Raw genomic sequence first — 72089 nt, forward strand, 5'->3', positions numbered from 1 at the left:
ATCTTTGCACGACTTGTTCTTTAAAATGAAACGCATGTTGCAGCAGTGGTATAGCTTTCACAAGCAGTTTCCAACTAGAAAATTTTCTAAAACGTTCCACTATTGGCATCAGCGCATTTATCGAAGTTTTCGACGCACTTATCTCCGTTCTAATCTCCTTATCATCACTAGGACTGACTAACGGATATAATGTTTTGACATCACGTTCAGCTACTTCGGCTGTTATTCATCCATTTCGATCCAAGAAACCATCGGTTGTTCTCCATATCAACAAATATTGAATAACTGTCCTGCTGTCTGCCGGGTTTAAATGTGTTGAGACGAACTGCGACTGATTTGACGGAGATACACACAGAATGCGTCCAACTCTATTTGACTCGTAAGTGTCTTGTCTTATAAGTGATATATCCCAACACACTTTTACTATCAAAATAAAACTTAGTAAGAGTCCTACGGATCATCTTAACTTTTGGATGTGATATTTCAAATTCCGGTAATAAATATTATGGTATTGTTATAAAATTTGTCGATAGATCTCAAATATGCTGAAGCCACAACTGCTTTCTCAGAGGCATTTGAAAATACATGTACTTCTAAGTTGTCCAACACTGATTTCTCTTGAAAACTCTGTGATAAAAAATCATATCTGGTGGAGATGCATCTTGTAAAAATTCTATTCGCTTTTTCTACGTGGTGACAGAAAGTTTATCGTATCAAAAATACTGTTCAATGGTAGAAGAATATCTCTTCGGGTACAGGGTTTATCGTCTTGCAATGGGTTGTGTATAAAGCTAACTTTATTCAGGTCCTAGCCGAGGCCAATGCTATGTTGTACTAGAAAATAGTCTTAACACAAGTTTAAAATCTTGAGATCCTTTCTAACATTATTGGTAGGGAAAGCCTTGCTTACGCCATTTCTATTCGATGTGTAACCTAATGTTACCATCTGTCTTCAGCGCCCTCTATGTCCATGTTATAAGATGAATCACTAGTTCACTATCGGGCTACGTAAAAACGTAAAACGTAAAAATCCCTGTTGACATATGAACCAAAGGTTTTTCAACTGTCTTAAGTAATCCGTATGTTGCCACAGCAGGAGACGCGCTTTTGTCAAAAACGTTGATGCACATTCGATATTCTGTGAGCGGGTTATCTGGGTCATATTCCTTCAACCAAAAGAACCTCAAAATCTTCATCTCTTAAGTAGAATTTATAAATCATGTGTTCCTTATCATCAGTGGCCGCAAACTTAAAATAGGTGCCATGAGAAATTACTTTGAGCAACGTCACCGGGTTTACCATATGAGGAAATCAAGATTAACCAAAAAACAAGTTGTGTCAAATTTAATTTTAGAATCAGGATCAGGAAAGTTGACCGTAGGATCAGAATCAAGAAAGTTCGCCTTAAATGGTCTTTAAGCTCTGTAACTGTTCTGGTTCTTATACATCCATGACATCAATATATATAGAAATCCTGAGTAAGGTAAATCCACAAAAGCACATACAATTCGTGTAGTGTTATTTCATTTTATATAGCACTGTGTCGATAATGCAGCTTGTGGACGATCAGTCCGTGATATATTATCAGCTCAGTCGTTAATACTTCGGTACCTACATGATTTGCAAGATAACATAACATAAGCTAAACTCATCATAGATACCAGGATTAAAACTTTCCTAATTGTTCCTTTATAAATTTATAAATTATTAAGAAACTAAAGTTCTCTCTCAGGCAAATTGAACTTAATTGGATTTGGCTACTAGTATTATTTTTTGGGTTTTTATGTCATTAAACTATTCAACTGTTTAATTACTTATATACATCCTTGGCTTTCAAAATATTCGGCTTTGATCGCTACTTAAAGTGGTTATTATAATTACTTGATACAGGGATGCTTTTATGTATAACAACATTAATGATATGGTAGGTAGTTGACACATATTCGTGGAACAGCCAATGATTTTTAAAATGATACAAATTAATTCGACTAGCTTCAATGTCTTAAATATAAAAATGGCCATTGATCTTATTACACACTCTGGAAATGACTTTGAAACTTTAGGAAACATTTGTATAAAGGTTTTCTCCGAGACAGGCATTTTTTTCTATTTTTGTTCACATCTAGACCATCTTCATTAGGATTTCTAAATACACTGGAATTGAACTGCTTGATAAAAGAATTCGTTATTGACAATTTACTTGAAAACGAAACATAACCCCCGCGACACTTACCAAAGAAGAAATCCTGGATAACCATAGATCTGTTCTGTGTTCCTTTGGAATTTCGACCAAAGATGATCTTATTGGATATACCTAAACTATATAAGTGTTGACAACGTTATATTGCAGCAGGGGTCTTTCAAGTGCTCCACGAAACCTCTTTTTAAATTATTAATAGTGTAATAAGTTTTAAAAGCAATCGAAAGTGAGCGTTAAAATCATTGTGAAACTACCTGTTCTAGAGGTGGGGTACTCTGACCTTTTATCACGTGACCAATGTCTTGAACTTAGAAGCCATTAAATCGTTTGCCGTTGAACTGGTAAATTAGGTGCGGATACTGAAAAAATTTGCACTTTCCACTTTTTATTTTAACATTCAAGCAGCGCCTGTATACTGAGTATATGTCTCCCAGTTGCTACGATATTTATTCCGGGACTTGTATTTGCAATCATGATTTCCTTGATAGATAGTTGTTGATCATAAGGAGCAATCAAACCAAGACTTAGAGTTCGAAGTAATGAAGTTGAAATCATCCCTTTGTTAATTTTAAGACACCGTCACGAGTAGATTGGCCGTTATGGATTATCCGTTTCACATATGATAGCAGATATGTTCCATATATCATAACTACAATTCAGTCCTATTTTCTCTGAATGTGATCCATCGAATGACTATATTACCAGGTGTGCACAAGCATGTGCAACAATACAGGTGCTGCATGTGGAGCAGGATCTATCAATCTAATTAAGATATAGATTTCGTTATTCTTCATATTGAACTCTTCTATTTTTTCATTAGATTGATAGATGTTTGCACATGCACAAGGACAAACGCAAATCATATAAGGCAGTTTCCATTTAATATATAGCAGAGTGGGCATAAAGACATATAGATCTACACATCAGATTTTTGCACTCATTAATATTAGATAGGGCAAAATTTATATAAGACAGTTGTCACAGAATATATGACAGTGTCCATATAATATAGAGACATAATATACAAATCATATTTGCACATTACATTAGGGCAAACGCGCATCTTAAATGCAGTTTGCACATAATATAAAGACAAACTGTTCAATCTAGGAAAAAACATATATACACATGAGTATATATGTCTCTGGTCTAGGTGGTCTAGACCGCTGGCCACAGTGAATGCGGTGTTATTACGATATCCCAATATCATGAGTTCGAATCCCGGCGAGGGAAGGACAGCAGACTTAAAATTGTTGTGTTGATATTTAGAGTAATAAAATACATGTAAAAAGAAGATGTGGTATGATTGCCAATGAGACAACTGTCTACAAGAGACCAAAATGACACAGATATTAACAACTATAGGTCACCGTACGGCCTTCAACAATGAACAAAGCCCATACCGCATAGTCAGCTATAAAAGGCCACGATATGACAATGTAAAACAATTCAAACGAGAAAACTAACGGCCTTATTTGTATAAAAAAAATTAACGAAAAACAAATATGTAACACATAAACAAACGACAACCACTGAATTACAGGCTCCTGCCTTGGGACATTCATTTCCCGTGCCTGAGAGAGATATGAAGATTTGTTCACCCAACAATATTCATATTTCACGAGGGTGAGCAAATTTTCATATATATTTACCTAGGGAAATGAATGTTTTAAACAACTGCCTATGCTTTCGTTTACTATCAATACATTAAGTATTATTTTGCATTCATTTTTTTTTCTTATTCGCTTTTTTTATAAGTTAAACTAAACACGAAATACCCACAGATCAACATTTAATTATTAATCATTTTATTTTATCGCCTGAAATAAATTTGATAATAATTTAACCGCGCGTAATGTCGCACATGGTAATTCCGACATTTCAGAGGGTATATGATTCTCAGAAAGGAATATTATACATTTTTCCCCCGTGTCTGAGGGAAATATGAAGATTTGTTCACCCAAGAAATATCATATGTCACGAGGGCAAGTTCTGCTTATTTAATATTTACTTTTGAAAAAGTACTATGAAAGTGTGCACTGTCAACATAAAAGAATCAAATAATTACTGATATATAAAAGTAGATTAAGAAATATGACTTTTCGAGGGTAAACAAATCTTCATATCTCACGAAACCAAGGGAAACGAATGTTTTATTCCACTGCTTAAACTTTTATTTTACTTCTGAATATAAAATTTACATAATTGATTTCTTATTCGTTTTGTTTTATAACTAAACACAACATACACAATGATAATCAGTACCGATTTAAAGTTAGTTGATTATTTATTCTTTTCTGTTTGTTTTTAGATTTGAAATAATTTTTAAAATAAACCCTATCAATATGTATAAACAGTGGAATAATATAAAAGACATATGAGTGCACACCATATAAAGATGTTTGCTAGACGTATAATATAAAAATGGACATCAATTACAGGTGATCATTTATACATCATATAATGTCCAATGCATATCACATAATGTTGTTTCCGTACCATATTAGAACAAAAAAAGTACATAACATATTAAGATAAGAGTCATCATTATATTATGGTTAAAGCACATCATTTGATTTGGATATTTGATATAACCTTATTTAAATTAAGGTTATATCAGGTCATACAATTGCATGTTAGTGTACATTTATGTAATGACAAAAATCTAAAAATAAAAGTATATATAGTTACAAAAGCATCATAAGCAAATGAAATAATTACAAAAACACATCTTATAATGACAAAATCACACCATATTATTTTAAAATCGTACAAAAACTGTTTTGGCGTTCCATACTTTGATAAACACTACCGAGTCGACGCAAGCACTGCATGAGGACACTGAGAAATGGACTTCAATTTTTTGCACGTTAGATGCTGAAGTATCTTTCTGTTCGTTTTATAAGCTCACGATGAAACATTATAATAAAACGAAAAGAATGAGTATAGCCGCTTCTCGTTAATTTTAATGTAATACAGGAGTGTATATCTCATTCCCATTTTCCATACAATCATCTCCAAATTTCAAAAACACCATCCGGAGAAATGATATTTTATTTTTGGTACCTAAATATTATTTCGTTGGAAAGAGGATGGAAAATATACTACATACAAAATTACGACACAGATGTAGTCCTTTAAAAGCTGATTTATACAGAGTTAATTTAGTAAATGACCCAAGTTGTGAATGTGGGTGTCCATTAGAAGATTCGATTCATTTTTTCTTAGAATGTCCACTCTACATAAACTTTAGAAATCAGCTCTTTAAAAGCATTCAACACTTAGCTGATTTCTCCATAGAACATATTTTATTTGGAACAGACGAAATTACTGTTGAACAAAACACAATCCTTTTCAGAAATGTACATAGGTATATACGCCATACAAAAAGATTCTTTGATTAATATTGCTGTATCTTAAAATGTACTCGTATTAAACTGTTATACTGTTATACTGTTTAAACATACTATATCTATTGTATATATTTTTCATATTGTACTGAAATATATAATTGCTGTCATCTTGAAATTTTGTATATTGTACTTATATGGAGAGGATTATCTTAAGTTGTTATAACTTGTATCTAATCCTATTGTATATTTAGACAATAAAATATGTTTAAACTAATCCCATTTTCCCTGAGTCATACTGCAAACTCAGTTTGGGTTGTGAAGAATTACCCTGCTATATAGATATAAGAAGGTGTGGTATGAGTACCAATGATACCACAAACTCTGCATCCAAGAAAAATGACAAACACTTATGAACGACATGAACAAACAACAACCACTGAACATCAGGTTCCTGATTAAGAACAGGTGCAAATAAATGAAGCGGGTGTAAACGTATCAAAAAAATAATTACTGCGTGACATTTGTTCCGTGGGAACAAATTTTTGACCAAATGAGAAAGTTCCGGAACAAAAATCACAGCTCCAAGAATGTTGTTCCAATTAATATTAAAAGTTTTTAAAAAGTTAATTTGTTCCTTTGATATTTATTTTAACCGAACATGTATTCTACACACAGTTTCATAGAAATCAATGAATAAGTTTTGCTCAAACCTATTTTCACAGAAAATAAGTATTTATGCTTCTTTCATAAAATGTAGTCTACTAAATGAAAACATGATACATGGGTCATTTTCAAAAAATGTCGAATTTTGAAATTGAAAAAATCATTAAAAGTTACTTATTCAAGCAACCCTCTACATAAGCAAATCAAAACAAACAGTACTTTAAGAACAACATATTAAAAGATGCAATCTTAATGATGTCATACAAGAATATGTTGAAACATTTTTTGATCGGTGGTACATTATTTTGTCTATCCTGTTACCATTTTCAAAAGAAATTTTGGGTTATTTAGAAAAGGTTTAGATGAAATGTTAAGCTTGTTTTACGTTGCCAATTAGATGGTTTTCAAGAAAATAATCTTCTATATATATTCATTCTGTAATATAATAGGTCATTTGCCAATTTTCAAGGTTGTACTGAAAAATGCCTCTAAAAATTGGTTTTCAAAGGTTGTAAAAATTACCACCAGTAATGCAAGTCTAAGATAGAAATTTATATTGTTCGGCATTTTTTCACCCTTTCAAATAAACCCAACATCAAGTAAATCCCTCATAAGTTAGTTTACTTTTCTCTTCATTTCATTGGTAACAGGAACGTACGTTTCTGATATATCACTATACAAAAGTCTATCCTGTTACCTTTTTGTCTATCCTGTTACCGATATCAGTATTGCACTTGCGAATGCTTAATTGGGAAGATTGAGACGTTATAACCTTAAGATGAGTTCAAACAACGAAATATTTCATTCGTTTTGCACCTATATGTTAAGATAAAAAAATTAACGACGTTTTTGTCTACAATTGTCTATCCTGTTACTGTAACCATAGCAACCATAGTAACAGGATAGACATAACAGGATAGACAAATTTCTTCGTTTTTGATTGCTGTTGTGAAATAACTACTCCCTTTGGTGAAGTGACTATGTTTTTCTATTGTGAATTTGGTTTCCAGCACGTTATTGCACTTTTTACAAGTATACTGTTGGTGTAATTAATCAAAATTGGTGGTAACAGCATAGACATGAAAAAAAGTACGCTCTATTTCTTTCCCTTAATGTCTTGAAATTTCTTTTCTCTACAATGTTGTTCAAGAAACGAGGCGTTTTAAATGTAAAGATTACTTTGCACTTTTCAGATCAACACTGACTGATTCAATATTCATAGGGAGAATAATTTAACGGCTGATTTAAGTAGCGGTAACAGGAAAAACATGAACCTCCTGTACGCTGATTCAATTTAGTTTGTAGATAATATGTTACATACAATGATAAAGAAGCTACGATTTTTCGTTAGAGTAATATTTAACGTTCTTAAAAAGTCCCTTTTGCAGATATCAAGGCGATCAGAAAATCGCAAAAAAATCATTTGAAATGTGTTTTTCTGACACTGTACGCAGACAAATACCCCCAAAATCGGTCTTAAATGCAGTTTAATCTTATCAAAATAGATGTAAGGTATGTTTATTATTAATGTTCTGAATCACAAATCCGACAAGCTTTCATTTAAACCATTACAACTGAAATTTCCATTAGAAATAAAAAAATTAGCATGGGTGTACTGAAAATTCGACATTTTTTGAAAATGACCCACATAGTGAAAAGGGGGCATATGAATCTGGACACTGAAGGTCATTCCTTCTAAAGATAAACAGATCTTCAGATATTGAAAGGATTGGGTTTTTATTTTTGTAAGTTTAATAATGTAGGATATAATCAGATTTTATATATTTTCACTGAAAACCCAAAAGATAGAAATCTTCCAGAATTTTTCAGCTGTTTGGGAGTGTAAAATTTGTTCAAATTGGCTGAACAATGCAATGTTTTAACAGGTTCCAAGTACTTATTTCACCAGGTCAAGTGTGGAACTTATTTTGTAGAGATGGAACAAATTATATGGAAATTATCTGTGAAAAAAAGTTCTCCCACAACATATTTCCAGTGATATAGGTTCCACTGGAACTTTTTTCACAGGAACAAATTTTGGCTCACATAAACGTTTTACTGATGGGTACAAACTTTCACCCTTACCGGAATAAATAGTGTGACATCACCGGAATAAATAGTGTGACATCACCGGAATAAATAGTGTAACATCACAACATAGAAAGAAACACTGTAAAATATCAATTGAAATGGCCAACGCAATCAAAAGACATATTCGAGTTTCTATTTGCAAGTGGTATGCTGATAATCCGTTTTGTCAGATTTCTCCAATGTTCAAAATCAGAAAAAGATATGTTAAAATCAACGACATGCAAGAACAAAGTTGACTTTCTGAATGATTATTAATTTTTCCAATAGTTCCAAAAATCATTGTTACTGGACAAGCATTCCGAATGTCCAAACGGTTTGTATAATCCTCGGTATAAACTAGCCCGATCGCTCACGTGGCCTTTTGACCATGTGAGCTAAAATTGATCGGTATTTTCTGTCAGATATAAATAGGGCGACCTTCACACGAACAGCATTCAATATTTATAGTGCACCTATTATCTAATGTTATTTAATAAAAAATGCAATTAAGTGACGTTGATACTAATATTGACGTTACTGTAATATACAAATAACAGTAGGCTTGGAAAATACCTGCTACTTGGTAAGAACAATCAATAAATCTTTTATGTGGAAGGATAAGTAGAACAGCTGTAATACGGTTGTGTGTACACGTGATTAAAACACCTAGCCTACCTTTTATTTATATTTTGACAGCACCAATCTTAGGTAAGAAATATTTACATTACTATTAATTCATTATATATATTGATACCAATTAATAATCGAGGAAAAAGAAATTTAAATAAATGAAAGAAAAACAAAAAATGAAAAGAAGACAGTAATAGGTGGCTATAAAGTGCATTTATAGAAACGAAAAGAAACGAAACGAAAAGAATCAAAACGAAACGAAAAGAAAAGAAAAGAAACGAAACTAACATAAAACGAAACGAAACGAAATAGGAACCAACGAAAAGCAAAGAAACGAAACGAAATAGGAATAAAATTTAAATCAAATTGAATATTAAGCCGATTATATTTATATTATTTATTGTCTAGTTTGATACAATTACTTTTAAAATTGAGAAAAAAAAACTTGTGAAATTCAGCGTAATTGTTAACAAGCCGCAGTTTAGGAACTTAGTTATATAATCTTAAATAATAAATTATTATTTAATAATAGGTTTATTAAATAAGTTCCTAAACTGCGGCTTGTTAACAATGTATGATATTTGATTATGAACTCTATATGTTATACTAGACATACACCATTAGGCACGGACCATTTGACTTTATTGGGGGGGGGGGGGGGGGGGGGGGTCTTTTTTTAGAAAAAACATCTTGGCTCTGATTAAGGTAAAATAATTATCTGTCCAGCTGCTACTGAAGCACTTGGATTGAAAAAAAATAATCTTGTCCATATTTTCCAATTAAAAAAACCCAAATGAATTTTCTACAATGAACAATGAAAACAATAATCTGTCCCGTGTAGCGTTCGAAAAAAAAATCCCGGTCCACATACAAAGATCAGACTCCCCCCTCCACCACCAAAAAAAAAGTCAAATGGTCTGTGCCTTAGTCGGTTTTATATACTTGTATGCTCCAGTGTACCATGAAACAGCCAGGATGACAATTGCAGGAACGTTAATTCCGAGAGGCCAGTCAGTGTTGACTCGCCCACACGAAAAAACACATAATAGTGGAGAAGCAGCAGATAACAATTTTCCAAACGACAAATTCCTATAAGCACCATGACTGAGACCATTCTTGAAAGTAGTCCGAGATTACTCTGACGTCCAACGGCTGTTTTGCCAGTGTCCACGCCCCAGCTTGTCTGGCAAAACAGCCGTTGGACGTCAGAGTAATTTCGGACTATCTTAAAAGCAGATATCATCCGTGTGATGACAAATTATTGAGAGATGTAGCTAGGGGCGATATTAAAAGAACGTTGGAACTTACAAATCACGAAAGAAATTGTATTGCCATGAAATGCAAAACTTTAGACTGAAGAAAAAATTAATGTGAACCAAGGCACCAGACACAGGGGTGATATATCCGATACTCCGAAAGGGCGAGTAGATCTTGCTTCACAAGCTACATCCTTCGTATTGCTCATGCAACTACACATTAGGTGCTAAGTCTCAATCAATACACTGACGTCACATTCAATTAAGAGAACGACAATTGGAAGCTCGAGATTGGAAGACATCCTTCGTCATCTGTATAACAGGCATTTCAAAACGTTCAAAGAATGCAGTGTAATTAAAGTGCTCAAAATAAATTTGAGATTCGATGACATCATAATCCTAAGAACTATGCCGCTTTAAAATAATAAATGATAACGTTAATCAGAAACCTCTAAATCTTGTCGATACTAATATTTTTTTTTGCATTAAATCTTAACATGTCATGCTTTCTCTGTTTGTCTGAAATGTAGAATAATCTGTTGGACGTGTATAAATCTAAAAACTGTATTTTGAAGTTGTAACTTTCTTTGAACTAGCTTTCAGTAATTTATATAAGTTTTGAACGATACTTTATGAAATTTATTTGTTGGTAATTTTGTTTTATCATGTCGAATTCAGAACTGATTTTTACATTGTTATATTGTTTTATATGTGTCTCCTCTATACTACTTATAGCTACACATAGTGCACGTTTTTCTTATTGTTGAAGACCGTACGGTGACATGGCTGCTCACATCCGCGTCGTTTTGGTCCGTGTTGGATATAGCTGTCTCCTTCAATCTTCAAAGTGATTTGAAAAGCAAGGTCGTAAATCAAAGTGTATCGATCAATTTTTTTATTGGTTTATGTTTGAAGCAAAGAGGCTGGGTCTGAATTAGTATAATAAGTTTTGAAGTGCCGGTAACAATCAAAGTATATCAGTATAATTTCAATCAACAAAGTATTTTTAAAATCAATAACAAATAATTTCAAAAGATATAATATATATAGATAATTTAGCTGATCTGTAACAATAACATCTTCATGCCTTATATATCATGTACTGTAGTACGCCGCTAGATTAAAACTGACGAGGAAAGGTAACACCTGGCCAACGAAAGCTCTTTTATGAGAGCCCAGGTGGTCGTGTGGTCTAGCGGGACGGCTGCAGTGCAGGCGATTTGGTGTCACGATATCACAGTAGAATGAGTTCGAATCCCGGCGAGGGAAGAACCAAAAAATTTGCGAAAGCAAATTTACAGATCTAACATTGTTAGGTTGATGTTTAGACGAGTTGTATATACATTATGTACACAGCCATGTATCACCATCATTGATGGCGATCCGATGGATACATCTGTTGTAGAGTTGTCACTGACTCAGACGTACTTATAAATATAATTATTTTCTGTGACTGTATATTACATGAATTTGTAGGATCCTTTACTATACATAATTTAGCTGATCTGTAACAATAACATCTTCATGCCTTATATATCATGTACTGTAGTACGCTGCTAGATTAAAACTGACGAGGAAAGGTAACACACGGCCAGCGAAAGCTCTTTTATGAGAGCCCAGGTGGTCGTGTGGTCTAGCGGGACGGCTGCAGTGCAGGCGATTTGGTGTCACGATATCACAGTAGCATGGGTTCGAATCCCGGCGAGGGAAGAACCAAAAATTTGCGAAAGCAAATTTACAGATCTAACATTGTTGGGTTGATGTTTAGACGAGTTGTATATACATTATGTACACAGCCATGTATCACCATCATTGATGGTGATCCGATGGATACATCTGTTGTAGAGTTGTCACTGACTCAGACGTACTTATAAATATAATTATTTTCTGTGACTGTATATGACATTAATTTGAAGGATCCTTTACTATAGATAATTTAGCTGATCTGTAACAATAACATCTTCATGCCTTATATATCATGTACTGTAGTACGCCGCTAGATTAAAACTGACGAGGAAAGGTAACACACGGCCAGCGAAAGCTCTTTTATGAGAGCCCAGGTGTTCGTGTGGTCTAGCGGGACGGCTGCAGTGCAGGCGATTTTGTGTCACGATATCACAGTAGCATGGGTTCGAATCCCGGCGAGGGAAGAACCAAAAATTTGCGAAAGCAAATTTACAGATCTAACATTGTTGGGTTGATGTTTAGACGAGTTGTATATATATATAATATATATAATATATATAATATATATATAATAAAGGCAATAAGGCACATACACTAGTAATACAATATTGTATATGTCTAAGTATTTTATGATCTTTTTTAAGTTTTGTTTTTAAATAGCTGGAAAAAAAATTAAAGTAATCCGTAATTTGATTTCGTTTCGTTTCTTATCTTTTCGTTGGTTCCTATTTCGTTTCGTTTCGTTTAATGTTGATTACGTTTCTTTTCGTTTCTATTTCGCACTTTATAAGCACCCTTTATATACCAGTAAAACGTGTTAACTAGCGGAATCACGTTTATTGATTAAACCAATAAATATATATATACAGACAGAGCAGTATAAAATAAAAAAGATAGTATTCCTATTTAGGGATAATGTTTGACATGTTTTCAAAGGAGAATCAACATCTACCATTTGTCTACCAACTGTTGTCAAATGAAAAATTATAACCGTTATATGTAGAGTGTATAATACTGAGGTATAATACATGTAATAATAGACTGTTGAGCAGCGGTTCGTCAGTCATTATATAAATTACTTGAAAATATATAATTATAAATAATTGTCTTTTAAAAATATACGTCTTTTTTTAAATATGTTTACATTTTAATACACAGATCTTTAATTATTATTCACAATACACTTGTTAATTTATATGTGTAGTCATTTAAAACAATCATATGGCTATATTTCCCATATGATTATTTTGCACAGTTGTTGTTCATATTATATTTTTGAAAAAGTCGCCAAATTCAATTTGACAGAATTTCTTTTTGTAAAAAATAATCACATATAATACACTGCTATTATATTGTTGTGTGTGTGTGTTTCCTGTGCAGTATTTTTTTTTATTACACATGTTTAATTCATTTCTATTGTCTGTGTATTGCATATGTTATTGTTTGTATGCTATATGCCCTCCTCGGGCCCTAATTTGATGAATAAACATAGTTTATTCAATTCTATTCTATATTATTAAACTTTATATAATAAATTTTAACAAAAAAACTCAGTGATATTCGACTGAAAGGGCGGATCAACCCAGTTTTAAAAAGAGGTTATCAAACCATTTTTATAAGGGGTCCCAACCCAGGATAAAAGGGGGTTCCAACTATGCATTGATGGTCTAAAAGGAGGTTCCAACATCCGGACTTCACCACCCCTTTCCCATCTGGTGCAGAAAAATTGGTATCGTTAATGTTATTTCCCCCCAGGACCCGCCACAGAGCTGTATTAAGTTATATGAGATAGTGCTGGACAAATAAAAAAAAAAGAAAGAAAAGGATGTACTTACACAAAATAAAAAAAATTTAAGATTGTAGTAGGATAATATATATATATATTTGTTAAAATTTAATTATATAAAGTTTAATAATAATATATATAAAATATGTATATAGATTGCCTAACAATGTAATTTTAACACACTTTTTAGTATGTAAATATAAGAATGTTTAAAATATTTAAAAAATGATGAAAATAAACGCAATATATTGCTAGACCAACCTGAGACTACTATAACACACCTGTTGTAGTCTCAGGACCAACTAGCTTTATCAAGCGTGCATCTATCCAGGTGAAATCGGATGTAGATGATAAGAAACTTTTGCAGCTCAATGTATATGCATGTTGCACTTGAATTTAGCTGCCTTGAAAATAAGAAAATTTTGCAGCTCAATATATATGTTGCACTTGGATTTAGCTGCCTTGAAAATACAAAATTTGTAGTTGAAGTTAGCAACGTCCATTGGCCAATATTACGGGATAAAAAGGACGATGCTTTGTACTAAATTATTCTTTATCTTTCCTGTATCTTTTCTCGTCTTTTTCGTTAAGACCATCATGTGCTAAAGTGTGGAGTTGGTGGATCCAAAAATTTTATCTTCTTCTCGACGTGGTGTTCCACTCGGTGTTGACTTCTATGATTTGGAAAGTAACATTATCAAAGGATGTTTCGTTGAACGAAGATGTCTTGTGAGAGGACAGTTTTTGTTGGTTTTGTACGATGAACGATGGTTATTGAGCCGAATATTAAATTTGTCCATTGTTTCACCCACATACTGAATGCCACAAGTGTCACATGTTAATATATAAATTGTGTTCTCCTTTTTACGGTTGGAATATAAGACTAGGTGGTATAATTTTGTTTAGTGACGGAGCTGATGAAAGAACTGCTTGTATTGGCAGCTTTACATTACAAACAATCCCTTCGGCCACATTGTTTGTAGCAACCGGGAGATGGAGTAGGCTGCTTTGCTAATACAGATGTCACTAATTTGTCACGGATGTGTTTAGGTCTTCTGAAGGCCATGACTGGTGGTGATGAAAAAACTTTTTTTTAGATTATAATCATTTTCTATAATTTTCCAATGCTTCTGAACAATGGATGACAAAATTTTAAAATCAGGATGGTAAGTGAGTATAAGGGGTGTTTTGTTAGCTGCTTTATTCTTATCTTTGTACTCTAGAAGTTCTTGGCGACTAGTTTTGTTTGCCCTTTCGAAAGCGCTATCCATCAATGTTGTTTTTGTATCCTCGAACAACTATAGGTGTTTACGTAGTTGTCCAAGTCTAGCATTTTTCGTGTTTTCAGTCCAGCATATTCTCTTGATTCGCAATGCCTGGTTGAATGGGATACCACGGGAGCAGTGTTTAGGATGGCAACTTTTAGGAGAAAGGAATTGATGTTTGTCCGTTTGTTTGGTATGAAGGTCCGTTATAATGGTTCCGATGTAACTCGTATGCATATAGTATCGAGGAAGTTTATTTTCTCCATAGATGATTCATATGTAAATTTTATTGAATGGTGGCGAGTTACAGTGTTCTAGAAATTTATTAAGATGTTCTTGTGAATCTGTCAATTTGAAATCAATATCGTCAATGAATCGGAACCATGATAAGGGCTAAAAATATATAAATAAGCAAATTTACAGATCTAACATTGTTGGGTTGATGTTTAGACGAGTTGTATATATATATATATATACATTGATTGTATCAAGAGTCTATCTAAACATGAGAGTACATTTTATATGGCCTTCCATATACCGTTTCGATCCCTAACATCACTGAAGAGACATTTATTGTCGAAATCCGGATCTGGTGTACAAAAAAACATTAACACCTTATGTTTGTGGCATAACATCGTGGCCACAAGTTAATTGTTTTCTGTTAAGTATTAAATTTATATTAAGATCCAAATTTCGTTGTAGAAGGGTCTAAATACAGCACTAACAACGTTTTCCAAAGGACCAAATAAAGTGAAGAAGTATATTAAAACAAAACGCATTTGACTAACAGGTCGAACAACTGATGTTCTTTAACCCATGCTGACTGCCATTGGCGATTGCCAAATAAAATTGATCACAAGATGTAACAAAATGGATATAAATTTAATACTAAACAGAAAACAATTAACTTGCGTGTATATATATATATATATATATATATATATATATATATATATATATATATAAAGACATAACAGCATTCCAAATTCAATGAAATTATTTCCCCAAGTAAAAATTGTGTAAAAAAAAATTTTTTCTTAAAAAAATATGTAAATTCTTAGAATCATATTTTTGTAGATTTGTAGAATTTTAATGAAAAAAATATCATCTACTATTACGAAATGATTCCTGTTGTAAAAAATAGTGGTTGCTCACCATTTACGAAAATGCCCACCAAAATACATGTCATATAGTTTGGATATTAACAAATCATATATTAATGGAGAAAACGTCCTGAATTAATTGCTTGCTGGAGTAAAAATATATGAAATTTAACATCCTCTAAACATTTGTTTCGTATGCATTAGTCTTACTGCCTCACAAAAGCATCTGCAACTTGCCATGCGGGGTCCTCGTTGACATGAGTCGACATTACACAAATAGCATTCATTTACAATTAAATTTGGGGAACTTTTTTGTATTATCTACTGAAAAATATCTTTCTATATTTTGTGTAATAGTGTAATATATCAAGTTTTTTTTCCAACCACAATACCTGAGAATATGATTTGAAGTTATGCACACTTCTCTTCCAAATTTTCCATCAATGATTTCGATTACTTTGATTGACAGATGCATCTCCAAAGAATTGAAATAATTTCCTAGAGTTTCGTAAGCTGAAGGGGTGATTTTATAAAGAAAAATAATCATGAGTGAAATAATAATGAAATCGGGGTTTTACGTTTCAATCCAAGTTGTAACATTTTTGATTTGACATATTATTTTTTTTTAGAAATAGTGTCCGAGCACGATTACCCGCAAAAAGCCTAGTAACAATAAGAAATAATTATTGTTACAATATACTTCCGACTTTGACTTTAATTCCAATGGAGAAATCGGCGATTCGCCTTTTAGATGCAAACTTCAAATTATACAGTTTTAATTGGGTGTTTGATGTTTGAGGTCATGTATTTTCAGGACGACCACAATTGACCATACATCAATATATATGTTCTTTGGATTTGGTCAACTAGGATGAAGTGAGTCAGGATCCCAAGCTAGGTGAAGCGTTTGTCAAGCGTATACCTGTTCGCTACACGAACGTACTATATATGTGTATGTTACAAGCGCATGCATGGCAAAACGCTACAGATACTTCTGAGACACATTTAGGGCACGTTGTATACGCCTCAAGATCGTTCGACATTTACTTGTTCTTGAACATATGCGGGCCGTGTTTGTAACATACGCCTGGCACAGTTTCAGCGCTTCGTGAACGTATAAAATTAACGTACCCGTGGCGTATCAAAAACGTATTCTGGTGTAATACCACCATTGATTTCCCCCTGTTAGTCTTTGTTAAATTTGCGCCTTTCAAAAAATTGTGCAGAATTTATCTTTGTTTCAAATAAAGAATACTTAGCATGAGTAAATTTTTATCCTGTCCAGTGCTATAGAAAAATGTAACCTCAAGTTTCATAAATATTCCATAAAAATCACAAATGAAAAATAATGGTGCTTTGAAATACCCAAGATATATGTTCCCATTTGCTACCCCCTGGTGCTGCTGAAGATAATAATACACTTATACACAAATAGTGACATGCGCATTGTATTGGCCGGACAAATAGTCCTAGTACTATTCGTCCGGCTAGCCGAACAAAATGTTTTTGACCCAGAATGTGTTGCTGCAATAAAATGTAGGAGAGTTGTAATGGCGGTACCTTCATGACGAATAAACGGTAAAAAAAAATTGCCAAATGACGTTAACGGTAATTTTTAGGTGCATAACGATAAAATGTACACTTTCTTTTAGACGATAAAAAAATCTACTGATTTTGACGAATCACGATAATTTTTCCCCAAATATTAAGGTAACGATAATTATCTGAGACCTCTGACGAATCACGATAAGATATTTTGACGACTCACGATAAGTACTGATATTTTGACGAATCACGGTAAAATTTTAAACAAATTGACGATAAAAATGCTTTTTAAAAAATAGCTGAAAATGACCGTTTGACGCCTGACAGTATTTTAGGGCATTACTACCCTCTTGTAGGATTACTTACGTACAACTCTCAAATTCAAGGGAATATTTTCGACCTTTTTTCGTATGCAACCGGACGTGACGTACTATGATTTGGTAGTATTACACTTACAAGTATTTAACGAAAATTTCTCTGACATTTGTAGTGGCATACGTGCGTGGATTTTCAAAAAAATACTAGCGTATGAGAAGCGTACGTCGGTGCTATACGCTGATGTGTGACGCTTGTATTAGCGAGCCTAAAAACATTTTTTTTGGAAGATTTTCAATTATTTGGGACCAGCATATAAGTTTTCGTGTGTGATAAATTGATTGATTAATTGTTGGTGTTTTAATGCCACTTCTATGAGCCATTTTTTTGCTTTTTCTTTGCGGCCATTATTTATTGGTGGAGGAAGCCGGAGTGCCAGGCACCGACCTCAGTCAAAAATGACAACTCACAATCTCAGTGTTGACTCTGGGTAATTAATGAAAACAGTAGGAGAACGACTTACAATGTAAACCATTCGGCCACCGATGCCCTGTGTGTCATAATCATAAAAATCTCACCATTGATACCATGCAGGATTGAAATTTTGTATTTGCGCCAAACTTCGTGCAAAGCATTATCATTGATTGTTTCATAGCATTAAATAGAAAAGGGGGATTTTGTGGCAATTAAAATCAAGATTTTTGTGGAATATCCACATGCAGACTTTAAAAAAGATTTTGGTTATAAATTTTTTAACATAGATTTACTCGTTTGTTGAACTATGATGTGCTAGCATTTATTGTTTACAAAAAGTCCCAAACAACCTTTAAATTAAAAAAAAAAAACGTGTGCTTAGTCACTAAAGTCGACCGCACACTTATCTAGAAGGTGTATATTTATATTTGTTTTAACCAATATCTTGTTTTAAGAATATATCTTTACCTAGCACTGCATGCAATAATCCTCTCTCCATCAAGCACCGAATTGCCAAATTAAAGAGTACACTGTGTTAGAGGGGAAAGGCTGTATATTATCTATAAAATTTCCATAGGGGGCCAAAATGTTTAAAGTCTGCCCCCCTTTTCCCTCTTATAATATACTGGCTAAATGTGAAATGGTCGTCCACTATACACCTTAATTCATGTATGCCCGTTTAAAGTGTGGGTGTTGGATAGTAAAAGCCAAGGCGAAAGACTCTAAAATGAATATCAGTCAAAGACAAACCGATCGACAACATGACAAAAAACGAAAACGACCCTAGGAGGCAACCATTTAACTTCAGATCACTTCAAAAAGGGGAAGGTATTATTTTATTTGTCTGAGTAAGGATTCTTTTTTAACCTTTTCAAAGTCAGTTCAACACTTTCAAGATATATATTTTTCAAAGGATTTGTAAGAGGATTGTCTTAAAATTAATTACTATACAAATCCTTGATTTTTCCAAATTTATATAACACTATGAGGTATGGGGAAAATCTGGATTTAGAATATTTTTATTTTATCATCTGCTTGACCAGAATATTTTTTTTCTTCAAATTAGGGATCAGAATATTTTCGTTAAAAAAAAACCAAAACATCACCCTCCCCCTTTTTTCTAAATTTAAATTGTCGTTCTCTAAAGACACAGCAACACGAAACCCAACAAAATCCAATGGGCTAACTATTAATAAACCTGCAGACATAGACAAGTCGATATGGAAAAGCATGAATCAATTAATGAACTCTGCTGGATTTGTAAAGTTTGTTGACTCGCGACACGTGTTGTAAAGTGAAAGTAGTCCGATTGTGTATGAATTTATCCAATGCAATGGCAATATTTTGGGTCAAGTTCAAGTTTAATAATTAGGGCAAAATAAGAGGGATGTGAGATTCTAATCTCATTCTGCAGGGAGAAAAATGGGGCTATGAAAGACGACGAAAAAAAACAACATGCTCGAAGATTGACTTACACTGGTTAACCTCGAACGACACAAAACCACTGACTGCACCAGATGGCACACCCGACATAAACGTTACACACAATGTCAAGTTCAAGTCTATTTACACATGTTTCATAAATCAAATAATATATTAAAATGCCCTGTCTATAACAAAAAAATGAGTAAGTATTTCGAAAATCTGTTTTTTTTTTATGCTAGGGCCTTGTATATTTTTATTAATCTTGTCATTATTGACCTATATTCTCCAATATTGTCCCAGATTTTTGACATGAAGTTGAACAGGAATGCAAACTTTTATGTGGCACTAGACCAACTGGATTTTTGTATTGCATGAGGAACACGCATAACATGTGCTCTTAAGTATACAACATATAAGGTCATGACATTTAATGAAAATAAAACTTTAATAATACATATGCTTTAAGTCTATTTTATAGTATATTGTAAAAAATATTGTATATAATATATGACACTGTTTTTTTCTCCATTGCCAATATTTTATAACTATTGACAGAACATCTAGTGCCTGTGGTTGAGGTTAAAAAAAAAGCAGTGGCTATTTTTCTGGCTCTGAATGAAATATCTTAATATCTATAGAAATGGGTATTTTACCAGCACAAGCAATATAGTGAATTTGTTATTTTGCAAGTTCTGCTTATTTAATTTCTACTTTTGAAAAGTACTATGAAAGTGTGCACTGTCAACATAAAAGATTCAAATAATTACTGATATATACCAGTAGATTAAGAAATAATTGATGCAAGCTATACTTTGTGGTAGTTTTAATATGGGTATAGACATTATATTTGTGATTATTTTTGGTCGAGGGAATATAATGCCTAGTTTTTTGCCTACCCATGTTAAAACTGCAATAAAGTATAGCTTGTTTAATTATTTCAATTCTGATTAGGACAATTAAGGTAATTTCTATGTCCAATGTGTATAAGTGTAGAGCTTTTGTGTCGGCATTTCCATCAACCTCCCTTTTTGTTTGTAAACAAGCAAATGACTGGCAATGTGATTTTTCAGAGGGAGGAGTTTTGAACAGCCAGCATGAACAGGTGTCATATCTGGGTAAAAAAAAATGTCAATTTCGAATTGCAACACATTACAGTCATAATAAATAATTAGTAACAACGTGTGCATCATTCAAGAGTTTGAAAGTGTTTTAAGTTATTGAAATTTATCAAATGCATGCCAATTTGATCAAATTCATTACTTAGCAGTAGTCGATGTGTGTGCAAACAAATTTTATAGGATTTAGAGCATGGGTTTATTCACAAAGTAAAAGAAGCACGTCATATATTAGAATAAGAAAACAGCTAACCATTTTTGAGACACATAAAATCATTTAAAAAACATTTATCAGTCAAAGTGTAAATAACTATTAAGAAATCATAAGAAAAAAAAATTAAGAAAAATATTGCATCATAAATTTGATAAAACATTATGCAATAGTAAACAAAGTCAATCACATTGCTTCAAAAATTAAACTTGCTTTTGAAATTATAGTCCGTTATTTTAACTGCATATGTTCAAACAAAATAAATTCAATCTTTGATTCTGCTTACCTAATGCCAGCAAAATAACATTTTCTATTTTACCAGCAACAGATTCACTATATATTGCTGGTGCTGGTAAAATAGCTATTTCTATAGAAATAGGCTTTTGTGCCAGCTTGAATAAAGATATTTAATCAGAACCAGCAAAATAGCCACTGCCTAAAATAAAGGTATCATTCATTTCCATAACAGGGCAAAAAAGCTTGAAATGTCGAGATCTTCCCAGGATTTCCAATCTCGCCGCGATATAGACTTTTTGTGCTAACGCGGTGTAAAGCCAACAACAATCAATCAAACCATTCCAATCAGATTGTCAGACAACTCATAAAGGGAGTTGCTGCCAATAAATGATGACAATTTTTTCATTTTTGCCAATTATCTTGAAAACTCTTAGATAGATAGGTCATTGAAGGTAGAAACTATATATATGCAGCTGAGTTTGCAGTGTAAATTTTCAGTCCATGTTTTAGATTTAAAAATTATTTTTAGATAAAACTTAAAAAAGACTTGCTCTTTATAATGCATTTTTATGTTGAATAAGTTATTTTCTTTATACATATATTGACCTCCAGAATATGTTATCTGTTTTATCTTTAAAACAACACAGTTTTAAATGTGTGTGTTATTGTTTTATTTTTCAGATTTTTAGTGGACGTGCCTTTAATAGCTTCCTAACCCCTTATCCTTTTGCGAAATTCTATTATTACATTAGAAGCAAAAATAGTAACAACAGGATATTAATATAAAATAAGAAGATGTGGTATGATTACCAAGGAGACAAACTCTCCACAAGATATCAAAATGACACAGAAATTAACTACTATAGGTCACTGTATGGCCTTCAACAATGAGCAATGACCTGGCCCATACCACATAGTAAGCTATAAGAGGCCCCGAAATAACAATGTCAAACAATTCAATTGAGAAAACTAATTTTTATCATTGCTTAACCAGTTAGTTATAGTTATTTGCAGGAAAGCATATAATCACTGTTATTACAAAATGTTTCTTCTATACAGATTGATCAAACATGGAGTCTGGATCTGCTGATGAGGATGCAGAGAGTCTGTTCCAAAATCTCAAATTGAAAAGAAAGCGTTTGAATCATTTAATGACTAATGATGGATATTTCAAATCGGACACTGGTTCAACAACGGATGGTTCAGATAGTGGATACATTAGTAGTGAATGTTTAAGCTTAGATAATAAGAAGATTAAAGACAGACAAAACATCTTCAAGCCTCCACTCAACACTGCAGCTAGGCCATTAAGACCAAATAGTACCAGCTGCCATGTCAGGGGAAGCATTTCATCTGTCTCATTAGACCAAAAAGATTCTCATGCTTCAATATGTGTGAAATCACCAAAAGGAGAAAAGTCCTTTTCACAAGAAGACCTGTCAAAATTGTGCACTTTGCCATCATCTCATTATGTTTCTGTACCAGGATTGTTTATTGTTCCTGGACATAAAAATATATTAGGTCATCCATTGACACCTTGTCCAGTAACTCTAGCTCAGGAAAGAGATGGCAATACACAGCAGCCTGAAGTTCATCTTTTATCAGCTCTCCCTAAAGGATACGTCTTAGCCATGGTGCCAGAAAGTAAGAGTTTGGATCTAGTTAGTCAGGGTTGTAGACCTGTAGTGAGTAATATGTCCAAAAGCTTACTGGCTGAAAAGCTTAACCAGAAACAACAAAATGGCCCAGATTTGACATGTAATAAGGAAAAGAAACAAGATTATTCTTTTATTCATCATTATATTAACAATGAATTTGAATATAGTGGTGTTTTAAAGGAGAATGAAACCGATTCCTTAAATACAACGACAGATAACACAGACTCTGATACCTCAGACCAATTACTTTGTGCTATCTGTAATGACAAGGCTTCAGGAATTCATTATGGCATGGTTACATGTGAAGGGTAATATATTATAAATTTTAGCTAAACATTACCTCTTGTAAAATCCTCTTATAAAATTAGTTCTGAACAGAATTTTCATTATTGTGACTTTTTTAAACTCGCATGCAAATGAATTTTGCACAAATGGTTGATTATTATTATCTTTTGACTTTTCATATTTGTATCATCTCTGAAATTCTGGGTAAAAGATTAAACCAGACCAGTGAAAGGTGTCCGTAAGTCTGTAAAAATTTGCCCCTCCACTCTTGTTTTTTTGTTCTCAAGGATAAACAATCTTTTATTGGTTAGGCTAAGAGTTTATTCATTACTGTTTATCAGTGTATTGATCACTATGCTTATCTGAAAGGTTTTGCCCTTTAACAATATCAATTGCTAAAATGTTTCACCAAACCATCTCTTTAAACTAATCTACTGGTGTCTGGTAATCCAGTTTAGCTCATAGCCAATGAAAGGTTGTTAGTATGAAGCAAATGCAGTGTAATAAAAAACTTACTGAATGATTCTTTTGAAATTTATTTTGATGTAAAAGTATTGTAATTTTTTTTATTTTTTTTATTTTGTTTTTGCAGGTGTAAAGGATTTTTTAAGAGAACAGTACAAGGAAGGAGAATCTATAAGTGTTCAGCAAAAGAAGACTGTGCCATGAATAGACTGCTTAGGAATCGATGTCAATATTGTAGATTCAAAAAGTGTCTGAAAGTTGGAATGGTCTTATCAGGTAAAGTTTTGTTTACCTCCTTTGCCTATAACATTTCACATGTATATTATGGCATAAATGCCCACTTATATTAGCTTTAAAATTAACAAGAGGTCAAAATGCAAGTTATTGTCAAATACCATGAATACTGTGAAAGAACTGTGGAAGATGACACTTGTAAACCTTATATTGAATGTTCAATAAATAAATGATCATCAGATGTGTTAATATTAGGCCTAGAAAAAAACAGAAAGAGAGAATTTGTAGTCAAGTTCAAAAAATTTCGTCAGATTTTTCTCAGGAACTACAATATAAGGGTTTCAGGGTTTATATAAGTCAGCTTCACCATGTGATGCATTTTCAGATTCATCACACAACAACTTCCTGTTTACCGAAATATTTGGGCTGGGTATCATCAGCAAGCAGTAGTTTACAGTTTCATTTGTTGAAAATTTGTTTTTATTTAAAAAGCTTTCCAATATCTGGAATCTCCATACTACAATTTAATTATTCACACATACATGTATATATTAAAGAATATCAGTTGTTCGACCTGTTAGTCAAATGCGTTTTGTTTTAACACTTCTTCACTTTTTTGGTCTTTTGGAAAATGTTTTTTGTGCTGTATTTAGACCCTTCTACAATGAAATTTGTTTTACATGCACACGTATAAAAATTGCGGTTTTTATCCAACTCACTCATAGGTTTGAACGTAGTTTTCAATTTAGACTCGTTTATATATTTATATATATATATGATATAAAAATAATCCTAAATTACGCACCTATATTTAACTTTTAAAGCAAAAAGAAGCAAATTTAAACAAATAAAAGATATTAACTTGACCATTTATGCTTTCTCTAATAAAGAATTCAATTTCTTTTGTTGTATTTCAACCTGAAAAGATAACATTTGATCAGCTACCGTAGTTTATTTTAGTAAAAATCATGATTTCATAGAGAACTTCTTTCATGTGCTACTGCTACAGAAATAAGTCTATTTTTTGTTCTTCAGATTTAAGGCAGAAACCTGAGTTATCCATCACACTATGGATTTTTTTCTGTCACGTTAAAGAAAGGATACCAGCTGTTACAATTTAAGATAAAAGTCTGCAAAATATAGCATTGTCCAATCAAATATCATACTGAAAAAAATCTACAATATCTGTCACAACTCTTATTGCACCAGTTAAAATCAATACTATCATTGAAAAATTCAGAACAGGAAGTGAAAAATCTTTATGAGCACTCCTTCTACAAGGATTTTAGTAAAATCATCTTTCTTTAAACCCCACTCCAGGAAATGGCACAGTTATCTAAAGGTGGAAGAAAGATACTTGAAATATGGGAACTTGTAATATTTTAATTGTTTTGTATCTGGAGAAGATGTGGATACATTTAAGAGATTGCTATGGATACAGTTATTTGCTTTTATTTTGAAAACAAGGAGCTAGGTTAAAATTGTAAATGGAAAAATGTATCAGCATGACAAGATCAATCTACTCTAAAAAATTGACAACCCTTTTTAAGTAATTTTAAGGAAATTTTGTTGTTTTTGGTTATTATCTTGAATATTATTATAGATAGAGATAAACTGTAAACAGCAATAATGTTCAGCAAAGTAAGATCTCCAAATAAGTCAGCAAGACCAAAATGGTCAGTTGACCCTTTTAAGGAGTTATTGATTGCCCTTTTATAGTAAATTTTTAACAATTTTTCGTAAATTTGGTAAATCTTTTACAAAAATCTTCTCCTGAAACAACTGAGATGAATTTAACCAAAGTTGTAAACAATCATTATTAGGGTATGTAGTTTAAAAATTGTGTCTCATGACCCCGTCCGCGAACCAAGATGGCCGACATGGCTAATAATAGTACATAGGGTAAAATGCAATATCTAAACTCAAAGCAGTTACTGCCCCTGAAATGTTGATTTGTGCTTTTTTTTGCAGTTTTGTCTGTTTAATATCCAAAAAACATAAAAAGCTAGGTAACTAAAATATATATGTTGCAAAATTGATCAGCTACACAGAAGGAATCCATTGAATATGCATATATACAAGTTTCGTCCATGGCAACAGACATTGTGATTTCTTCAATAATATACAAAAAAACTCACACATTTCCCCTCACAATCTTCTTTTTATCAATTTTTATTAAACTTTGAAGCGTACAAAAAATCTTAAAATGTCTGATGTTGAAGTTTGTCACCAGAAAAGGACATTTGACGTCTAACTGGACAGTGCCAAGGACTAGATCAACATTTCAGAGAATTTTTAATTTTACACATTGAGAGTGTTGACCATAAAGAAATAAGTTTAGCAACTTGAGAAAATTGGATATCGCTTGATATTAACTCTTGTTTTTTAATTTTAATAGTAATAATTAACTCACTGAAGGCTGGTTAATTATTATACAAATGTATTAAAATTAAACAACTCTAGTTAATATCAAGCAATATCCCATTCTTATCTATAAATATCCTATTTTAAAAGTTTTTTAATAATCAAAATAAAACATTCATTGTAATCTTAGACATCACTGAAACCATTAATATATTAAACCATCTTAGAAAGAGCTATTATAGAATATTGCCATCAAGGAAAGGAACTTTATGATAGGATCACACCCATCTTATAGATTCACCTGAAATTGATATCAAAACAAAAGTAATCAATAAGTAATATTTTAAGTAGTATGTGTTCTGGTTCTATGATTCAATGATATTTTATGCCCCATTTATGGGCATTATGTTTTCTGGTCTGTTTGTTCCTCTGTCGTTCGTCTGTCCCGCTTCAGAAGTTGAAGTCCAATAAACTTATAACTAAGTATACATGTTCCTTATGAAATGATCTTTCTAACTTTAATGCCAAATTAAAGTTCTGACCCCAATTTCACAGTCCACTGAACACAGAAAATGATAGTGCGATAGGGGCATCCATGTACTATGGACACATTCTTGTTTGATACTCGTTTACAGTAATAGATAAACAGTAATCATTGATAGACTCGGAGTGTAGTGTTATTTGTTTCAATGATTTGAAGATATTTTTAAAAACTGTCAGTAATAGATCGATAGTAATTGGTTTGTATAATCATTGTCAGAAAGGAAGTGCAGTGTTTTAGAGTTTCAATAATTTGAGCACTTTCCAAGAACCTGTTAGTAATATCTAGTCAACAATTATTGGTCAATGTAGTCATTGTGTTAAGTTTCAATGATTGCATGATCTTTACTGATACTGTCAGTAATTTGTCTATACAATGTATGTATATAACCATTGTAAGGCTAGGAGGGAAATGTTTACTTTCCATGATGGTCTTTTCAGTTGTCTTTCTTAGTGATTTCTCTGTTTATTCCTTGATAGACAAGGATTGAAGTGTTAAGCTCCCATGAATTGGTCTTAATGTCAGGAATAGGTCAACAGTTGTCTATACAGTAACTGTTGGACAGGGAGTGTTGTGTTAAATTTCAATGATTTAATGGTCTTTTTAGATCTGTCAGTGATAGCTGAACAGTAATATTAATGGTCTCATATAATTTTAATGTAACATAAGGATAGAAGGAAGAAAGCTCCCCTTTCATTTTTTTTTCAAGTTTCTGTTTTTTTTTCATATGATTTACCATAACTTGAGTTTACTTGGATTGATTAATTCACAACTTCACATAATTGTTGGAATTTGTGAACATAAGTCACCATTTAATTTAAATGTTTTTATTGTTTCAGACTGTCATGATTGTATACCGGTAATGTTCTTTTTTTAATTAAAAAAAAAATTCTGGTCTATTATTTATAGAGTTATGGGACTTTTAATAGTCATGATTTAAACACTTCCTATATGACTAGTCTATGGGTATGCATGTTTTTTAACAGAACCATTTTTTTGCTTCTGATAAATGCCTTCAAACTATCTCATTTATTTTGCAACACAATATGGGCTTAAAATGTACTCTTGGCACAACTGTTTATTTGTCCTGTTATATGTATGAAATTTGTTTATTTTCAGCTGTTAGAGAAGATAGAATGCCTGGAGGAAGGAACTCGGGGGCTGTTTACAACTTATACAAGGTATACAGGGAAATGATTTCTTTTGCCAAAAAATTTAAGCACATTGTGATTTCTATTTTTCTAAATAGCTCAATTTCTCCTGCAATTTGCCATTTTGTGCGTGGGACATTTTAGCGAAATATTTCGAAATTGCTTGGGGATATTTAAGGGCAGAAATTATAGCCCATTTTAGCTAAGATTAATTCGTTCTCCTGTGTTTTCATTACAGGGCTCGACATTAACGCTTGTCCGATTGTCCGGGACAAGTGCACACAGGTGTCGGGCAAGTAGATTCACCATACTACTTGTCCGATGGGACAAGTGAAAAATCAAGGTCAAATAAAAATAGATCAAATTCAAGACTTATACATTCCCAAAAATATGAATGATTGTTTTATTGATCATACTTAATGGAATAATTATTCATTGATTGAACCAGAGACATATAAAACTTGTATAATATGTCTCCGATTTGGAGTATTGAACACATGCTGGCAGCCATTGACCAGGGGGATATAAATAAGGGAAAAGAAACCAATGTTAATGTATCTTCTTAGTATAAGCTTCCTTGAATTAGGAGCACCTCCATATGGAGTTTTACCTAAACTTTAAAATATTAAATTAAAGCATGTTTCATTTAATTTTGCTTTTATGCATAACAATACATTAAAAGAGGTTTTATTTGATAAGATCTATGACATGTGATATAAAAATTTAAGATGAAAAAAAAAAAAAAAATCTAAAAAGGCAGATTTTTTAGTGAAATGTGTATGTACTTCATGATCATATATCAATGTATATACTAATCAAAATAAATTGTAAAAGTTTGTTTTGACATCATCAATAAATTAAATAGGTTTACTTATATACATGTTCAAGAGGGCCAGGTGTATTTACATCCTTGGTTTACCACTACTAAAGAATGAATAGGTCCATAGGGGAACGTAGTGGTTTGGGAAGAAATGATGATTTAATGATTGACAAATGATAGTGACATTGAGTCAGAGAACACAGTCTTGCAAAAAAACTTTCATTCTGAAATAATGAAATGTATTTTGATGCGGTATTCATATAACATTACAAAATTCTCCTTTCATTAGGTACAATCAAAGCCCAAGTGTTATTATTGCATAAATTATCAATATGTTAGATTTTCAATTATGAATTCGGACAAGTGAGTTAAGAGTTCGGACAAGCTGATTTTCTTGCCACTTGTCCGAAGGGACAAGTTAGAAAAAATGTTAATGTAGAGGCCTGCATTAGCCCATTTTTGCACAAACTTACCTGGTTGAACAAAATTCGCCATACTAAAACCATGAACAGTAATTGATGTTGGTTTTAGTTGTTTCCATTGAGATAAAGAAGCCTTCATATTGTGTCGAATAGCTGATATTTTACAATGATGCAGATAACCTGATAATCGATTTATCGGGCTGTTTTTGCGTCTTTTGGATGTGTTTTCTTAGTTTCACCAGCAACAGGAATATAACTTGATAACTTCAGGTCAAACTTATCAACGTCGGTTCAAACATTATGACGTCGCTGATATGTCCATTTCAAAGTTATTAAGGCTGGGTCAAAGTATTTAAAGAAATAGTATAAGAAGAAATTTAAATAATTTATTTGTTCTCGTGAAGCAGAAGAAAAGATCATTAAAGCTAGCCTTTCTTTTTTGTTGTAAACTAATGAATAATAAAGGAGGAGGTATGATAAGGCCACTTCTTGTCCCGTTGCATTCCAAAATATGTTTTTTATTAAAATAAATTTGTAAAAAGAAAATCAGAATTTATGATGCAAGTTCTTATTATCCAACTTCTTGTACATGTTGTATAATTCACATATTAAGATAAAAACATCGAAAAAATTCTAAATTTACTGAATACAATTTTAATATTTAATGATTTTACTTTAGGTTAAATACAAGAAGTACAAGAAAAAACAAGATGTGATGTCTTTATACAAAGAAGAAGTTGGAAAAGTTAAATTAATTGAAGATCAGGGACCAAAAATGGTGGAAAATATTACTGAACCAAGTGTTTTATGTCATAGTGACAGGAAGGACTTATCATTTGAGAAAAAACAAGACAATAGAAATGAATATGGAAACGAATGGTCTAGGAAACAACAACATTTGACTGCCTCAAAAAATAAATACATATGCAAAATACTCAATTCTCCACATGAGTTGTCAACTAACACAGGTAGTCAACAAAATCAGTTGCGAATCCTTGAAAATATGGTTCAGTGTATTCCACAAGATGAGAAAACTTATGACTCAAAGTCTTCTTATGGCAATGAAAAACAAGATTATAACAGTTCAATTAGTTCTGATAGTTCTTCTTTTACCTATTTCACTCAAGGAAAGTTTGGTTTAAATAAAAACTTAACATATCCTCCCGGAGCCACTTCAATCACAAAACATCAGGAAAATGCTGTTAAGAAGGACTCAAGTGTGTACTATGATCACAGCACTAAAAGTGCTAAATATTTATTTGTTGACCAGGGAGAAGATAGCTCAAGTTTAAAGTCTCCTGTGACTAACCATGATTTATCATTTGAAGACTTTGACAGACCTCACAATATTTCAAAACCTACTATTCCCTTATGTAGAGAAGACAGTCAAGGATACACACATGATGAAATTAGTTTTAAACAGCCACAACCTAGGATACACCAAATCAGAACCAGTAAAAACAATGATAGTACCGATTTACACCAGTATGGTCAATCAAGAAGTTCATGGGAAAATGCCAATTTTCCACTTTCTGAAGACCATCTTAACATGTTCAAAAGAGGAAAGACTTCTAAGCACCATCATCATATCTCACAACAGCCAGGAAGGTCTTCCAAACGTCATCGTAAAATGGGCCTTGATTTAACAAAAATTCCAGGAAATAAGGATATAGCATATGATCCTACAAGTCTTTGGGTGAACACCAACAAAACATATTCCCAATCTGATGTAGATTCAACAGATAATGTTTCTGATAAAAAGTGTTCTTCTTATAGAAAGCATAATGTTGAAGGTAGAGCAGCAACCAAAAAGACATCAACTGTTACAAAAGACAAATCTGAAAAGAGTCATGGTCAGTTTGGTGCTGACGATAAGAAAGATTCAGAGTGTTGTTCCATCTTGGGAGTAGATTTATCTAGTCATTTGAACTCAGACTCAAGTTTATTAGAATCAGAAGGAAGCTCTGATTGTACAGAAAAAATAAAAGACCAGAATAGCTTAGTTTTTAATACAACTAAAAACTTCAGTGTCTTGCCTCAGTATGATGACAGTCATATTAAAGTTTCAGAGAGCCATACTGCCACAAATAAGGATGAAGGGAGTGAAATCACCAAAGACAGCCACGAAATTAACAAACCAAATTCAAACATTCAAAAGCTATCGCCCTGGTTCCAAAGTACAGGACACATACAAAGTTTCATAGGACAGAACGATAACAAATTATCTGAAATCCTCAGTTGCCTTAAATACTTAAAGGTTGAGTTTGATATCAGCATGATTAATGACTCAGCTGATAAAGTCATGAAAAACATGTGTGATGTAGGGGACAATTTTGTAACCAATTTAGTCACGTGGACAAAACATCTTCCCTTTTACAGTGAAGTTCCTACCGAAGTATATTCTCAGCTTCTAACAGAAAAATGGCACAAGTTAATTATCTTATTAACATCAGCTCAGCCAGTTTTAAGAAAAGTTGAGATGTCGACTACCTTTGATGTATTTCATCAACAAAAGTTGGAAAATGTGAAATTTTGTTTGAAAAAATTGTTCAAAAAGAATTTGGGGACTGGCATCATTAGTTCAAATATGGATTTGTTCATCAGACATATGTGTAAAATCATGTTTACATTTCATTTATTGCTGTTGAAAGAAGAAGAGTGTGCATGCTTGCAGGTCATATTATTACTCAAACAAGGTAACTGCTTTTATCATGTTTATATTCTTTTCTACAATCCATGACTGTGACTGTCTAAAGCAATTTTTCTTGATTATATCCAAATTGACCTTAGACAAATATTTTTCTTAAGGCTTAAATAGTAGATACAAATTCAAGTGTAAATTTCATCATACATGTAGCAAGTTGGGTTAGAGGGTTTCAGACCCCGGTTTCAGACCCTCTGAAAACAACGAATACTAGTAAGGAGTATAAACGTAGTCATTCTGATTCAAGTTTGACTATTAAAACCCCAAATAACATACTGTCTATGTTCAATAATAATTGTTGCTATTGTTCATTATGTTCATAAGTAATGTTCCATTAATTTCCTCAAAATTAATTGTAAAAAAAATAGATGGTAACTTAACAATGCTTAATAGGTAAATTTATAGCTTTGAACATGAAATACAGTGTATATTAAATTCATTTTATGGGAGCTTATAGGGTAAGAAACAAAAGTTAAATAACATTTAAGGCCAAGAAAAATTCTCAATTTTACACTGGATATCACAAACCAAAAGTGATTGATTTGCACAATCTTCCTTAGGTCAATTGTAGCAAAGAAATTAATATTTTCCTGAATATGAAGAAATAATGTGATGTGGAATGATTGCAATTAAGACAACAATCTACCAGAGACGAAAAATTGTGGATGTTAGCAAGATCTATAGGTCACTTAATTGCCTTCAACAATGAGTAAAACTCTACCTACAATTTTATTGAAATGCGAATAGCTTTTAAAACAATTATGACAACATGGCATATATTTTCAAATGCAGTTTTTGCTTATTATGTTTTATTCATGTAAACAAATACAATGTTTTCCAGGTGATGGGCAAAGAAATGAAATAGTTACCAGAATTCATGATCGATATGTTGAGGTGTTGAAAGGTTTTACTGAGAGTGGTCATGGAGATGTTGCAGACCATGGTCAGCGCTTGAACAAGTTATTATTACAACTCCCAGAAATACAGACAGCTTCAGATATTCTAGTGGAAACAAAAATGATTTATATTCCATTTTTTCTAAATTTGTGAATATGTATTTGTTAAACCCACAATTTACCAATTGAAAATGTATACTTACAGCCAATTGTATTGAGTGTGTAGGGAAAGGTTATAGGTTTGGTTAGCTTACTTGCTAGCTGAACTGTGAAGTCATTATTAGGTTAGGTAAACTACCCACCTTTAAGAGTAGACTAGTCCGACAGATAACCAATGTATCTGTCTGTAGGGTTAGGACACTTCGAAAGGAGGGAGTACACCTTACCTGATAATGACTTCAAGCAAGCAAGCTAACCAAAAATATTACCTTTACCTACTCACTCAATGCAATCAGCTGTAAACATCATCAGACAGTGAAACTGTCTTCATGTATATATACCAGATAAACAATGACTAGCTACATGTATGAAATACATTTAATTTTAGATTTTGAAAGCTTACCTCTATTGATTTTTAATTCTGCAAAACTCTTAGGTTCTTTTTGCACAACTACAAATTGATATTGAATAACTCTTGTGTAAGACTAGATTGATATATTTATATATCATGGAAAAACAAAAACCCAACAATTTAATTCATTTTAAAACCATTTAACTTAAGTTTTTCTATTTGTCAAACAAAATAAATATCAGCTATCTCTTTTTCTGACATCTTTAAAAACTTAATAATTATGTTGTAAAATTTTGATATTTAACCAAGTAACAAGTCTTATCCAGATTCAAACTGGTGTACTATTAATTGACTAAGGGATCATTAAATGTACATAAGGCATGTTGAGGCAGGATATATTATTGTAAATACTTATTAAAGTTTGAGAGGCCAGTTTAAGGGGAATTCTTGTTGTGATTTATATGTTATCTGTAACTTATTTATGAAGTAAGTACCGTCATGACTGTAATTGTGCCTTACTGTTGTTTACATTTCTTAAAAAAAGTTTAATCACACCTGCCAACTGTCACTATTTGGGGAGATTTCCCCCATGGGGCTCCCAAATTGAAATTTAAGAAGAGACATTTTGTCGACAATTTAAGACTTCATCTTCATTTATCAGTAAAATATTCCATATTATGCCCCCACTTTATTTTTTATCTAATTGTATTCAGCGTGTCCTTTCATCAGTTCATTGGTTCTCGCTACAAATAGTTCTGTCACAATATACTCAGGTACTACTGAACAGAATAACTTCACATATTTTGTCACCAGCTTAATAGTAAGTAAGGAGTTGCATAGTGTGGCCACTTTTTAGATCTGACTTTCATCTACCTCCTATTTTTTTTATGCTTTAATGAAATGAAATACAATTGGTTACACTTTTCTATAGTACGACTGAAACAGAATGACTTCATATTTCATGTATTTAGTGAGCAGCTTGTTTATGATGGGTTGTAAGATGTGAGCCCCTTTTCAATCTGTACGACACCTACTTCCTGTTTTCAGATACTTTGAATTATGCTTGGGGGTATGATGCTTAGAGCAACAACTTGTTTAATCTTAATAAAATTAGTTTCGCATTAAATAAGAACCCAATGAACAAATTGAAAATGCAAATACATTGTTAATTTTATCCTCATCTGGACCTTTAGGCCAATGTAAACTATTTTCATTTCTTAATAAAACAATTTGAACAATTGACATTTTCAGCAGAAGCAGACACACAGTCAAAAGGGGTGGGTGCCCCCTAAAAATTTAAATAAAAAATTTACTGCCATTTTTTTCCCCTTCAAAATATGGTTTTCCTGATTCTCAGGTGTTAAGTCTTATTTCATTGTTGAGTTTCAACCAAAAAAGTTTAAAAAATCATTTCATGATGTATAAGTTTGAGTTCCTACACAGATGAAATAGTTCTGTAAGTGTTAATAGGCTTTTCATCTTGACCCAACTTGAGAACATTTTGTTTGAATTGTAAACAATAACAGTTGTTTTTATGGATTTTATTGATGTAAACTTTCCCTTTCTCTTATAAACTTCACATAAAACCTTAGTTACGTTGGAGAGAGAGTAAGGTACAGTTTACACGATAGTAAACTTCTTCAAAATTACCTCTATTTCCGGTACTATAATTATTTATGTATCATGTCATAGAAGAATGTTAAAAGAATAGTTCTCAAGCTGCTATTATTGTTTTTTAGCTCACCTTAGATTAAGACCAATGTGATCTATTAAGATCACTTGACACCCATCATCCTTCATTTATATTCCATAGTAAGGCTACAAGGTCATTTATATTCCATAGTAAGGCTACAAGGTCATTTATATTCCATAGTAAGGCTACAAGGTCATTTCCATTCCATAGTAAGGCTACAAGGTCATTTCCATTCCATAGTAAGGCTACAAGGTCATTTCCAGGTTTTGTATACTTGGCCTATCCTAGATTTTTACTTTTAAAAACTTTTCAAGAATTGTTGAATATCTTGTTGCTTTGATAATCTTTATTCTACTTGTTGAAAAATGCACCTTAATCATGATCAAAGTTAAAAAACAAAAAATACCAATGGGAAATTGTATTAGACATTGATTTTATTATCCAAAATTAATGAAGTGACATTAAATCCTGCAAAAGTGTGCTTTAGAAAGTATGTTGTGACTTTTGTCATTACAAAATAGGTAAATAAATTTTTACAAAGATCTTAATATAACCAAGTGAAACCATTGAAATCATTTATTATTTGATACAAAGTCAAGAGGAATATCATTTTGAATCAATAATCATATCAATCAATACCTTAGATTTAGCTTCATCTGAAGTTTAACTCTCCTAAGCCATTGGTTTGGAAGGGGTAGTTTTACCAGGTGAATGATTCTGACTCTTGAAGAGTCTTTGTTTATTGTTATTTAAATTGTTTATTGTTAGCTGGAACATGCCTTAACCATTTGTTGTATTTGTGTTTTTGCAAATAAACATAATTGTCTGTTGTATAGTGTTGATTACTCTTCAAGGCATATATATGTGAGTTGTCCTTGACCTTTCATTAATCAAAGATCTTGCTGTAATTTAATAAGTTTATTTAAAGGACTTATAAGTTGGCATGATTCATATTTTAATTTTCTAGCTTTATCGACATCATTACAGCACAAGTACACACTAAAAACATCTTGCCTGCTTTACTGATCATGATTGAAATTTATAACTGGATGATATAAGTTTTACTACAGGTATTTCATAAACTAATCATTATCAGTGATCCATTCAAATGAATCAAAGTCAGATTTTGTATGGTTACCAATGAGACAACTATCCACCAAAGTTCAAATTAAGTGGATGTAAATAATTAAAGGCTGCTTTAAGGCCTTCAGCAATGAGAAAACCCCATACTGTATATGAACCAATGACAACCACTGAATTACCTTCCATTAGTTCCATACACCAAATAGAGTTAACCTATTGCCTCAGGGAAGATTAGTAATTGTAACTAACTGTGTTTACCCTCATTAAATAAAGAATTTATTATTATTATTATCTGAGACAACGTGGGGCCAAATGACATTCAAATATATAAAGTAAGAAATATTTTATTTGGCAAAAGTACAAAATTGTACGGCCACGGCTTGACAAAGAATGGGACTGCCGAGAAACATAATTGGCAAGTCCCTAGTATATATAATTAAACCTTATAGTCCATTCCTTATTCCTTATTTCCACATTATTGTCCATTCCTTATTCCTTATTTCCACATTATTGTCCATTCCTTATTCCTTATTTCCACATTATTCTTATTCCTTATTTCCACATTATTGTCCATTCCTTATTCCTTATTTCCACATTATTGTCCATTCCTTATTCCTTATTTCCACATTATTCTTATTCCTTATTTCCACCTTATTGTTATTCCTTATAATGTCATTTCCTTATATATCAATATAATATCCTTATTAACATTATTGCTTCCAAAATATATCGGATGCTGGCCCTGGGAAACAGAAGCTCAGCGGATACATAATTCCATTATAAGAAGCATAATATATTTGTAGATGTTGTGTCGCTATTTTCGCCATTAAATGGTCGGAGTCTTTGTCTGAAGCCGTGACGAAGGATTGGGATTACAATGGTCGGAGTCTTTGTCTGAAGCCGTGACGAAGGATTGGGATTACAATCGGAATAAGCTACCAGTCATTTCAACCTGAAAAATAGAACAAAAACAGCAGAAAACGAACAACATGATATAACATAATATAACATTTAACACATGTATATTAACTACATTTTAGGAGTATGTCTTTTATCTAAGTGGTGGGTGGGTGGGTAACTTTTGAAACAAACATTAGTTAATTCATACGGAACCCAATTTTTTTCGTCTTCCCTCTGCTGTATCGTACGTGGTAAAGAAAGAATGATGACGTCACAGTTATCAAGGTTAAAATAATTAACGTGACTCATAATACATAACAAGTTCCACCACGTGTTCAAAGCGGGACAACTCCCAAAACGTAAGCCCACTTTCCTCCGATAACCGGATTTATTCTTCATAGGAATAAATCTTATTATTATTATTTTTGCTAAAGGTATCGGACAATGAGCCCTAATTATGAAAACTTAATAAAGACCAATAAATCATGAAAATGGTCAAAGTCAAATGATTTATTTATGCCGGAGAACATACACAACTTCTAACTACTAACCAATTATCCTTTAGTTTACAAACTGCCTATACATGGAGTATCTCAAAAATGGACATTACCATAAAATCTTAAAATATATCAAGTTAACTCTGCTGTTCAAATATATATACTGTAAATTCAGAATTATTGCATGCTTTATTATTGTGATTTTGTCATGTTAGACTAAAGTGCTATTCTAATTTTTGCAAGAGTAGATAACAGCAGAATGAGTGACCAATGGGTCTTCAACACAGCGAGAAAATCCCACACCCAAAAGTGGCCTCTAAATGAAAATGTGTACTAGTTCATTGAAAATGGACATCATACTAAACTCCAAAACATATAAATGAACTGAAATTAAAAAACATACAAGACTAACAAAGGCCAGAGACTCCTGACTGTGACACGTGCAAAAATGCGGTAGGGTTAAACGTGTATTGTGAGATCTCTACCTCTGGCCAATGAAATATAAACAGAGGCATAGCAATACGCACAGTAAAACTCGTTTAAAAGAAGTATGAGTCCAATGTCACAATAGCAAAAGAAACTAACCAAAAATGACAATGACCAAGCCATAAATACATGCACACCTTACAATTGTTCCTTAAATTGAATATAGTTGACCTATTGCTTATAGTATACAAGAAACAGATTAAACCGTAATAACTGTATTGACCAATGAACCATGAATGAGGTCAAGGTCAGATGAACACTGCACCTTACAATCATAACATGGATCAAGTTTAATACACGTATCAAATATAGTATCTAAGAAACAAACTTAACCAAAGAAACATGAAAATGAGGTCAAGGTCAGATCCTATCTACCAGACAAACATAAAAATCACATCAATACCTTAAATTTACCACAAACATCGTTAACCTATCGCTTATAGTTTAGGTAAAACCGACCAAAACATAAAAACTTAATATTGAGCAATGAACCATGAAAATGAGGTCAAGGTCAGATCCTATCTACCAGACAAACATAAAAATCACAACAATACCTTGAATTTACCACAAACATCGTTAACCTATCGCTTATAGTTTAGGTAAAACCGACCAAAACATAAAAACTTAATATTGAGCAATGAACCATGAAAATGAGGTCAAGGTCAAACCAGATGCTCCGCAGGGTGCAGCTTTATACGACCGCAGAGGTTGAACCCTGAACTGTTGGGGCAAGTATGGACACAACATTCAAGCTGGATTCAGCTCTAAATTTGGATTGTGATTAAATAATTGACACAGCATAGGTTTCTGACACAGAATGAATGTGGTCTAATGAACTTAAAATATTTTTTTTGCCTTTGAGCAATTCACTATGCTGTTTAATATTAATCCGCTCAAAAAATGTTTGAAGAAATTTTCTTTTTATTTATGAAATCTGAAATGAGAAAAATTTAACCCCCCTCCTCCCCCCTATTTTTTTTCCCATCCCCCTTTCCCTTTTTCCAAAACTGATCTCAATTCAAATTTCTAATGGAGTTTGCAACAATAACTTCTCATTTAAATACATCATGAAATATTAAAATGTAAAATAAAGTGCTTGTTAACACTGAATGGTAAATATTGTTTTAATTTATCAGTTGGTAGTAAAAGTGAATATACATTGTATATTGTATATTGTATAAAACAATGATTTAAGTTGATTCAACTACTATTCTGGACAAAAAAAGATAACTCCAATTGAAAAAAAAATCTTGCTATTGCACAATATTGTGCAATTAGATATTTCTTGCTATTGCGCAATACTGTGCAATTGAAAATTTCTTGCTATGTGTGATGATTGCACAATACTGTGCAATTGAAGATTTCTTGCTATTGCTGAGTACTGTGCAATTGAAAATTTCTTGCTATTGCACAATACTTAGTATAATAATTTTGGATCCTGATTTGAACCAACTTGAAAACTGGGCCCATAATCAAAAATCTAAGTGCATGTTTAGATTCAGCATATCAAAAAAGCCCAAGAATTCAATTTTTGTTAAAATCAAACTTAGTTTAATTTTGGACCCTTTGGACTTTAATGTAGACCAATTTGAAAACGGGACCAAAAATTAAGAATCTACATACACAGTTAGATTTGGCATATCAAAGAACCCCAATTATTCAATTTTTGATGAAATCAAATAAAGTTTAATTTTGGACCCCGATTTGGACCAACTTAAAAACTGGGCCAATAATAAAAAATCTAAGTACATTTTTAGATTCAGCATATCAAAGAACCCCAAAGATTCAATTTTTGTTAAAATCAAACTTAAGTTTAATTTTGGACCCTTTGGACCTTAAAGTAGACCAATTTGAAAACGGGACCAAAAATTAAGAATCTACATGCAGAGTTAGATTCGGCATATCAAAGAACCCCAATTATTAAATTTTTGATGAAATCAAACAAAGTTCAGACCCTTTGGGCCCCTTATTCCTAAACTGTTGGGACCAAACCTCCCAAAATCAAACCCAACCTTCCTTTTATGGTCATAAACCTTGTGTTCAAATTTCATAGATTTCTATTTACTTATACTAAAGTTATGGTGCGAAAACCCAGAATAATGCTTATTTGGGCCCCTTTTTGGCCCCTTATTCCTAAACTGTTAGGACCTCAACTCCCAAAATCAATCCCAAACTTCCTTTTGTGGTCATAAACCTTGTGTTCAAATTTCATCGATTTCTATTTACTTATACTAAAGTTATTGTGCGAAAACCAAGAATAATGCTTATTTGGGCCCTTTTTTGGCCCCTAATTCCTTAACTGTTAGAACCAAAACTCCCAAAATCAATCCCAACCTTCCTTTTGTGGTCATAAACCTTGTGTCAAAATTTCATAGATTTCTATTTACTTAAACTAAAGTTATAGTGCGAAAACCAAGAAAATGCTTATTTGGGCCCTTTTTGGCCCCTAATTCCTAAAATGTTGGGACCAAAACTCCCAAAATCAATCCCAACCTTCCTTTTGTGGTCATAAACCTTGTGTTTAAATTTCATAGATTTCTGTTCACTTTTACTAAAGTTAGAGTGCGAAAACTTAAAGTATTTGGACGACGCAGACGACGACGCCAACGTGATACCAATATACGACCAAAAAATTTTCAATTTTTGTGGTCGTATAATAAAACCTGCCATGTACATCATAAAATATTTCCATTGGATTCTATCTGTGGCTTTCCTGGCTAATACTCCAAATATAGCTTACCTATTGCATATAATATTTAAAAAACGAAACACAAATATTTTTAAAACTGTAACCACTGAACCAGGAAAATGAGGACAAGATCAGATGACACCTGCCAGTTTGACATGTACAACTTACAGGATGAAGTTGAAATCCTCCTTTCATAAATTTTATGGACACCATAACGAGTTGGTAGACCGTTATGGAATATCCATTTCACAGGTGATATTGAATATGTTCCATATGTTGTTACTACAATCCTGTTCCCTTTTCACGAATGTGACCTACCCAATTAACACTATTTCCTGGATTTGTGATAACAGGAGCAACAATGACTGATGCCACATGTGGAGTAGGATCTGCTCTCCCTTCCAGAGCACCTGAGATCACCCCTCTCTTACAATTATTCCATACACCAAATACAGTAGACATATTGCTGTCTGACCGGCATGATGACAGAGCAGGGTATGCATAATTATACCAAATAAAGTTGTACTATTACTCATAGGAGAGATATTAACATTACTATTACTCATAGGAGAGATATTAACATTACAAAAAAATCTTTAATTTTTTTCCCAAGTAGTCACTGAACTATTAAGACAATGTCAAGGACAAAGGACATATGACAGGCGGAAACTTCTTAACATAAGGCATCTTATACAAAGTATGAAGCATCCGGGTCTTCTACCTCCTGAAATATTTAGCTTTTAAGTAGTAAGTTAATGCAGCAAGATCACTTTCCCTATCATCAGTTGAGCTTATAATAAGTCCCAGAAAAATTGTCATCCACCAAATATTAATCAATCAACAGTAGTATTGATTACTGGTCTATCAACTGAAGCTAAGGATAGTTGGCTACTCAGTTTCAAATTGATAAGCTTTTTATAACACTAGTATATGTTGATAGGGGGTTAATAAAGGAACCAAAAGAGCAAAATAAATATATAGGTCAATATGCTTGCTTTTGAGACATTGAAATTTTGGCAGGAAAATGTTCTGTCTTGACTTTTCATAGCTTTTTCTTCGACAAGTTTAAGTTCTCAAAAACTATTAAAAAATAATTCAAATAAAAATTATTTTTTAAGACTTTTACAGATGGCTTATTATTATACATGTAAAAGATTTATAAAAAGAACTAGAGGCTCTAAAGAGCCTGTGTCCCTCACCTTGGTATATGTGCATATCATAAACGAAGGACACAGATAGATTCATGACAAAATTGTGTTTTGGTGATGGTGATGTGTTTGAAGATCTCACTTAACTGAACATTCTTTCTGCTTACAATTATCTCTATCTATAATAAACTTGGAACAGTAGTTAAAATATTATTATTTTGTAAAAATATACAAAATTTATGAAAATTGTTAAAAATTGACCATAAAGGGCAATAACTCATTAAGGGGTCAATTGACCATTTTGATCATGTTGACTTATTTGTAGGTCTTACTTTGCTGTACATTATTGCTGTTTACAGTTTATTTCTATCTATAATAATATTCAATATAATAACCGAAAACTGCAAAATTTTCTTAAAATTACCAATTCAGGAGCAGCAACCCAACAGGTTGCCTGATTGGTCTGAAAATTTCATGGCAGTTAGATCTTGGCCTAAAGAACAAATTTATCTCCATCAGATTTGCTCTTTATGCTTTGGTTTCTGAGATACGAGCCAAAAACTGCATTTTACCCTACATGCTATTTTTAGCCATGTCAGCCATCTTGGTTCGCAGGCGGGATCATCAGACACATTTTTAAAACTAGTTTAGTCAAATTTGTCCTAGTAGTTTTAGAGAAAATTTTTGTAAAAGATTACACAAATTTACGAAAAATTGTGAAAAATTGACTATAAAGGGCAATTACTCCTTAATAATTAAGAGGTCAACTGACCATTTTGGTCACATTGACTTTTTTGTAGATCTTACTTGTTGAACATTTTTGCTGTTGACATTTTATCTCTATCTACAATAATATTCAAGATAATAACCAAAAAGGCAAAATTTCCTTACAATTACCCATTTAGGGGCAGCAACCCAATAACGGGTTGTCCGATTCATCTGAAAATTTCAGGGCAAATAGATGTTGACCTGATTAACAATTTAATACCTGTCAGATTTGCTCTAAATGCTTTGGTTTCAGAGATATAAGCCAAAATCTACATTTTACCCCTATGTTCTATTAAAGCCATAGTGGCCATCTTGGTTAGTTGGCCGAGTCACTGGACACATTTTTAAAACTAGATACCCCAATGATGATTGTGGCCAAGTAGTTTCAGAGGAGAAGATTTTTGTAAAAGTTAACGACGACGGACGATGGACTACGGACACCTAATGATGAGAAAAATGGGGGTCAATGGGCATTTTTTTTTAAGGCATTCAAATGGAAAAAACGGATTCCGAAAATCTGACAAAAATTCCAAAACATGACAAGCAAACAACCTTAATCTCATCTGATATCAAATATCCACAAAGCTTTCCTCAATCCACGAAAATTGATACCCACGAAAATAAATAAATCAACAGTACATATATTTGGCTCATAGTTTTCTCATTTGAATTGTTTTACATTTGCCATTTCCAGGACCTTTCTAGCTGGTCATGCTGCAGTGGTTTTGCTCAATGTTGAAGGTATATAAGGTGTCCTATAATTGTCAATTTCTGTGTCATTTGGACTCTTAAGGAGAGTTGACTTATTGGCAATCATACCACATCTTCTTTTTATATGTTGAGGATAACTATATAGTCAGCTATAAAAGCCCGACATCTAATTAAGGAATGACTGTAATATTTTTTCTGTCTATGAAGAAATAACATAAAAAATTTGGTGCACACTGAATAACATGCGTAGCGTGTTATTTAACAGTGTGCACCACATTTTTTATGTTATTTCGATTAGACAGAAAAAATATTACAATCATTTCTTATAATTTAATTCAAAATTCCATTTTAAACTGTAGAAAACCTTGAAAAAGTCACAGTCACATGACTAAATTATGTCTATGGTCTGATAACAAAATAATGTCAGCCAATCAGAAGACGTGTTACATCCAAAATTAAATTATTGTGAAAGAAATCAACTGGAAATGAACATGTCGCTTAGCCATACATCAACTACTGTAACATAGAAATCTTTTTTAGCAGTTATATTTTTAGTAATTTTTGCAGTAACAGTTGAAACGTCAAAAGAAAATAAAAAAAATGCTTCAGTGAATATATCATGGAAAACAGATTCAAAAGATGAGGACCACACATGAAACTACACCAATAGGTTTATGAATAGGGCAAAAAAAATTTACAGATTTTTTGTTCTAAATGAAGGGAAGTACCAGAAATCAAAACTTTGAACCAGTGACAGTTGATTTGAAATGCAATTCACCACGTGCAAGCAGAAACAATTAAAATTGGAATATAAACCACAAACTTAACACATAAAATTCAAGAAAATGACTCATTTAAATCATTTTTTAAATGTTTACCATAATGTATCTACATATTATTATGATCAAAGGAGTGACCAGTAAGATATTATCATGTTAGCTGAAACTAATTCTTAATTATTCAGTTCCTTTCTGTTCATTGTTTTTTGTGTTTTTACATGCAAACATTAATGTAGAAGTTTAATTTCACTTTAACACTTGATTTACAATACATGCATCACTGTAGCGTTTTAATTTCATTGATATCAATTTAAGGACCCAAATCAATGGCAAATTCAAAACGGTACGAATTAAGATCCAAATGGCAAATTGTGTAATGGAGACAGCGTGAAAATTCACGGTTTACAGTCGCTAGATACTAAAACAGTAAGATAAAGGTAATAGGGAATTAGGGCTTGAAAAATTTAAAGTCAATACATAATTATTTATATCTCTCACATGTATTGTATACAGAGTAATAAAACAATTCCTATTACTGAAAAATTAATTCTTACTTTCAGTGGTTTAGTTATTTGTCATATATAACAAAGAATAAAGCATTAGCAATTGTCTGTAAGTGTTTCTACAGAGTGAACAGACAAACATTATTTTTATATACTTGAAATAAGCATCTATAATCATATGTTTTTCAAAAAAGAAAAAAAAATTGTTTCAGTTGTGTTGGTGTTGGCTTTTATTTCTAAAAAAAAAAAGAAGCATATATTCTTTATCACAGAGGATTTTATTTATTGTATCAGTTTGATGTATGCACTGTTCTTGAATACCTGGGTTCCTGGAGTAAAAGCTTGCTTTCTGTGTGGAACCAGTAATTCACTTAAAAGGAAAGGTAGACAATATCAGAAAGTATTTCATATATCTAAATCCAAATACATGTAATTCCAACACATAATTTAACTTTTAAAATGTGTAAAATAGTTTGTTATTTTGGCATTACATTAACAGCTTAAAAACAGCGTTTGTAGAAGTTGTTTGAATGTTTATTTTGAAAACCCCCACCCCCTACCCCCCCAAAAAAAAAGAAATAAAAAAGAAGTGCATATTTGAACTTTGCTTTTAAGATAAGGAGGACCTGTTTTTTGTACTTCAAAACTTCTGTGAACTAATGCACTCTTAAATGGAATATTTTTCTTTTAGCACAAGCCACAATCAGGTATTTATTGTTTTGACATAAAATAATTGTCACTTTATAAGAACTTTAAAACAAGTAAGCTATGAAAGCTTGAAATTTGCAGAATTTAACCAATAAAGCCATGGGGTCATGAATTAGTGGTTTTCCTTCTCTTAACATATTTTATTTAGTATTTGGCACTTTAAAATGATCACCTTTAAATACAATGATAAATAAATCTGAGAATTAACTCCATAAATACAGTGCTAGAAGGAAGTATGAAAACAACAATTATTTGGCCCAGGAAATTGTAAGAAAAAAAAATACTCTTCAATCTTTTCCAAATAATATCAATAATTACATAAAATGATGTAGCCATGTCACTGAGGCAAATATAGAAATTGCTTCAATAATTAACATATTTAATCAGTATGGCAATTTTAGTTTCAATACTTGGTAGAATTAAATATGAGCCTTACCCAAGATATTTTACTCATATCATAATAAAAGACATCTTGTGGGTTATCATAATTAAGCATAAGGTGGCTCCCATTCTAATTTTAAATAAAATACACAGCACCTCAAAAGGAGGAAATTTTGGCAGATTTAATAACTATGAAGATCTGACAAGGTTTTATTTAGACTTATTTATAATTTGTGGTTTTACAAATGAAGGGGCCAAAAAAAGTTGTCTTATTATACCTCCTCCTTTTATCAAATTTTACAGTAATCCTTTATCATATTTTAAAACTCATAAGAAGACACCCTAGATATAACAGCCCTAACTTGGCCCATTATGATTACAAAAATTCTATTACCAGTTTTGCATAAAAAAAAAACCACTTTTATTTTTCCGTATTCCTATTAAAAAAAATAAACAACCTGATCTGTAATAAATAAATTTTCCAACCTAAAACATCAAATTTTCCTTTCCAAAGGTAGTATAGCTTATAGATGACAAGTATATAGACTGAAGCTGTTAGTATTCTTTGAAAGTTCCATTACAAAGGAAATTATCAACAAGTAAAGTCATCAAGTTGAAACCCTTGCTCCTCACTTCTTGATCGTCCAAACACATGTCACTTTTAACATTAACTCTGCTCACATACCATACACATGTCATTTTTACTATTAACCATGCTCACAAAGAGGTTATTTTTCAGTATTAACCATGACAAGATAAACCATAGAATATTTTCAAACCAGTTTCAAAACATTTAGGAATAAATTCTAATTTTCAGTATGCACATAGCAGTCTACCTTTGAAAGCCAAAATTAATGAAATTTCTTTCTTTTTGTAAATGGAAAAAAAATTCATGTTGATTGTTTCTGCTGTAAAAGTTTCTCTCTATCTTTATTGTTACCAAGATAATAGATTTTTTTTTAAAATAAATAGTTCTATCGTTTTGAGGTGTTGATCTTTCTCCATCTCTAAATATTTTTCAAAGATATTTCAACAACTGCGTTATTTAATAATGGATCTGAATAATAGATACACCCCACATATTAGATCAACCACAGACACAGTTAGGTAAAGTTTGATAACTTTTGGTTCAGTAGTTCAAGATGTTGTAATTTTAACACTGCCGATGGACACATATATAAAACGCCAAAAGTTACCTTGTACCCTTTGGTTCTTATAACAAGTATTCACATAAATGACTTTGTTTACATTATTTCATTTGGGATATATCAATCAAACATTAAAATGATGCCAAATTCATCTTGTCATGGATAATGAAAAATAGGAGAAACAGCAGTGTCTACACAGAATTATTGTTTTCCAAATAAAATTGGTAAAGAAAATATCTAATTACAATTTCAGAAGCTAGATTTTTTCAGTAGCTACATTATGTTCTGTGAGTAACATTAGAATGGGACATTAAATATTTTCAATGTATTATGAGAAGCTGGACATTACAACAAGATAAAAAAAAAAAAACATTTCATATTCTTTTAAAGCTGGACATAGAATTTTGTTAATCTTATACAAAAATATGTAACTTTTTTATAACTTCCATCATCTAACAAAAACTTCACATTCAATAATATTTAAAAGCTGCAAAAATATATCATTCTAGGAAATAAACAACCAGAAAAAGGTGGAAAACCTGCTAAAATGAATCACTTATAAATTTTATCAGATCTGCAATGCATTTTACATAAATATTTTTTCACACAAAATAAATAAACTGACCACTATAGAAATTTAACAAACTTCTTGATATTAACTATAATCATTGTCATGTCTATACAAAACACACAAAAGCAAGAACTACTATGTTCATGTCTCTCACAACTTCTTCTGATTATTAATATTAAATTATTTCATGCATAGACGACCATTTATCTATTGTGTACTACAAATATGAAAGACAAAACATTGAAATATACATAAAGTCTGTGAAATGAACATTATATAAGAGATACATATTTATAGAACAAATCTGTCTTTTAAAATTGATCACACCAATGTTTTTTACAATTCTATAATACACACACACATATATAAAACACACCATTGTGGCATAATGTTTCATTAAGCAATTTTTTAAAACCTGCGTATATGCAGGGAGATCGCTTCTTTTTCTTTGCATTTTTCTTTTATCTTTATGAGACATAACTCTTTTTATATATTGAAGAATATGTTTGCTTGTCTGTTTTCTTCATTACTACAAGTTGCTAGGCAACCAATATAACATCTGCTTAAGTTGATTTTCGCTTGGTAATTAAGCAACTCTAGCATTTGTGATTATTTTTACACAATCACTGAATTTTTTCCCAAATAAGAATTAACATTTCCTTCAGTGAGGATCATTTTGGCGTTGTTTCTGTTTCTCAAGGAGTCGCTCAAGTGGTGATGGCCCAGATGATGATGACGACCAAATTGACTGGAAATAAAAAATATTAAATGAAATTTTAAGAAAATGATGTAAACATGCTATTACCTCGAAACCATTAGTACTGATGATTCTCTAAGGCTAAACTATAATATATGGTATTGAGATGTTTGTTAAACTTTTTGTGAAGTACAACAATATTAAATTTTTTATCAAATAAATCTAATATAAAACTATCAAATTCTTAGCCAAATGAAAATGAAAGTAGTAGGAAGAAATAAGATTTTTTACCAGAGATGAGATCTTAAACTTATCACATAAAACTAGGAGTGATATAAAATTATACCACCAGTGAGACTCACCTAATCTCACTTGAAAGGCAAATCCAATACTGTTTTTAAACAGACAGATAAACAGATGAGCAGATCATATACCAGATAACACAATGCCCATCACTCGACTTTAAAGGTTTTTTTTAAGTTATTCTAATTAGATCCATTTAACTTATTCACTGACTTATTTAGTAGCAATTCATAATTGTTCATGACAACATCTGATAATTTTATCAAATATACATCCCAGAGATAGTTTTGTCATATTTAGTTCAAGTTGGTGCTAAAACTTCAGATGACAAGATTCAATGAAAACAAATTTATGACACAATAAACATACATGGATAGTTGTCATATATCAATCCTACCACATTTTCTTATTCTTATATTATATGAAGGACAAACTTGATTGAGGCTAAATAAACTTGGAGGCTTTCAGCTGTTGTCTGCTCTTTTTTCAGGTTGTTGTCTTTTTGACATATTCCCTATTTCCACTCTCAATTTTATTAAAAAAAGTAAATGTGGCATAAAAAATCATGGCTATACAACCTTGAGAAAATGTCAAAATCTAACCGGACCTGTATTTTACAGTTAATAACACTGTCTCCAAATTGCAAGAAAAGGAACATGTGCATTAATGTATACCCTGCCTAATGTTGGTGGTATAATTCAGCTTTTTTCGCAGAGTTAAGAATATGAAAAAGACCTTTAATGCATTGATTATCATTTAACTGATAAAATCTTTGTACAAACCTGCATATTTCCTTGAAAAAAATTGCCACCTTGTCCATTGCTAGCCATTTGCTCCAACACTTGGCCTTGTCCTTGGGCTAACTCTCTCCAGTGATCCTCCTGTGTACCAAATCTTAGACCAAGATCCATTGGATGACCAATCTTTGTGTCACTGAATGATTCTGATACATCTGGAGAATTCCTTATACTGGAGGACTCTGACGAGAATGGTGATGAACCAATACCTAAAACACATTTTTAAATGTAATCATATATTAAAGGCTCAATGAAACTGGAATTGTTCACTTGGCCAGCACCAATGTTTACCATTTGAACAGTATATAAATAACTTTAGCTGAGAGGGTGATAGAGCAGATTGTTACCCCTAGAAAACATTGTCAACTGCGGCGAAGCAGTTTGGAGTTTAGTATGGTGTTCATTATCACTGAAACAGTATATATTTGTTTAGGGGCCGGCTGAAGGATGCCTCTTGGTGCGAGAATTTCTCGTTGCATTGAAGACCTGTTGGTGACCTCCTGATGTTGTTTGCTCTATGGTTGGGTTGTTGTCTCTTTGACACATTCCCCATTTCCATTCTCAATTTTATTTCAACCTGGAAAATTGCATTTTTCATCACTTTTTTAGCTGTCTATTCACTCTTAGATATATTTTAAGTGGATAATATCTCTTGAACTATATTTACCAACATAATGCCCCATTTTGCTATTTTGTAAATATACTGAGGAACAAATCTTATCTAAATAAAAGGGGAATGTGTCCATGGGGCACAGATGATGTCCCTGCTTGCACAAATTGTTATCTAGGAACATAAATATCAAGAACAGTAAAAGTGACACTACCAAATTTTTTTCCTGATTTGAGTTAAGTGGTAATAAGCATTTTGTATAAGTTTCATACATTTGGTTAAAAAAATTCAGCAATGTTTCAATTTGTAAAGGGGCATAACTCTAGAACCGTAAAATTGATGCCACCAAAATGCAAACTTGATCTGTGTTATGTGGTTATAAGCATTGTGTTTCAGTTTTATTACATTTGGTTAAGGCAAATTAAAGTAAGAAATCAGAAACAACATTTGTACAGGGTCATAACTCTAGAACAATGGAATGACACCACCAAAATTCAAACCTGATGAGTGTTTTGTGGCAATAAGCATTGTGTATAAGTTTCATTATATTTGTTTGTGACAAACAAAAGTTAAGAGAACAGAAACTATTTTTTGAAAGTACAGAAGGACAAGGGTTTAACTTAAAACCTCCTATGCTACTGTGGGGGAATAAAAAGAAAATGAGAAGGTCATGTGACTATAGCCAAGAAGGTCAGATAATAAACAGCTCCCTATCAAATTTGGTTCACTCAAATTAGAATGAGGCTAGCTTTGACAAGTATTTGCCATTGCCAACACTATTGTTTACACCAAAAACCATTATTATCATTTTATACACAACAGAATAGCATTAATTGTAGGTTACAATGACTTACTTTTGGTGTCAGCTGATGACAATGGAACAGACCATGTTGTACCACTAAAGAGAGAGTAGGTTACAATGACTTACTTTTGATGTCAGCTGATGACAGTGGTACAGACCATGTTGTACCACTAAAGAGAGAGTAGGTTACAATGACTTACTTTTGGTGTCAGCTGATGACAGTGGTACAGACCATGTTGTACCACTGAAGAGAGAGTAGGTTACAATGACTTACTTTTGGTGTCAGCTGATGACAATGGTACAGACCATGTTGTACCACTGGAGAGAGAGTAGGTTACAATGACTTACTTTTGGTGTCAGCTGATGACAATGGAACAGACCATGTTATACCACTGAAGAGAGGGTAGGTTACAATGACTTACTTTTGGTGCCAGCTGATGACAGTGGTACAGACTATGTTGTACCACTAAAGAGAGAGTAGGTTACAATGACTTACTTTTGGTGTCAGCTGATGATAATGGAACAGACCATGTTGTACCACTAAAGAGAGAGTAGGTTACAATGACTTACTTTTGGTGTCAGCTGATGACAATGGAACAGACCATGTGTACCACTGGAGAGAGAGTAGGTTACAATGACTTACTTTTGGTGTCAGCTGATGACAATGGAACAGACCATGTGTACCACTGGAGAGAGAGTAGGTTACAATGACTTACTTTTGGTGTCAGCTGATGACAATGGAACAGACCATGTTGTACCACTAAATAGAGAGTAGGTTCCCTGTTGTACTGGTGCAGATGTAGTTACTATCGGTTTAGTCTGTATAATAGGGACATCAACTTCTATTGCTGGCTGTAGAGGGCTGAATATAAAAATTTTCAACATGAATAATGCTTCTACCAAGTATCAGTGATTCCCTATAAACTGACCTCATCACACTGTTGATACAGCTGCTCGATACAGCACACTAAGTCTTGCTATATAATTTTTTGAGACGAGACAATAAAAGTATTTTACAATGCCTTAAGTCAATAATTCAATGCTTACTGTACCTTTTATTAATGTTTCAATGGAGTGCAGAACAGCTTTATTCTACTTTGATATTAGTTGGAAAGTCAAATATGTAATAAACTTTTACACTTCATACATATTTCATAATAATAAATTCTTGTTTATACAAGAACAATTTATCTTCTAGACAATAAACAAAAAAAGCTTTCTCTGCTTTAAGGATCTTTCTTTTTACAAAACAAGTCATTACCTTCTTGATGGAGAATTCCCACTGTCTGGCTTGGGAGTTCCCTGAAAATTCCAATTGAAATATTATGTATTATACTAATCTTATTATATATTAGATATATAGATTATGTAAATTGAACCAAACAAAAGAACATATTTGAGTAGTGTACTTGTTGTGGCCAAATATGGCCAGAGGCTCCCGACTTGGGACAGGTGTAAAAATGTGGTGGTTTTAACATGTTTAGTGAGATCTTAATCCCCCTATACCTATAGCCAATGTAGATTAAACAAACACATAGCAATTGGCACAGTAGAATTCAGTTTAAAAGAAGTCAGAGTCCCAAGTAAGAATAGGTATCAAAAGAAACTTGACAAAATGGCATTCATTTTTTTACATAAATAAGGCCGTTAGTTTTCTCGTTTGAATTGTTTTACATTGTCTTATTTGGGCCTATTATAGCTGACTATGCGGTTTGGGCTTTGCTCATTGTTGAAGGCCGTACGGTGACCTATAGTTGTTAATGTCTGTGTCATTTTGGTCTTTTGTGGATAGTTGTCTCATTGGCAATCATACCACATCTTCTTTTTTATATGTATAGATTTGACAGATGTGTTTGCTCGATTCATGTAATTTTACTAAATTTTACTGTAAGTTTTGATTTATCATACCGTGTATCTGTTATAACAGTATTATCTTCCGGTACATGAATAATGATATTTATGTTTAGAAATAATGTGAAGGTAAACACTAATTTAGGTCTGAAATTGAAGATAAAAGATTTCTTACCTCAGCATGGCCCTGAAAACTAGCACTCATCCTAGGAGATACTGGGAAGAGATCTGCTCCACTCTTTGGAGGCTGAAAAATAATGTAGCTTTGCAGTGAGCTTTAGTTCAATTATGATTTTAGGATATTATGCTTGAAAGAGTTACTACTTTAAGTTATCATAATTTATTTTTTAGGTTTCTATTTTGGTTTAAGTTAAAACAAAATTATTGATTTAATCTTTGAGATTTTAGAGCTACAGGTACACATATCCTTTTTTTGTCGTTATTAATATATATAACCCAATTTTGTAAACTATGACTTTAATATTGTACTTGCTAATGTAAATTCTAAATGACATCTGTCTCCCTTCAACTTTGCTATAACTTTAGTTTTTTTTTATGTGATAGAGCAATAATTACACAGAAGTAAATCAATCTATTTAACATTTTCCATGTTTTGTAAAAATATAATACCTGTATAGCGAGATGAGACAGAGTTGACACATTGCCTTGAATATCTCCATTCATCATTTTGTGCGTCTCAGTTTGTGGAGTGAATCCAGCTCTAGGAACAGGAAATCGTCCAGAACTTAGAAAATTAGGATTAAGCATGTTGAAGTTAGGTGGAGGTTGAGCCCCATGAGGATGTTGATTTGGTGGTTGCTGAGTTCCAGTAGGATGCTGATGAGGGGGTGGTTGGTGGATGTTGGGTCCACTTGGATGGTTCATCCTCTCCCTACCAGGTGCTGGCGGGAAGTTGTACAGATTTTTAGGAAATTGCTGATTAGGCTGATCACTACTGTGTTTATTTAGCATGTCTAATGGCTCTGTTCCATTTCCATATACCTCCTTTGGAGGCTGATTTCCAGCAAACCTTGGAAAATTGATACCTTGTTGATTGGGATACATCATAGGATTTTCTTTCCCTCCATATTGCTGTCCTGCCATTGGTGGTGGTGGTGGAGGGAAGTTTGTGAAGTTTAGAAATTTTGAATGAGGATTATTGTCTGTCTTTGAAGAAGGACCAACATCTAATTGATTATCTTGTCCTTGATTTTGATTAATATTTCCTGGAGGGGGAAAGTTAGGCTGTAATCCCATCTTTCCTGGAGGAGGAAAACTTTCCATGTTTGGAGGAGGTCTGCCTAGTGGTATATTGCTGCCTGCAGCTTTCCCTGGTGGACCTCTCAAACTCATCAGTGGATCTTCCCCCTTATTGGACCTCTCTGTCTGTGTTGGTGGCTGTGGATAACCCATCATCCTTTGCAGTTGCCCAGGAGGGCCTGGTGGAGGAGGGGGTAAATTTGGAGGAGGTTGCCTGAAATTAAATGATTAAGTATCGTGAAATCTAAAATTAAAGCTTAAAGTCTATTCAAAATAATACATGGGGTTTGAACTTAAACTGTTTTTAACCAGATGCTCCGCAGGGCACAGCTTTATAGGACTGCAGAGTTCGAACCCTGAACAGCTGGGGCAAGTATGGACACACCATCCAAGCTTGATACAGCTCTGAATTTGGATTGTGATTAAATAGTTGACACAACACAGGTTTCTGACACAGAATGAATGTGGTATAAGAACTTAAACTTAAAAACTTAAAAATTTTAAATTGAACATTTACCTATTATGGTCCAATATCCAAAATCTAAAAACATGGTTAGATTCAGCATATCAAAGAACCCCAAGATATCAATTTTTGATGAAATCAAATAAGGTTCAATTTTGGACCCTTTAGACCTCAATGTGGACCAATTTGATAACCGGGCCCAAATAGCAAAAATCTAAATACATGGTAGATTCAGCATATATCAAAGAACCCATATATTCAATTTTGTTGAAACCAAACAAAGTTTAATTTTTGACCCCGATTTGGACCAACTTGAAAACTGGGCCTATAATAAAAAATCTAAACACATGTTTAGATTCAGCAAATCAAAGAACCCCAAGGATTCAATTTTTGTTGAAATCAAACAAAGTTTAATGTTGGACCAACTTGAAAACTGGGCCCATAATCAAAAATCTAATTACATGTTTTTAGATTCAGCATATCAAAGAACCCCAAGAATTCAATTTTTGTTGAAATCAAACAAAGTTTAATATTGGACCCCGATTTGGACCAACTTGAAAACTGGGTCCATAATCAAAAATCTAAGTACATGTTTAGATTCAGCATATCAAAGAACCCCAAGAATTCAATTTTTGTTGAAATCAAACAAAGTTTAATATTAGACCCCGATTTGGACCAACTTGAAAACTGGGTCCATAATCAAAATCTAAGTACATGTTTAGATTCAGCATATCAAAGAACCCCAAGAATTCAATTTTTGTTAAAATCAAACTAAGTTTAATTTTGGACCCTTTGGACCTTAATGTAGACCAATTTGAAAATGGGACCAAAAATTAAGAATCTACATACACAGTTAGAATCGGCATATCAAAGAACCCCAATTATTCAGTTTTTGATGAAATCAAACAAAGTTTAATTTTGGACCCTTTGGGCCCCTTATTCCTAAAATGTTGGGACCAAAACTCCCAAAATCAATCCAAACCTTCCTTTTATGGTCATAAACCTTGTGTTTAAATTTCATAGATTTCTATTTACTTAAACTAAAGTTATGGTGCGAAAACCAATGTGTCTTCGGACAACGACGACGATGACGACACCAACGTCATGCCAATATAAAAACAGCCCTTTATCCTAAATAATTTACCAATCAATAGCCAGGGAAAAAATATCAGCATAAAGGTCAAAACTGTGGTAAAATCTGTATAAACTCTAGCCCACATGAATTATTTTTATTCTAAATATTGACAAGCAAATTATTTATATTTTACCACAGGTGTGTATTAAAAGCGTTTAAAGAAGGTCATATTATAATAGCTATTCTTTTAGTTCATAGTTGGTTATACATCATTAATTGACTTAACATCTATTCTGATTTGAATCATATTTTATATTTCTTTGAAATATTATAAATTTTCAATGGAGATATTTTCCTTTAAAATATTCTTAAAGGGACTGAACTTGTATTTTGTATTTCTTCTAATATACCAAAATTTGAAAAGCAATTTTTCCTTATAGTCTGTTCAAAGTTAATAATTCAATATTTAGCATGAGTGTTGAACTATGTTTACCTAAAATCGGGTCTAAACATCATGAACTGATTGAAGGGTTGGCCTGTCTGTCCCTGTTGCTGGGGTGCTGCCTGCCTTTCTGTAGCCTGTCCAGATGGTGGTGGAAAGGAAGGTGTAGACATAGATTGACTGACTTCTTGCTGTGGACTTGCCCAGGCATGCATATTACTAGATCTCTGGGACTCATTAGACTCAACGATTTTAAACTTTCCAGTTTTAGGTTCCCACAATTTGGGTGGTTGAGAAGCATGCTTTCTTTGAGATGGGTCTGTTTCAGCATACCCTACACTAGGCTGTTGTGGTTTCCATGTCATATCATTATCAGATTCCCATTTCTGTGATGTGTTTTCTGGTTCCCATAAGGATGAACCTGATGATGACTGACGTACGACTTCAAATGATGTATTGGAAGATGATGGCTTTGGACTGTCTTTATCTGGTTCCCATAACTGTTTTTCTTGGGACAGTTGCCTAGCTTGTTGTTGTGCTAGCAGTTGTTTTTGTAGTCTTGGTGGTTGTTGCTGAAGTCTTGGAGGAATATTTGGATTTGCTGGTTTTGTTGATGCAGTTGTTTTCATAAATTCTGGTTGATTAGTTGGAGTACCAAGTAAATATTTTGGAGAAGCAGGACCTAATTGTGATTCAACTGACTTGTCTATGGTAGTTGTAACTATTTTTATCTGAAAAAAAAACAAAACATTTGTTAATATCCTTGTTTGAAGAAAGAACATAAGATCTCAAAGCACATGCGTATGTTTTGAAATTACCTCAACTCACAATTCTTCAGTAAAATTATGTTTTCATTAAAAAAAAAAATACATAAAGATGATAATGGTGGTGATGATGGATTGGTGATTAAATCTAGAGGTAATTATTATGTGAATATCATCAAGCAAATATGTGTATATGAACCCTGATTTGAACTAGGACAAAAAACTGACTCAAGCCAACCAGTTTTGACCTTACTAATAAATGACATGCAGTGTTTCAGCTTAAATTTGTGCTGAGGGGAGAAGCAGCAAACACACATTTTCAATCCTTCAGTTTGACCTGACCAAGGATCATAATTTCCTGTACTAACTGAGTAGCTATATTAGGATGAATGATACACTATCATGTAAAAGTAAAGAACAGTGACAATTTTTGTACAAATACAAAAAAAAAACAATTTAGAATTTTATTAGAGGAAGAAGAATACCAGTTAGCTAAATACAAAAGATTGTTCATAACTTGATATATTTCAATTCCAAAGTGTTATATTCAATTTTATCCATTGGCATTATTTTTGTATTTACAAAATTGTATTTACAAAATAACAAATAGCTTTTGAAAAATTATGTTGGTTTACATTACAGGTGTGTAATTTTTCACAACTAGATTTGTAGAAGCTGTATGAGACTCTCATGGGTAGTCTAGGTCGTTATAACCCGCTTGTTGTAGTAACTAGACATGAAATTACTATATGCATGACCATTTAGCTCAAATGTAGCAAATAAACTCAAAAACTGAAAATCATACAGAAGTAGACCAAATTGAACAAAGCGCAAATCTTATCTTATTACAACAACATACCGAGATAGGAATTATATTTGCGTAATCAGCAAGAAGTGCCAAAAATATTATTCAATTGAATTTATTTTTTGTCTTAAATCATCGTGATATGACAAATGTTAACATCTCTTTACACTATTTTCCAGTTCTGGGACTCACCTACTACTGTTTTTATTTTGACCTTGTTTTAACCTCAAGATATGTTGGCTGACCTTAGAATGTTTGAAAGCGCACCTCACTTGTGATTCAAAGTATCAGAATACAAGATACTTAAATTATGGATATAAATATATATAGCTTATAACAATCATATAATTTTACTGATTACTGTCCTACCTTTTCTTCAGATTTACTAGGCTTTAAAGTTTCATCTTTGCCTTTAGTCTGTTTCTGTATAATAGCCTACAAGATTCATTTCTCATGTTGTAAAATAAATGTTTATATGTGATTACAAAGTTTAACTTGTTTCTCTATTATTCATAGTCATGAGAATTGTTCTGAATCAATTGATGTTATATGTTAACATCTTTTATTAGTTCACCATATTTCAATGTATGATCAAACCATTATGTGACACACATTGTTGACATTCACTACAACCTCAAAGTTAGTTTGTGGACATGATATGATGTCTTGATATCTATTTTGTATCCCAGTCATAAGCAAGCCAATGAAATCCCACCATGAAATGAAATCATGATCCCACCACAGAAATGAAATCTCAATATCTAAACAGTGAGCAACATCTTAATAAAATATTTTAATCTCCAAATAAATAAATTTCTTATTTATAACTAGTCTATATATAAATACTTGATAAGACTTATTTTGTGAAGTGGAATTCCGAATATTTGTGTGTATTTTGTACATGTTTGAAATCCTTTCATATTGCTATTATCTATTTTGATACCTGTATTGCAACATTTTGGCGAGATTTCTTCTCAGGACTGGATGAAGATATAATTCTATTTAGACCTGAAATAAAAAATTCAACTGTAGTATTCTACTTTTTTGTAATGAGTTTAAGATATTTTTGTCTAATCGGAGTTAAAAATGAACAATTGACATAGATATATATCTGCCCTGTGTATGACTTTGATTAGTATATTGTAAATGCTAGATATCAAATGGTTATACTGCATAAATTTTTGTACACTTGGGAACATGAAAGGAGAGGCATCTTGAACAGTACAAAATAATGCATGGGACTTTCAATGAGGTAAGGGCCACATAATCTCTAAGGAAATAAGATGTATTAAAACATAAACAATAGCATTGACTTACAATGAGCTGTTCCCCTTGACCTAAATTAGCACACACTTGAGCAAATATTTACGCCACCAGAAACAGAAAGCTTCAGCTACACATCTAACATAATATAATTTACAAAATAGAGGGGGGTAGGACCTTTATCAGGTCTCTGGGATCGGGTGTTTTTAAGCTCTGGATTTAGGGATTGACCCTTTGGGGATCAGGGAATTCTTTTTTAGAATTTCGGGATGTGTGGGATTTAAATTTCATGTTTTTAAGCCCGGAATTTCAAGATCAGAACCCCTCCTCCCCCCCCCCCCCCCTCAAAATAGAACATGCATAAATATCTTGACTGGTTAAGGTCATATTACATTCATTGAAGGGGCATATATTAGACTGCTATCTATTCAGGAGATGTACATCACTGAAGAATCGTCAGATCATATTTTTCTTGGTATAGCATAAAAGTTTCCCCTCTGCTTGAGGTGTTCCAATTATATTGTAATATTTTTAACATTTTGCTGTATTCTTTTTAAATAACTTGTGTGTATCATTTCACTTCTTTTTATGTCCAGTTTGTTGAAAAAATTACAGTCACAAAAAATATGTGTTGCCTGAATCATACATTATTTCCTACCAAGCAATCTAACATTAATTTTGATGTGCCCAATGTTTGTTTAAATGTTTGTATTGTATCTATATTATGAGATGAGATTTTTTATGTCAATTTATGACTGTAATAGTACTATTTCTTTCCCTGAAATAGTTTATAATTGTTGAGATTTCATAGCAGCAGGGTTCTTTAATACACTGTTATAGACATCTTGCAAAGAATATCACTTAAACAGGTTGATAGCGGCTGTCTTCAGCTTGTGGTTGGACTTTTGCTTGGCAATAGCCACTTAACGGTTTTGCTGTGACTTTAAGATGAAGAACAGTGACTTTCGTAAATGTTAATGTTATGGTAATATTTATAGCTGAATTGAGACACACATAAAAAGAAAACTATAAGATATTACTTACTAATAAGTGATTTGTTTGGGATAACAGGTGATGAAAACTGTAGATGTAAAGCCTTTATATTCTGTATTACCAATAGGTTCAGACTAAAACAATAAAGACAGTTATTGACTAAATCACTTTGGAACTATACTAGTGTTTAAAACTCTAATAAAGATGATTAGAAACTCCAGTAAAAATGATCAAAAGTAATTGGTGAAAGAACCATTAATGAAGGTAAATTTTTTATTCACAAGCAATTAAAATTCTTATCAATCAACACAATGTCTATATCAATTCAATTTAAAGAAGACTGTATGTTGACTTATAAATGTCTTTTGGTTGTTTGTGTTGTAGAGTTGCTGTGTCATTGCTTTTTTTGCCAAATGCATATATGAAATGTTTGAAAATAGTGATGAACTTGAGATGGTCCCATGTGCAGTGAGGAGTATATCTTTAAAGATTATTGCTATAGTTTATAATTATAGTACAGATATAAATGTAACACATGTCAATAACTATTCTTAAATCTAAATTATTACAATGTAATAACAGTCTTTGTAACAATAAACTATCACCCATGATGAAATAAGAGTCCTAGTGATTCTAGTATTTGCGAAAAGGTCTTATGTTTGTCCATATACTAAAGTCAAATAGCTGCATCAGAGATACAACTTCCTTGAAGTTTCAAATAATCTTACTTGCTATGCTCTTCAGCAACCCATCTACCATGGTTGAGAATTCTCTGACATCTTAAGTGGCATTCAATATCCTGGGGTAGACCATCACTTGGTAGTCTACTGTAGCTATAACAACTGTAAATAAATAAATATTATAGCGAGTATGCATAGGTTTATTAATATGGCAGTTTCTTGTGTAGTTGCCCCAGGACTTTGAAAGCCAACAAGAACTAGTACATCAATTTTTGTGTAGTATACCAAATTCTATATTTTTTTTGTATAGTATACCCAAATTTCTAACCTCAATTTTCAATGCTCTTTTCAACTTTGAACAATTTGATTGAAACTTAAATCTACAATGGATATAAAATTATATTAACTCTAGAAAAGAAGTTTACCATATTTATTACTGTTATCAAGTTTCTTGTGATTTTTGCATTGCTAAAATTTGGCTTGATTAAAAACAGATTATATCTTATGGAGGGCTCAATGCATCTTAAAGCTTATGAATTGATAAAATGCTAATCTGTTGTTTGTTCAACACAATATTTCTAGATAATTTGAGATGACAATCTAAACAAATACCTGTGTGCTTTTTCCAGTGGCTGAAAACATCTGAGTTCTGTATCTTCAGGTAATGGCAATTCTTCATCTGAAATAATTTGAACACAATTATTGTAATAAGTCAGACAGGAACAGTTTTTGTATTTGCATTTATGCAGATAACAAAATTTATGGAAACTATTCTTAAAAGTTTTTCAAGAATTATTTATGGCATGATGCCATTGGCATCTAGTATGATTTTTATTTCTTTTTAAATTTCTGAAATATAACTATATTAGACAGAATGTGTGCTAGTTACACCATTCAATAGAAGTTGGTAAAAGATTCATTCTATTTTACCCCAGATGTAATAATTGTAAAATTTATGATGTATGTCAGATATAGAAAGGAGAAATGATAGATGTACAGGACACAAGTCTTATAAAAAAAAAAGACATTATCTTGGTTTTTATTCACAACTGTTAAAAAGACTACTCTGTAATTGCAATTGAAATTTTCTTATTAGGTATCTTTTGACATTACCATTTGTATGTGTTCTATTATACAGAGTAATAGATAGACTTCTAGCAATGAATCCTGTTAAGTCAGGTCTAAATGTGGTCTGGCATTTTGCAGTGTGGCAGTGTTCTCCCCAGAAATTTTGGATAGCATCACATTTTGCGTAAATAAAAATAACTATGTTTTTTAATTTCGTTTGTCGCGTCGTGTTGATGCTCTATTTCTCTAATATGTTTTAGTTTATATTGTTCAATTCATAACTGAGAATACAATTAAACTATAACCACAAAAACAGTTGTTTCAGTTTATGTTTTCTTTATTCATTTATAGTTACAGAATAATTTTTTTCCTCTTGTGCCAAATAAAAATAAATATGTGGTTTCAGTTACCCAACAATAAGTCAAATGAATGAATGGTTCATTATAGATCAACCTGTATATATACAAAACTAAATATCTAGTACACAAAATTAACTATTTTTTATAGTATATCAAGTAAAGATAAAGTAGCAAAAGTAGCAAAAAAAAATCAATTTAAAAACTTTTTTTTATCATGTTTATGAAATTAATTGTTTCATGGCACTTAATGAATTAGTTCCAGTTGTTTCTTATTTTTACATTAAAATGATATATGTAATTTTAACAAAGTTATCTAACAAATAGTCTGTTAAAGCGTAGTTTTCTCTCTTGGTATATTTTTTCTGTCTACTGTCCATCTGTTGTCATTATTGTGAAAATGCGGATTTTTGTCATATCTGGTCCGGTTCCGATCCGTAGTTTATACAAAAATGTGCAATGGTGGCCGTAGAAAAATTTACGAAATGAGTCCGAGAATAAACATTGTTTGACAAGAGATTGTGAATGAATAAGACGCTTTTAATGCATTAAATGGATTAAACATAAACTTAAGCCAATTATGATAACTTTTTAAAGAAGTATTAAACTTATTTTAGCTCTAAACCAAAATTCTCGCTCTCGTATTACCGGAAGAGAAAGAAAGTAATTTTTGGAGAGTTGCACAAATAAACGACCTTAAAAAAAAAATCGATTCAATCTTTAAAGTTTCGTAATACAAAACATAGATTTCGAATTGTTTTGTGATTGCATTTTTCCATGTCGAAATTGGTTATTGCACAGACACGTGGTATTAGTCGTGTCTCAAGTGTCAGCTTGGGATATTCGCATCCAAACAGTTATCACCCTGAGGGCAATTAACATCTGGCTATTTAATCTCTTAATTGCCTTTAGTGTCCGACTTAAAGGGATTACAATTAAAGGTGATATAATTTTTATGATCATAATCGATAATAGATGAAAGTTCAAAATTGAGGACAAGTAAAATAGCATCTTCAAAATAATTATAGCGTCGCGGGAATTATTATAGCATCACGGTGAAAAAATATAGCGTCGCGGTACCGCGACGCTAAAACGGCCTGGGGAGAACACTGTGTGGTGTTAGCTTTTGTTGAAGGCCCCACTGGGACTTTCAGATCAAGAGTAGTAATAAAGTACTGTTTTCTTTGCCTTTGATTTTGCTCATATATACTATGACACTCTGCTTATTAGCACAGCCATTACTCATTATTGAACCGCTGGTAAATTAGGACATTATGATTGGTTGAATTTCGTCACATGGTGACCCCCTATGAATCCGTAGAGGGGTAAATAATTTTCATGGGGGATTCATGACGTTATCAAATTATGTTGTTGTGTTTCATAGTTAACTTTTCTACATAACATGGCACGAAATGTTTCATGTGTGATAATTTCGTTATACTGTTCACTACTGACCCCTACAGACCATAGAAGGTGAATAAAAATCCACAGGAGATTCAGCCTACGGCCTCATCCCCTATGGATTTTACTAACCATCTATGGATCCGTAGGAGGTCAGTTGCAAACTATATAGTATATGCACAATCTAACACAAATGCCACATTATTAATTATAAGCATAAATACCTACATTTAGTAAGATCTATAGGCTCATCTTTCTTTGTTTGTGGAGGTTTAATATTATTCAGTACCTTGCAAAGATTTATCCATAATCTGTAAAGAAATAGAAAAAATACTATATTTAGTTAAATCTGTAATAAAATTCCAAATAATATTCAAAAAATGGAAAGATCGCGAAATAGTTAGATGTTTTTCGTATATGTTAAATATGTAATAAAACAAAAAAAAAAGATATCAAAAATCTTTTTAGTTAATGTGTCATAAAGTATCAATATCTTTCTCTTTAACTGCAGAGCTAAAATATACATTTGCTAACGTTCCAAAATTCATCAAGATAAAAAATGATTAAACCACATTAAAAGTGTATGCATTTGATGCAGCTGAAACAGGTCTAGTATTTTGGGGATTGATAATAATTTTGTTGACCAAGTGTTTTATGATCAAGAAAATATGTTGACACAACTAAAACCCCATCTTATGCTACTTGGCCTTCCTGTGAATTTCAATCCATGGAAAAAACTTACCCAGATATTTTGACAATAGGATTGGATAAATGTACTGGATTCAATCTAAACCAATCAAGTAAAAGTTTGACTGATGGTAGAGTGAAAAATTCTCTCAACTTATGGTCATGTTTAGGTGTATACTGCAACAAGACATCCAAGATGGAAACTGTAAAATAAAAAAATAACTATATTGTCAACCTAATAAGAAAAAGAAATGTCATACAAATCATACTAATTTTAAAATATGTTGACTGTCTAGCAATTTTTTTGTCGCTGAAAGTTCATTACACTTTCAAAAATTCAAAACTGCGTTAGTTATCTTAAAGTAAAAATTTTGTCTCAAGTATCAGAAAGTAATGATTTGAGGTTTCAGATGGATTAAATAAAGTACTTTAAAACTTGTAATTTCTTTTTGACAAGTCGGTGGCAGACAGCAGCATTTATCGCAATATATGAATAACTGCAGCCTGGGAACCAAATGTGAAAATTTTATGAGTCCCCCTCTTATCGTTCATTGAAATATTGTCATATTTTTTATAAGATGTATATTAACCCAAAATTAACCAAAAGAAATATTGTCATATTTTTTATAAGATGTATATTAACCCAAAATTAACCAAAATAACAACATAAATCTTAATAAATTTGGTTGATTTTTATAATATGGTTGAAAAATTAAATATAACATAAACCATCATCTTTTTCTGAAAAAGAAGTTAAAAGAAGATTTAATCTAACCTAACATTTTTAATACCATGTGCATATTCTTCTTCATCTAGGAACGGACATGAAATCATTATATTATAATCTACCAGCAGATTTCATTAATTTTAAACACATAATTGTTGCGTTTGTATTATTGATACAAATCTCAAGTTTGAAATCCGAATAATATGAAGGTAGTTAATGCTTCTCTGTTAACTTACTAGTAAATAGCAGCATGAGTTCAAACGCCCTTTCTTCATCTGATGTCAATTGTTCAGCAGTATAATCATCATTCTCTCCATCTATCTGTCTAGCATGCTGCATGGCAAAGATATTAATAGCAACAATCTGCACCAGTATATGTGATGGGAAACTCTGTGAGGTCACATGGGCTGGTAAAGCTTGTAAAAGTTTCTCACTCAGGAAAGATGCCTTGTCAAGATCTGAAACCAAAACAATAATTGTCTTATAAATCTCTTAAATAAGTATAATGCTAAATTTAGGAAATTTCTTGTTTTAGTTTCACAATTTTATGGTCAAAGTAAACTATTTTCACTTAGTCTTAAAATAGATAGTATGTAGCTGCCCTTATGCTTCCTATAATTTACATATTCACAGATTTTTATGACATAATTAACACAGTGTGGAGACGGAGATAAACATAAGGGATGGAACTGTTAAATACATAACAATACTTCCTGTAGTCACAGATATAAATAATATCAAATTATGTTTAACTTCATCATAGAACTCCAATAAATACTTTTTTAAACTAATTAATGAAAATTATAAGTGTTTTAACCCAGTATTAATTCCATAAAATTGAAAGCCATTAATTCATCATATAACTCAAGTTTAAATATTTTTGGGGGAAATACTGTACATACCATTACAGAGATGTACATAAGCTTGGAACTGAAGAAAAGCTGTAATCATTTCACTGACAGACAATTTTCCTTTAAAATCACACCTAAAAATAAAGCAAACATATGTTAACATATATCATTTAGAAAATAACAGGTGCTTAGGTGTCAGAGTGGTCTAAGCAGTCGAAATTAATACATCACTAGCCAGTCAACACTGAGGTTGTGAGTTCCAATCCCTCATAGGACATGACTCTAAACCTAAATTTGACTATTATCCTCAGTTTTCCTACCAAAGGTCAGTGGTTCTCTCAGGTACTCCCTCCACTAAAAACTTAGTGTTAAACACCAATCAATCTAATAAATGTATTACATATGTTTTTCTTTCAGATCAAATTTAATTGGAACTTTTTCATTCGTGTAAATGCAGTCACTTATCATTCCTTAATCTACAATAAAAATACCTGTCATTACCATGATGTATGGTGAATCAGCTGTTCTTTTGAGTTGACAAATCTGCATGTTTTTATAGTGTTGATATTGATGTGAATTATCATCACATACTTTTGTCTAAAAGTATGAAATATTAGGCCTAATAATCATAAATTCAATAGATTCCAATGACTAGTGTTTATGAGTCGTCATGATTTATCAAAGTCCATTCATCACTATCTATACTAATAAAGTCTGACTTCAGTAGGTCAAACAACTTAAATATGGCAAATAAATTACAACATTATCCCTTTCTTGATACATAAAATATATCTAAAATAACATGACAGTTTCTTGTATTCAATAATTGTATCCAATTTACTGTATGCCTCTAAACACCTTTGACTTTCAAAGGACTTACATGTCTCTTGATATTTTAGTATATAATTTTTCCAGATTAGTTGCTGCTACTGGGAAAGGATGCCTGACAGCTAAACTTCTGATGTAATAAAATACAGTAGACAGTTTGTTACCTCTGGCTGCTTCAACTATTGCAAGTTGATTATAAGGTTGTCCTGAATAAAAATAATTCATACAATTAAACTGGTCATGCTGGTGGACATTCATAAAGATTTAAATATGGAATTATTTGAATCTGAAATATTTTAAATTAAGGAATATTGATCAGAAAAGTATTATAAAAACTAACTAAACTAAATAGGGTTTATAGCCATTCACACATGGCTAGGGTAATTTTAGTTTCAATGTTATTTCATGTACTTTTTAAACCCCTCTGCCGTGCACTCCTGTTTGATAACTACATTTTCATTTCTACAAATAAGTGATTTTATTGAAATATTTTAACCAAACTTCAATACATACATCTCTATCAAACTTTCCTTCCATAATGGCTTCCATAATTTGTATAGACCTTATCTATGAAAACACTATATTTGTTCTTTTATGAGGTACATTTAATATCTAATATTATGGTTGAAATGGATGGAATGTGTAACAAATGACCTTGAAAGACCTTACATTAGCTCAAAAGTTTTTTTCCCCACAAATTCCTATTTCATTTTAACAAAAAACATGTTACTTTGGTATGAAAGATGACTTACCATTAAATGGTACTAGATTAGCAGCATGCCAGTAGTATGTCTGAGCTTGTTCTATTTGTTGTCTATATCTGGCTGTAAAATAAATGACAATAACAAATTAGTTGAGTAGAATGGGATGACATTATATGCCAAACATCATTGACATTGCCCAAGAAACAAGCAATAAACAGATTGTCTATAACCCTTAGAAAGTTTATTAACTATTTCTCATATCAAGGTTATTGCCATTCCATGAGATTGTAGCCAAGAAACTCTTACATTTTCAGAATTAACCAATTACAATCGATAATTTCAGTGACCTGTAGTGTACAGTTCTTATTTTCATTTTTCTATTATTTTTACATGAGCTGGCTTTCAATGTGCATTTTGAAATAAATGCTGAAATTTTTTTAGTAACATTACTTAAATTGTTTTAAAAACTTCTATTAGAAAAATTTGTAAATATTTGTAGTTACCAATGTCCCCGAGATGGACTAAGCAGTGTTGACAAAAATACAGACAGGAACTTTTCTTTGGCGGTGTGATCTTTATCTTTGTAGGTATCTTTTCTGTAACAAGAACACAAAACAAGCATTATAACAGTGTGTGGTAATGTGTACTATTCAAATAATTTTATCCCTCTCTATAATCCAAGCTGTAAAAAGTTTATCTGACCAAAACCGCTCATCTGTTAAGGGTTAATCTGACCCAAATCGATTATATGCTATAAAGTTATAAACCATTTATCTTTACTAAAAATCAGTTACGAGTTAATCTGAACTTAACCTGGGCATGATCTACATATGCAATGGGGATTGCTTGTGTGCACATACAATTGGTTTAACCACCCAGAATTTTGTGCTTTCACAAAGTCACTCATCTGTTGGACAAATGCATCGACTAATATAAATAAGTAATTAATACATATATTATAATCTTTAATATCACAAATGTTCATCTAATTTACCTTTCATTACACCAAAACATGATGACTTCCTTCTAAATGGCAGATCTAACTTAAATGTTGTACAAATTAACTGTAAAAGCTGAAACAATAGACAAACAAACATAAATTATCTTTTACAGTTGAATTAAATAACATTTTAAATTCCTCTACACAATGACTTTAAATTAGATAGTATACAATGCTTTTTTCCCATACAGAACAACAACATTCAATTTATGGTCAATACATTACTTTCTTAAATATATATGTGAAGTAATTTAATAAGAAATGAAAGTTCAAACCTTATTGAACAAAAATTAATAATATCTGTGAGTAAAAATTTAAACATGATAGTTTCAAGAGAAAAATATTAAAACAGAAGAAGCATTTTAGAACTGAAAGATGATTACAAAATTTCATGGGATTTAATTGGTGAAACATTTGGAACTGAGACTGAGATATGCTTACAATTTGATGATAAAAAACTATAAAAATTCAGAAAAAAAAATCGAAAAAAGAAAGCTTGTCTTCATAGGACTTATATGATATCCAACATAAGATTTACATGAGACATGTTTCTAAATACAAATTTTAAACACTAAAGTTTGAGAAAAAGAATAGTCATACTTGTAAATAAAATCCACTTGCTGTTTCTAAAAACAAATTTAATGTAGCCTGAACTTCTCCTCTTTTGACATTCTGAAATAATAAAAACATTTTAATAAGTTACTCATTTTTTCATTACAATTTATGTACAGAAAAAAAACCACCACAGAAAGCAGGATGATGTATTATACATATTAAGCATATGTGAGAAATTATGTATCATATTTTAATTACCTGGAGAAAAAGATTTATTATACATATCAAGCATCATCTCTTGGGGATTATCAAATAGTTTGTGTCATATTGGCATTTTTGTAGATCCTGTACTGGTGATCTGAGTTTTGTTGTAATAAGCATTGTGTATAAGTTTCATAACATTTGGTAGAGGCAAACTAAAGTTAGAGAACGGAAATCAATTTTGGGACATAAGTACAGAGGGACAAGGATAAAACATAATGCAGCCTCTGCTATGATGGGGACATAAAAAAAACAGTGATAAATCATCATTTATGGCCAATAACTTAGATTAAGAGACAACCAATCTTCTTTGTGATATCATTATTTTTGTAGATCTTGTATAGCTGTAAGATGTAGACCTATTTATTATATTATATTTTACTCACTTGTTTGTCCTTAGTTTGTGACTGTAACTCATTAATGTGGTTCTTGAAAGCATGATTCCACCTGTGAAAATTATAAACACAACAAGTCATATAGTACAAATAAATGGTGCAGATTTTAATATTCACTTCAAGGATTTGTTATAACAGAATGCCTTACCACAAACTCCTTGGTATCTTCTAAATACTGTGGATTCACTAGTATTTGTGGGAAAACAATTGTCATGGATTCCATTGGTTAATGTGAATGAAGAATTTGAATGTAACAAAGACCTTACAGGCAGACATTCAATCATTATTCTCATTATTGACAATCTTTATAACATTAAACAGTTAAGTGTTGGACAGGAATGTGTACATACATTTATTTAAATATTGGTATGTAAAGCTGAACAATGTTTTATACATTTGAACCTTATTCTCAACACACCTTCCGTTGGTGATCATAAAATAATTAATGGGGGATTATTGTTTTTATCTAAATAGAAAATATCTGCTTGATATAAGAAACCCTTACTAAGCCCAACTATTTTTGGTCAACAATCCAAACCAACATTCATTGTAAATTAATATATTGACCAGTCACCACATGTTATATGATTTCTTACAATTCTTGTTCTACTTTTTTATCCAAAGCATATTCTAAATCCATCAAAAGGAGCTTCTTGTATAAATCTTCTAGTCTTTGTCTTGCGACCCATGTTTCTGAAATACCTTTGGCAGAATCTACAAAATGTACAATATGTATTAATGGTTAAACACTTATTCTACAACATGTACATGCAAGCTATTACTTAGTGTAGTATGCTTCACCTCTCATAAAAACCATGCTTAAACATCCCCAAAAAGTTAAAAATAGGGCAATGGTCTAAAGCATTTACCTGTACCATAACATAAAATTAAATGTATGATATCTATTTCCCTTCGCATGACATGTGGTAATAGAAATGTGAAATGCTTCCAACAGTTATGCTAACAAATGTTTGAATAGTTACATGTAGTTCATCAAACCCTAACACACACATACATTGTATGTTTTACAAGAAATTACTTCAATTCTTTGAACTAAAAAATATAGCACATCATTTTTCATTACTGAATAATACATCAGAATGTTGATGCTGACAGTTCACTCCAGTTACAACATCAGAAAGTTGATGCTGACAGTTCACTCTAGTTACAACATCAGAATTTCCATTCTGACAGTTCACTCTAGTTACAACATCAGAAAGTTGATGCTGACAGTTCACTCTAGTTACATCAGAATTTCCATTCTGACAGTTCACTCTAGTTACAACATCAGAAAGTTGATGCTGACAGTTCACTCTAGTTACAACATCAGAATTTCCATTCTGACAGTTCACTCTAGTTACAACATCAGAAAGTTGATGCTGACAGTTCACTCTAGTTACAACATCAGAATTTCCATTCTGACAGTTCACTCTAGTAACAACATCAGAAAGTTGATGCTGACAGTTCACTCTAGTTACAACATCAGAATTTCCATTCTGACAGTTCACCCTATTTACACAATCAGAATGTCCATGCTGATAGCTACCTCAAGTAAAATTTCATAAAAGTAGCATGTTGAAACAACTGGACTATTAAAATGTTTATAAATATCTGTATAATTAAATTTCTATCAAAATATTGCAAATTCTAATATGACCACCTATTATCGTCAACCAGTATAATCACAATATATCTACCTTTAGCGCAAACACAGTTATACACAAAAACAGCTGTTCTGCGTTACGTCCAAATTATTCATACTATACCAGATATTCTCAATTTTTGACATCAAAATCCACAGTTTACGTAGGCCAAAATTCAGTTACAATATATTTATCTCTTAAATGTATTCTACATCAATACAAACAAATCATTCCTTTTCAATTTATTTTTCATAATAAATTTCATAAAATGAAAATTACACGAAATGATGTTATTGTCTTGGCATAGCAACGAAACAAGATGACTTCACAGGTATGTTTTCGTAAATAAAAAATCAAATGTAAATACAGGTTGTTTTAAAACTTTTTGTATGCCTCAGAACAAATAAAATTATATTGGAAGAATATATATAAGTGAAAAATGTGATTAAAAAAAAAATCATTGAATTATATGATTGCTAATATTATCAAAATTGGGTAAAACAGAATGGTCAAACAGTATCGTATGTATAGGGCTTTCAAGGTTAATAAAATTACCAAAGGAGTAGGTCCAGTAAGACCCCTTTTTGGCCCCAAAATATAGCAGTTTTACAAAATTGTTAAAATGTAAACTTTTAGTTATTTATTGGACAGTAAAATGCTTCTGCTACATAAATATGGGCTGTTTTTGACAATACAATGCACATATATTGAGTACTAGCACCATTAAGTCATACTAAATTACTAAAAACTTCACAATTCTAGCATTTTACTTAAATTTTAGACGGTTTTCGTGTAAAACGAAAGTAGCCGCATTCGTGTTCATCCTTAATATTGAAATGTAAGTTGTATTTTATGATAATACATAACAGGTTGAGGATGAACACGGATGCGGCCACTTTCATTTTTGACAAAAACCATCTGAAAAGTGACATTTTTCAGCATATTTGGTAGATTTTTCATATTTCAGCTTGAATCTGTGCGTTTTTTATGACTAAATCAGTTAAAATCTTTCACATAAACTAATTGATTGAAATAAAATAGACACTTAAGTGATTAAAAAGTGGTCAAAATCTTTCGTTAGATGAACCAGAAATTTGAGGCCAAAATCGGTCCTTACCGGACCTACTCCTTTGTCCTAACACTCAGGGTAAAATAATCGAATATAAATGCCCAACCCATGGTTAAATGAAAACAAATCTACTGCTGCCATGAATTATTTCTGAATTAATCTGTTAAATCTTCCTTAACATTTCCATTGTACTGTTGTTGTTTGATATTGGTGACTCCAAATAGAACTGTTGAAATCATAAAAAAATCCAAGTTGGTTTACCATGTTTACAGTAGTTGATAAATATTAT

At 32.0% G+C, this 72089-nt stretch overlaps 2 protein-coding genes across 3 annotated transcripts in view; one reads left to right on the top strand and one right to left on the bottom strand.

Moving 5' to 3' along the window:
- Nucleotides 1–8885: 8885 nt before the first annotated feature.
- On the top strand, nt 8886–35909 carry LOC139513095 (hormone receptor 4-like). Of its 2 annotated transcripts, none has more exons than XM_071301269.1 (6): nt 8886–8994; nt 22394–23300; nt 23870–24018; nt 28001–28062; nt 29954–31970; nt 32820–35909. In XM_071301269.1, exons 2-6 carry the CDS (start codon nt 22405–22407, stop codon nt 33026–33028), a joined length of 3333 nt encoding a protein of 1110 aa, XP_071157370.1. In that variant the 5' UTR covers nt 8886–8994; nt 22394–22404; the 3' UTR covers nt 33029–35909. The 2 variants fall into 2 exon arrangements, with proteins under 2 accessions (XP_071157370.1, XP_071157371.1); XM_071301270.1 differs by lacking the exon at nt 8886–8994 and adding an exon at nt 19658–19973.
- Nucleotides 35910–44881: 8972 nt separating this feature from the next.
- The window catches only part of LOC139513096 (nonsense-mediated mRNA decay factor SMG7-like), a 30823-nt gene continuing 3615 nt past the window's right edge, over nt 44882–72089 (bottom strand). Inside the window, exons 3-25 of the mRNA XM_071301271.1 lie at nt 69685–69802; nt 69080–69140; nt 68478–68549; nt 67872–67950; nt 67381–67473; nt 66926–66997; nt 66226–66379; nt 65397–65479; nt 64731–64952; nt 63823–63970; nt 63309–63391; nt 60868–60934; nt 60304–60417; nt 59627–59709; nt 58263–58327; nt 57689–57754; nt 55802–56481; nt 53141–53984; nt 52686–52757; nt 51921–51961; nt 51376–51521; nt 49233–49456; nt 44882–48198 (exon numbers count right to left, since the gene is read on the bottom strand). Of these exons, the coding sequence (XP_071157372.1) occupies nt 48112–48198; nt 49233–49456; nt 51376–51521; nt 51921–51961; nt 52686–52757; nt 53141–53984; nt 55802–56481; nt 57689–57754; nt 58263–58327; nt 59627–59709; nt 60304–60417; nt 60868–60934; nt 63309–63391; nt 63823–63970; nt 64731–64952; nt 65397–65479; nt 66226–66379; nt 66926–66997; nt 67381–67473; nt 67872–67950; nt 68478–68549; nt 69080–69140; nt 69685–69802 (3674 nt within the window). The 3' untranslated portion in view covers nt 44882–48111. The remainder of the gene's footprint in view (nt 48199–49232; nt 49457–51375; nt 51522–51920; nt 51962–52685; nt 52758–53140; nt 53985–55801; nt 56482–57688; nt 57755–58262; nt 58328–59626; nt 59710–60303; nt 60418–60867; nt 60935–63308; nt 63392–63822; nt 63971–64730; nt 64953–65396; nt 65480–66225; nt 66380–66925; nt 66998–67380; nt 67474–67871; nt 67951–68477; nt 68550–69079; nt 69141–69684; nt 69803–72089) is intronic.

Source organism: Mytilus edulis, chromosome 2, assembly GCF_963676685.1.
Source record: "Mytilus edulis chromosome 2, xbMytEdul2.2, whole genome shotgun sequence".
NCBI classification, from domain to species: Eukaryota; Metazoa; Mollusca; class Bivalvia; order Mytilida; family Mytilidae; genus Mytilus; species Mytilus edulis.

Coding starts and splice junctions, on each gene's coding strand:
- LOC139513095 (XM_071301269.1), top strand. CDS start 22,405: ATGGAGTCTGGATCTGCTGATGAGGATGCAGAGAGTCTGTTCCAAAAT. Junction 23,301..23,869: donor GGCATGGTTACATGTGAAGG/GTAATATATTAT, acceptor TTGTTTTTGCAG/GTGTAAAGGATTTTTTAAGA. Junction 31,971..32,819: donor CATATTATTACTCAAACAAG/GTAACTGCTTTT, acceptor AATGTTTTCCAG/GTGATGGGCAAAGAAATGAA.